This window comes from Borostomias antarcticus (assembly GCF_949987555.1).
Source record: "Borostomias antarcticus genome assembly, chromosome: 12".
Taxonomy (NCBI): domain Eukaryota; kingdom Metazoa; phylum Chordata; class Actinopteri; order Stomiiformes; family Stomiidae; genus Borostomias; species Borostomias antarcticus.
The window spans coordinates 8124381-8194932 of NC_140245.1; the positions used below are offsets into that span (position 1 = coordinate 8124381).

The following is a 70552-nucleotide window of genomic DNA, read 5'->3' on the forward strand; positions in this document are numbered from 1 at the left end:
TCACAGAACTGGGGAAAAAGGCATTTCGCTATGCTGCTCCCTCTGCATGGAATTCCTTGCAAGCTGACTTAAAATTGTCTGAACTGATCCCGTTTGACAGCTTTGTTGACCTTCTCAAGGATAAGGAACTTGAAGGCATTGGGGTTTGTCACTGCTTTTAAATCAGTTGTTATACTTCTAACTTGAGCTTGTTTTATTTATTATATGTATGCTATTACATTATTGTAACTTTTTGTATTGTAATTTGCTGGCTCTTGGCCAGGTCGCTTTTGAAAAAGAGATTCTTTATCTCAATAAGCTTACCTGGTTAAGGTCTAATAAATAAAAAAATAAAAAAGACCTTTACTGATGTTCACCGTTCGATCCCCTGGCTTGGATTACAACGTCGGATCAAATAATCCAGGGGTTTATGTTCTCAGATCATAAGATAAGATGTTTTCTAATACTTGACAAATATGAGACGTCGTGTAAGATACTCACCCAGCCCACCAGCGCCAAGGAAGATGCCCCCCACGGCGTCGGCGTCGCACTCCCGGGACACCCCGATGATGATGCAGCCCGCCACGATGCTGAGCAGGGCCGAGCCCACCCGCAGCCCATGGTACTCCCCGATGCTGACCGCGTTCATCCGACAGGTGGAGAGCCCCCACCCGCCACACCTAGCGCACCCCCTAAACCCCCTCCCACCCCCCACCCCCCACACACACACACACAGACTGACACTGCCACACACAAACACTGTCCTGTCTCACACTGGCCCTCAGATCAATGTCCCTCAGAGCAGGTCTGCCAGCAGGGCCGTTCCCCTCCTCCTCTCCTCTGCCACTCTCTCACTTTCTCTAACGCAGGAACACTTTCTCTGCCCGCGTCTCAAGGCTCCTCATGCATCTTTAAATAGGCCACAAAGCTCTGGTTTCCATTGCCACCGAAAATTAAAAAGCCTGCTGCTTCATTCATGCTCAAGACGGGGATACACACGCACGCGCGCACACACGCATGCGTTCACACACACACACACACATGCGTGCCCTCACACACACACACACACACACACACACCACGTGTGATCACGTCTGATCACAGCTGTCATCTCTTCTCCAATTTATCTTGAGTCTATACGTGCATCATTCTGATTATTCCTAGCACCTCCTCCAGTAGGCTACATGAGCTAAAACGGGACTCTGTTAGGGAAAGCGATGTCGCCCGAGTCCACACATGAGGAATGTGATCCGAGGTCTAAGGTAGTAGCTATGGGCATGTCTGTAGTGGGCGAGGGCAAGAGAGAAAGTTCTGCCAGCGGGGGGGTTCGCCTGAAGGTAACGCATAATGAAAGGTTCCGGGAGGATTCTGCGCTTGGGTCCCGAGGCCATCCACAAAGGCCTGTTGTTGCCATAGGAATAGCATATCCATGGCAACGGAGGGAGAAGAGGGGGAGCGGGATTAACACTATTGTGTTGGGTTACAAGTGAAGAGAAGAAACTGTGACACGTTTCCTCTTTAGTCCTTTGATCCTTACCAGTGCACAGTGCCCAAGATGTTCAAAATGGACTTGCCATGACATGGTGGCATTCCCTCTTCCATTAGGCCTAGGCTACATGCCCGCCGTGGTTGTTCTGCGCATTGCTACGCATGCCCATCGGGGCCTGTGTCCGTTCTGTGTGTGCCCGTGTCCGCACAGCTCATTACAAATTCCTTATTAAGGCTATTGCTATGCATTATTACACTTTTAAGCGGTGCAGCCGACATGACGTGTGTCCGTGCGTGCGTGTGTCCGTCCGTCAGTCCGTCCGTAGCATGAGATTAAGACCAATCAGGAGTCGCCACTACTGTTGCACACCAGCACTAGAGGACAGGCATGAAGAAAGCATGGCCAGCTTCAGACAGCTCTACCACAAGTATAAATGTGAGAGTTTAGATATCTACACCGTAGGAATCCTGAGAACCAGGTGAACATTTTAATATTAGGCCTATGTCTGTGTAGCTTGATAAAAACGGTAGGAGTAGTGACAAGTTAGAAAACAGGTAGGCTATAAATCTGAAATGACCAACTGCCGCTAGAGTGGAGCTCTGAACATTCCATCATATGTGTGAATATTTCAAAAACGTCAAATGGTTCCTTCATTATTACATCCAATGTAGGCTACAGGTAGGCCTACAGGTGAGTAAAATTATTGGGTTCTGGCTCCTCAAACTCGCAGCAGGAACGGAACAACACAAGAATGGCAATAAAAAAGTGAAATCCATCAAAGATATTGCCTATGCATGATTGAGAGTAAGGGAGAAACTAGGGACGTAGGCCTATTGGATTTCAATATCCCCGACAGTAGCCGATCTCTCACTATTCAGCCTTGGCGGAGAGGATGGAAGAAGACGCCCCCTTGGTGATGAATCAGGCTAAGCAGCCATGCTCTTTGAATCATTCATGAAGCTGAAATCCTCTGGGTGAAAACAGGCTGATGAAAGCAGGTCCCAACACCCTCTCAATAGGATCCCTCTCTTTGTATAGAGGGGTCAATTATATCTATTTTATTGAAGGCAATGAAATGAGAGTGCAGTCTCAAGATCCAATCCATGTCGGTATGATGAGAATGAGGAACCAAATGAAGAGTTTCTCCAGCTCAGCATGCAATGAGACGTGAACCAATTCTTAATTCTAACCTTCACAGACGTAGCCTACTGTAGGCCTAAGTCAGGTTCACAATCATCCTTTTGAGACCTACAGTATCAGGCTTAACATAGTTTTGCTCTCTATGATAGTCAACTAGTCTATGGAAATAATCTGTAGCCTATGAGAAGTTCATGGGGGGGTTATTGAACATGAATGGGCCATAAAAATGAAATACAGGCACATTTAGGATGTGTAGGAAGATGATGATCTCTGCATGAAATTAACAACATAGAACTGTCTCAAATGGCCATTCATGCCGTCTCAACTGGAGACATCGATGACTGAGCGTGGGTTTATAGTGATTATTGTCCATGTCAGCAATCAGTTTCAGAACCTGCTCCCTCAATCCTCCCCAACCACTGATCCAAGAAGCATGGTCGTAAAAATGATGATTTTCTTCCTTCCTAGCCTATTACAGTCAGCTAGGGCAATTTAGGAGTGGTCAGTGACTGCATGCGGGCAAAGTTCGCAGAGTTGAATACCCGATTGAGCTCTTAAACAAATCAAATATTATGATTAGCACATAAAAAAGCAAAACATGACTCTGTGTGAACCTCCCCTGACCAGCAGCACTGTAGCCTAACTTTTTAGTAGGTTTTCAACAAATAGGCAAGGCTACTGTACGTAGGAGCGAAAGGCTTAGTTAATGGGCTCCTGAGGAGGCAGGCATATACATATCTCATGGTAGAACTACATCCTGTATTTATTTACTTACAGGATAAATGAACATAATATTTCTGTTAGCCCGGATAAATTGGGAGCTTGTCTATGTTCCCTCAACCCTCAGTTCTCTCAGCCCTATGTTCCCTCAACCCTATGTTCCCTCAGCCCTATGTTCCATCAGCCCTATGTTCCCTCAGCCCTATGTTCCATCAGCCCTATGTTCCATCAGCCCTATGTTCCTTCAGTTCTATGTTCCATCAGCCCTATGTTCCATCAGCCCTATGTTTCTCAACCCTGTTCCCTCAACCCTATGTTATCTCAACCCTTTGTTCCCTCAACCCTACCTTCCCTCAACCCTATGTTATCTCAACGCTATGTTCCCTCAACCCTATGTTCCATCAGCCCTACGTTCCATCAACCCTATGTTCCCTCAACCCTATGTTATCTCAACCCTTTGTTCCATCAACCCTATGTTATCTCAACCCTATGTTCCCTCAACCCTATGTTATCTCAACCCTATGTTCCCTCAACCCTATGTTATCTCAACCCTATGTTATCTCAACCCTATGTTCCATCAGCCCTGTTGTATGAGATCAGTACCTCCTCCAATGAGGTCATGTTTTCACTCCTGTCTGTTTGTTAAAATTCTATTCAATCAGTCAATGTGTAGGCATTAACACACACACACACACACACACACACACACACTATATATATATATATATATATATATATATATATATATATATATACCTTTTACCCTGCAGGCTCAGTGCATGGTTTGTTAAGATTACAGAATACTTCTCTTTCTAATATGCCCGATACAGAATGCATCGGTATGTATGCACTATATATATATGTATATATATTTATATATATATATATATGCACTATATATATATATATATATGTATATATATTTATATATATATATATATATATATATACATATATATATATATATATATATATATATATACATATATATATATATATATATATATATATATATCATCATCATCATCATCATCATCATCTTCATCCGCTTATCCAGGGTCGGGTCGCGGAGGCAGCAGCTCCAGCAGGGGGCCCCAGACATCCCTTTCCCTAGCAGCATCAACCAGCTCTGCCTGGGGAATCTTTAGCCGCTCACAGGCCAGTGCGGAGATGTAGTCCCGCCACCTAGTCCTGGGTCTACCCCGCGGCCTCCTCCCAGCCGGACACGCCTGGAACACCTCCCTAGGGAGGCGCCCAGGAGGCATCCTCACTAGATGCCCGAACCACCTCAACTGGCTCCTTTCGACGCAAAGGAGCAGCGGCTCTACTCCGAGTCTCTCCCGGATGACTGAACTTCTCACCCGATCTCTCAGGGAGACCCCAGCCACCCTCCGGAGAAAACTCATTTCGGCCGCTTGTATCCGTGATCTCGTTCTTTCGGTCATGACCCATCCTTCATGACCATAGGTGAGGGTGGGGACGAAGATAGACCGGTAGATCGAGAGCTTTGCCTTTTGGCTCAGCTCTCTTTTCGTCACAACAGTGCGGTAAAGCGACTGCAGAACCGCACCAGCTGCTCCGATTCTCCGGCCAAACTCCCTCTCCATGGTTCCCTCACTCGTGAACAAGACCCGCAGATACTTGAACTCCTTCACTTGGGGTAAGGACTCATTTCCTACTCGGAGCGGACAGGCCACCGGTTTCCTGCTGAGAACCATGGCCTCAGATTTAGAAGTGCTTATTCTCATCCCAGCCGCTTCACACTCAGTTGCGAACCTATCCAGAGAGTGCTGGAGGTCGCAGGCAGCTGATGCCATCAGGACCACATCATCTGCAAAAAGCAGTGACGTGATCCCCAGCTCACCGAACTGCAAACCCACCTCCCCCCGGCTACGCCTCGATATCCTGTCCATGAAAATCACAAACAGGATTGGTGACAAAGCGCAGCCCTGGCGGAGGCCAACACCCACCGGAAAGGAAGACGACTTACTGCCGAGGACCCGGACACAGCTCTTGCTCTGGGTGTACAGGGATTGGATGGCCCTAAGTAGGGACCCCCTCACCCCATACTCCCGCATAACCCTCCACAAGACCTCTCGGGGGACCCGGTCGTAAGCCTTCTCCAAGTCCACAAAACACATGTAGACAGGTTGGGCAAACTCCCAAGCCCCCTCCAAGATCCTTGCGAGAGTGAAGAGCTGGTCGGTAGTTCCACGACCAGGACGAAATCCGCATTGTTCCTCTTCGATCTGAGGTTCGACTATCGGCCGGACCCTCCTTTCCAGCACCTTGGAGTAAACTTTCCCTGGGAGGCTGAGTAATGTGATGCCTCTATAATTCGCACACACCCTCTGGTCCCCTTTTTTGAATATTGGGACCACCACCCCAGTCTGCCACTCCTTCGGCACTGACCCAGACTTCCACGCAATGTTACAGAGGCGTGTCAACCAAGACAGCCCCTCTACACCCAGCGCCTTCAGCATTTCTGGACGGATCTCATCAGTCCCTGGGGCTTTGCCACTGTGGAGTTGTTTGACTACCTCAGTGACCTCCTCCAAGGACATTGACGACCCCCCATCATCTTCCGGCTCTGCCTCGATCGTAGAGGGTGGATTAGTCGGGTTCAGGAGTTCCTCAAAGTGCTCCTTCCAACGCTCAACAACCTCCTCAGTTGAGGTCAGCAGTGTCCCCTCCTTGCTGTATACAGCTTGGATGGTCCCCCGCTTTCCCTTCCTGAGGTGTCTGATGGTCTTCCAGAAACACTTTGGTGCCGACCGAAAGTCCTTCTCCATGGTTTCTCCGAACTCCTCCCACACCCGCTGCTTTGCCTTGGTCACGGCCGAAGCCGCAGCCCTCCGGGCCAGTCGATACCCTGCAACTGTTTCTGGGGTCTCCCGGGCTAACATAACCCGGAAGGCGTCCTTCTTCAGTCGGACGGCTTCCCTCACCACCGCTGTCCACCACGGTGTCCGAGGGTTACCGCCCCTTGAGGTACCTATGGCCCTCAGGCCACAGCTCCCAGCCGCAGCTTCAGCAATGGAGGCTTTGAACACCGACCACTCATGCTCGATGTCCCCAACCTCCACAGGGATGCCTGAGAAGCTCCGCCGGAGGTGGCAATTGAAATCTCTCCGGACAGGCTCTTCCTCCAGACGTTCCCAGTTCACCCTCACTACACGCTTGGGTTTTCCAGGTCTGTCCAGAAGTTTCCCCCGCCATCGAAACCAGCTCACCACCAGATGGTGATCAGTGGACAGCTCTGCCCCTCTCTTTACCCGAGTGTCCAAAACGCATGGCCTCAGATCAGATGATACGATAACGAAATCGATCATCGACCTTCGGCCTAAGGTGTTCTGATGCCAGGTGTACTTGTGGGCATCCTTGTGTTCGAACATGGTGTTTGTTATGGACAAACCGTGACTAGCACAGAAGTCCAACAACAAAACACCACTCGGGTTCAGATCGTGGTGGCCATGCCTCCCAATCACGCCCCTCCAAGTTTCTCCATCATTGCCTACGTGTGCATTGAAGTCCCCCAGTAGGACACTGGAGTCCCCTGCAGGAGCCCCCAAAAGGACTCCACTCAGGGTCTGCAGGAAGGCTGAGTACTCTGAACTGCTGTTCGGTGCATAAGCACAAACCACAGTCAGAGTCCCCCCCCCCCACAGTCCTAAGGCGCAGGGAGGCGACCCTCTCGTCCACTGGGGTGAACTCCAGCACAGAGGCGCTCAGCTGGGGGCTAGCTAGTATAGCCACACCTGCCTTACGCCTCATACCGTGAGCAACTCCGGAGAAGAACAGGGTCCAACCCCTATCCAGGAGTTTGGTTCCGGCGCCGGTGCTGTGCGTGGAGGTTAGCCCCACCAGGTGTAATTGGTATCGCTCCACCTCCCTCACAAGCTCCGGCTCCTTCCCCCCCAGCGAGGTCACATTCCATGTCCCCAGAGCCAGCCTTTGCCGCCCGGGTCCGGTCCGTCGGTGTCCCCCGCCTTCACCGCCACCTAGTTGGCAGCGCACCCGACCCCGACAATTCCTCCCGCGGGTGGTGGGTCCACGGGACGATGGAGGAGGAGATGGTGCCTCCACGTTGCTTATTCGGGCTGTGCCCGGCCGGGCTCCGTGGTAAGCCCGGCCACCAGGCGCTCGCATGCGGGCCCTCCGTCTGGTATATATATATATATATATATACATATATATATATATATATATATATATATATATATATATATATATATAGTGCATACACACCGATGCATTCTGTATCGGGCATATTAGAAAGAGAAGTATTGTGTAATCTTAACAAACCATGCACTGAGCCTGCAGGGTAAAAGGTAGGTATGGAGGTAATCATCCAGAAGTAGCCTACAGAGCGCGCACACCCAAGGACTACATTTCCCACAATCTGTGCACATCATTTTCCTTTCCTGCCAGAAGTTACAGATCAAAAATGACATTTCAATCAGAAAACAATTCATTTCAATCTCGGGCAGGGAAGGGCTGGCTCTGATGCTGAGGGAATAGGCCCAAATTTGGAATTAAGAAAAAAAAAAAAAAAGTTTATTCGCCATGTGTAGGCCTAACAAGTACGGGTAGAGGTACATTGGAATTCTTGTGATCGCTTGTCCTTACAGTATCTTATCAGTGCTACTCAGTTCCTCATCCCAGTCCTAGGTAGACCACTCAGCTAGACATTAGCCTACTATACTATCCATAGTCTATCAGTATCTTCCTCACTTATCCCATCCAATCATGGATGACTGTGTCTGTGTCCATGATGTAGGCAGTGCAATGAAATAATGTTCAAGTATACAGTTGTGCATAGTGTTCAACGAGGACATATAGAGAGGGAACACAGAGCTGAGGGAAAATAGGACTGAGGGAACATAGTGCACCTATGTTTGAATTTAAGGACCCATGAATGATAAGGAGAACACTATCACCTGCTGGCCAAAGAAGGAACCGCGTTGAACGAACCGACTCGTCATCTTAGTTCATTCAAAGGCATCACATGGTGTCAAGCGCTGGGCTAACGTGTGAAAAGCTAAATTGCCCCATCGGGGTTTCTGAAATCTGTAGTCCTGGCGCGAGCACACCTTACATGATATCAGGTAAGAACTAGATGTAGCCTATGCCACAATAATGCACTTTCCAGTTGAATATCTCAGGGCGGGTTATGACAAATAAACCACATTGAGATGTAGGCTACAATTGGCATGCATTCGTTCATTCAGGCCTGGCAGACGATTCCCCCTCGTCTGTGGATCTGGCAGGCGACTTTCCCTAGTCCTTAACATTCCTGGGCACGGCCGTGCAGTCTATTAATGAAAGTGTCCTTGCATTGCATTGTCTCTTCATTAGCCCAAATCGAAAGTCAGAAACAAACAAAACCCACCCCAGTTAGCTTTTCAAGTATCAGTGTTAAATGGTAACCTTCAGATTAGATGTAGGTGGCCCAATACCTAAATATCGTATTGCCCTCATTGTGCCTAATAAGTAGGTCTACTCTATTGCAGCCAGACATTTTTTAGATTTAGATTTTGAACCAGAGCTATTCATGAGGCCCAGAGGTTAATTGTGTGATGGAATCTGGGATGATCTCTTGACAAGCTGTCATGGCCAAAACTGATGTGTACAACTCAAAGATTCCAACAATGTGTTGTCACTGAATGTTAAGTTGACTCTGCTGTTGGGAAACTTGGCTGCCAAATACGTCATTGTCAAGGGTCAATGATTCTACCAACAACAGCACGCTTCCGGAGGCATCCAGAAAATCTCTCCAGACGATTGAGAGCAAATGGTTAGACTTGTGGACAATTGTTCACTTGCCACGCTGTTGAACAAGGTCCCATAGAAACCAAAACACAACAAGCAACATGTCCATTGAGTGTCCTGTAGTAGCCTGCTGTGTCCTTGTTTCATTCTGCTGAGTGGACAAATATTAAAGCTAAACGAGTTTGTGTGGTCACAAGGTTGACAAGGATAGTATTGACTGCAAATGTCTATGGACCTAGGGACCAGGTGACTTTGGGACAGCCTGGTCCATTGGGAAAGATGGCCTTGGATCAGAATTGTTTCTCTCACCCTGGCCTGTCTGGTGTCATTTATCTAGAAATGTGTAATGAGACAAGATGCAAAACATGTTCAACCCTGGCAGGCTGGACCTGAAACTTGGTTTACAAGTGTTAATGAGCTGAGAGTGCTTCTGAAAGTAGGCTATCAACAGCCTCTGAAATTCACACCCCGGAGTGACCAATATTACTGGTCTTTGTTCAGTTAACCCCCCTCCCCACCCAAATGAAGCTAAACAGAGTTAGAATAGGATCTCTAAAGAATGCTTTCGAGGGGTTCAGAGCCCTAAATGCCTTCCTCACACTTATCTTATCCCTACCCATCAACTTCCCATAAACATCGATAATGCAACAATATCCCCCTGTACTCCAATGTTTTTGATGAGGGAACACGAAAAGAGAATCATGCCCCCTATGACCTCATCATATTCGCTTCCGGGCATAAACACATGTCCTCAAACCGGATCTCTGGTGGCGAACGTGTGGGTTTCCCCATGAGCTAAGGGAACGCCTTAAGCCATGTGTGCAAAGTGACACAGTGAGTTTAGTTTTTCTTCTCTCCATCCGTCACTGCGCTCTCGTGCCCAGATTCCTCTCATTCCAGACGATCTTTAATTCCTAGGCTAGAGAGCGTGGATGAGTCAATTCCAAGGCCGTTCCCCTTTCCTGTCCCTGAGTAACAGGTAGAACCAGCGCCACTGGAAGTCAGAGGGGCCCGTCATGCTGTGACAGCATAGGCGGGACCGGAGCTGCCTTGTTCTGGGCCTTAATGTCCGTCTCTCTCGCCCTGCAGAAAGGGTACGTTATGTTCATGAACTTGTCTCCTAGTCCGCCATCTCTAAAAACTCACCTTAGATTAGTCCTGGGTTTGTGATGATGATTAGTATGATGATGATGCATGTCAGAAGGATTTGACAATCAATGGGAAATGGTCAGGGACATAAACATGAACAATGGTGATTGTGTGCAGTAGAGGCCGATAGTGGAGAGTGGATAGCAAAGAGTAATGAAAACTCAGGCCTACATGTTTCTTGTCTCAGGCATTTAAGCCTCTCCTACCTGCACACACCTGACCTCTGTCACCATTTAGGCCTACATACCAACAAGGCATGTTTCCTTCACTATTCATTTCCTCTATGAATGATTGTGTTTCGCTGAAGAGAATCTCTAAGAATGTATTCCGCACACCCAAGAGTAGGAGGCTATCCAGGACATTTAGTTAAAATACCCTCTTTTCTTCATTTTTGTCTTCAGTCAAGTTCAAATGAAGCAGTCTATTAATTTTTTTCAGTTGCTGGGTGGCTGTGATCCAGATCCTTGTCAATTAATTCAATATAGCTAATAGCTCATTTTGTTTTAAATAGATTTTTAAAAGTAGGCTATATTAAAATTGTAAAGGAATATACTTGAGTGTGATTTGGTGGATCAGGCCTACATTGTTTGAATATTGTCTATCTATATATCAAACCAATTAATTGGTCGGTGCTTGATATGTGAAATGGTTAAAACTGCCAATTCTTTTCTTTTTTTCTAAACCTAAATCCATACTCACACCTCATGACATGCCTTATCAAATCCACATGCTCTGGTTATGCAATTAGCCACATGGTTTGAATCAATTCAAAATGTTCTTGTCATGCATATCTGTGAAATGAGTTCTGCCCTCGCAGGCGGTGCTCTGTGATGCCTTGGCATTGCTTAACAAAGGGGCCTTTCTCTCCTAAGAAGTCGCTACTGGTTTCTCATCACTACCATTGATTATGAGAGCCCATCCCTTCAAGCCACCCCTTCTCTCCATGGAGCCAATCATAGCAAAGCAATGTGAGGCGCAGAGGGTGGGGCTCGGTGCTCAGCCAGGGTGTGGCCCTGAAACTAGGTGGGAGTTGTCTTAGTAGTGTGCCTGGCCTTGAGTTTAAAACATGGCAGAATGATTCCCATCCACAGCCTGTTCTTTCACGTCTCCACATCTACCTCTCAGTCCAGTCTGTCTCTGTGGATACTCTTAGTCTGAATTACAGCCAAGGAAAACTCAGGGAAAGAAGAAACTTAAAGGTTTTTTTTCTCAGCCACAGGGATTTTTCGCTCTCTGTGTGGCTCTGTGCTGTGTTTTACTGGGGGTGGCCTCTGGTGAGCGCGAGGGCTGTCTGCTCCGGCTGTGTGACTGTAGCCCTTAGGGCAAGTAGAAATTGCCGAGGTGAGTTACATGCTAACAGAACAGCATGTCATATTCCCAGGGACGCTTTGTGTTCTAACATCCAAGTCATATTTTTCTGTTAACTGCAATGTAGTTGTTGGAGCGACATCTTGGTCCCATGTTCCTACATTTGCCTGGTGTAAGGGATAGCTTGCTCTTTTATAGAGATATATAAGGATAAGATAGATAAGGAGACTAGTGTGTAAGCTATCTGTTAGACTTGCCCTACATGTTCTATCTTTCTGTAGTTTTCGCTACTATTAATCCCTATTTTGAGGGCTCAGACTCCACCGGCGACTTCCCAAATGGGCTCACATCTCTGCCTCACCTGTTTGACTGGCTCTGTTAGTCACCGAGAGAGAGCCTCATTGTCTGTCCCTCAGAGACTTCAAATGCTGTTTCACTAGTTCTCTGCTGAACAAGCAGGGAGAACTCTAGGCTCTTGATAGGAGGTGAGGATTTCTATAGCACAGTAACCGGTCTGCTCAAGTGGACTGGATGCTAAAGGTGTTAGCTTGGATCACCTCTACATGGGTCCTGTGTTGGTCACGTGCTGTTGCTTGAATTATGCAATTAAGTTACAGTGGTGCATATTATTGCCTGATGCCAAGGGAAAAAAATTAGTCCATGCTATTAGTCCCATAGCGTATAACATACTTATTTAAATACAGGCCTTCCTGTCATCATTTTGCTGGCTGGTGGGCTTTCTGCAGGTATTGGTTTTCTGTGTTGTTTGTACATCCATTAATGTCGGAGGGCTCTCTCAGGTAGATGATGGACCTATGCAGCTGTCTATGTTTGCTTAGAAGGAGAGACAGCTGTGTTGCCTACCTCAGGATATAAAACTGAACCCTCTTTAGGCATAAAACTGAACCCTCTGTAGGCATAACTTTCCAATTTGACTCTACCATCTTCACTGATGGCTCTATAGACTTGTTGACTCATTGTTAGCGTGTGTTTGTGTGTGTGTTTCAGGGCTTTTGATCAACATAGAAGGATAAACAGAGGTGTCCAACATGTTGAGAGAGGTGGGATCCAATATCATGATGTTATACGACTACCTCCTGAAGAGAACTGGTGAGTGTGTTACAGGTTTGCCAAGCTGCCAACACACAACAACCTTATATTAACACAGCGTTAGCCAGTCACACAACTGAAAAGCTGGTGGTGCGGGTGGGCGGTATTTGAGTTTAACCAATTCAACTCGGTTACAAGTGCTTACAGTCCACCAAAGACGGTCCTGGTCCCGTTAGACGTACAAATTGTTAAAGGTGCTCAGTTTGATTTCTCTTTTCTTTTTTCGGCCACTAGATGGGGCAGTGGTGCAGCGTATCAGATATAAACAAGTGGGCGTTTTCACTCCATATATGGATATATATATGAATATATATATATATATATATATATATATATATATATATATATATATATATATAATACAGAAATACATGGTAGCTAATGTAGGGGGACTAAGCTGGCTAACGTTGCTTATGAACCTGAATTTAGCTACTTACGCGTCGAGGAGAAGAAAGGCGAGCTCCGAGTCGCTTTTGATACCCAAAGTAGCTCCAACCTCTCTCCAGATAGTAAAAGCCAGCCCAATATTGATTTGTGTACATGATCTTCTTTTGTCTGACTCTTTTTTTAGCCGAAGACCGTGGTGTCTTTGCTCCCGGACTATAACTACTTTCAGCCATGTTCAGCTAACGTTAGCTTTATAGGCCTATTCCCAACGGCCATGTCTCAAACGTCCATCAAGATGACGCTGCCCCTCTCTTATATACGGTGTCGTTCAGGGGGTGGGGCACAGCGCCGGGCCGGCTTCTCGCATAATAAAAAATAAATTCTGCATTTGCTCCACAGGCACGACACTGTTGGCTATATTTTCTGTACAGATAGTTATGACTCCATCGGACCTATTTATTGCATATTGCATTTTTTTTTTTTACAAAAAGTGCAGTAAATCGAACAGAGCACCTTTAAATAATAATCTCAACTAAGCAGTTGAGATGGCTTTTTATGTCATTCAAAATGGCCGCCAAACAAATGCGGTATTGATAAGCTTCTGTGTTGTTTGTGCCCAGATGCCCGGCTGAAGGGCTACCCACTGATGCAGAGCCCAATCCATATGACCACCATCCTGCTGGCGTACGTTGTCTTCTCCCTGTACCTTGGGCCTCGTTTCATGGCCAACCGCAAGCCCTACTGCCTCAACTCGGCCATGATCACCTATAACTTCTCCATGGTGGCACTGAACGCCTTCATAGTTTATGAGGTGAGCAAAGCCGTCTCTTAACGTGGTCTGCGTAGTACTAATGGTTTCTTTTAGGGTCACAAGCCGTTTTATTAAGTGAGCAAATCATTGGAGCCTGCTATGAAAGTTGGCGTTTGAATATTTCGTTCGCTCAACTGGTTTGAATTATAGTTTGAGAATAGCTGCATTAATCTTGTGAGAAAGGAGACATACTCATATAGTTTCTTTGGGTTAGTGACATGAAAGCTTTGTTGTGTTTGCTTGCCTTGCTCTCTAGTTCCTGATGTCTGGCTGGGGAACAACCTACACATGGAGATGTGACCTGTGTGACCTGTCCAGCAGCCCACAGGCCCTCAGGGTAAGCTGACCAATAAATACATTAATTCGTTCTTAATTGATCCTCAATAGAGTGGTGAACTGATGTCATCATTTTGTAGGCTTTAAGTTAGCATTGCCGCCATTGTGATTTGTAGTCCAAAATCCCAATGGGAAAAATGAATGGGATTTGCGAAAAAAATCTGAAAATAAGATCTGGGTTTAACAGAGAAAAGGTTCTAAAAGTTGAAATGCATCATTGAAGATGGGCTTTGTGAATTTTGATACCCTTAGTTGGTTCTGAGGTCAATGTTGTTGAGATATGCTAACCATTATTGAAACTGGACTACAAGAGTCAAATGGCTGCCATTGTTTTCAAAGCCCGAGTTAGCCCTAGATCGTGGGATTTCCCAAACTGAATAAATACCATACATATAAACACAAAACTGCCAACCTTATTTTCAGCATTTTTAGCAAATCCCATTTATTTTTCCCATAGGGATTTTGGACTGCACAATGGTGGCAATGCTAACTTTTTTTCTAACCTCCCCACTCTATAGGGAATTGATTTTGCCACCAGCAGCACAGTTTAAAACAATGCAAAGCACACAGCAATCATCATCCAAAGTAGATGATATAACACACATAACACCACCTCTGGCACACTTCAAATGGTTCATCTTACAATACATACTGAACATACAACAACACTACATGATATGCTGGCTTCTTGTGTGTTATCTGGATTGTATTATGTTGCTCCAGTGTGTCAGGCAGTGTAAATTCCCAAGCTATTGTGATCCCCGAGTTCACGTAGTTCTGCCTCTTCTTTCATCAGATGGTTCGAGTATCCTGGTTGTTCTACTTTTCAAAATTCATCGAGCTCCTTGACACTGTAAGTTTCTCTCTCCAAGCATCATCTTGTCGACACGATAACGTGATTTGATATTGGCCCTTTTGAATTAGTGTTGTCTAAAAGTAACTTGAGCCGTTGATTTTCTCTCAGATGTTCTTTGTTCTAAGAAAGAAACACAGCCAGATCACCTTTCTACATGTCTTCCATCACTCGTTCATGCCTTGGACCTGGTGGTGGGGTCTCACCATAGCTCCTGGTAAGCAGTTTATTTTTAGTTTGCTATTCTTCACTTCACTGCCTTCAGCGCTTTATTCTGCTCTTAGTCACAAAGGAGATGCACTTGTGAGTTATGGCAAGTAGTAGTACATTGACTTTTCCTACGTTAAATGCAATTATTGCTAAATGAATGTAATATAATGTAATGTAATGTACTGTGGATAATGTAATGCAATGTAGATAATGTAATGTAATGTACTGTGGATAGTTTATGATGGTGGCACCCACACAGACACACACACGTGCGCGCACGCACACACACACACACACACACACACACACACACACAGGCAGGCGCACACACACACACACACACACACACACACACACAGTGTGGCAGAGTCCACCAAAAGTCGTTTTGGATAAAAGCGTCAGCTAAATGACTAACATAATGAAAGCAGAATTCTTCACAACACAATCCTGTGCACAACCCCTCCACAAACCAGATTTTTCACTCTAGACTGTCACCGAATAAAAACTTCTCACAAGAAACAGGCTACAGGAAAAGAGTGAAATCCTAGATTACATTTTGGTGCATTCGCTTCTATACGTGACGTGTCCGACTGTCCGTTCGTGGCATGGCCAATATCGTTGCACACCAGCAGAGGGCAGTAGAGATTGTTCATAAACCTGCACTGCTTACTTCACCACCTGGGTGTGATTTTTCAGAAATGTGTTTTATTCCAATGGTTCAGCAGTGTCTTTAAAATCTGTTTGTGTTTCGTGATCTCCAGCAGCGGGAATGGGTTCTTTCCATGGCCTGGTGAACGCCACGGTCCACGTCATCATGTACTTCTACTACGGTCTGTCTGCTGCAGGACCTCGGTTCCAAAAATACCTGTGGTGGAAGAAGTACATGACCGCCATCCAGCTGGTACGTCCCATAGCCACAGTTACTGTGATCTGTCATGCTGGGTTCAGACTGGACGCAGAAGCGTCGTGAGGCACAAATGCTCAAGCGAAGCAAGAGCATGGCTGTTCACACACCTGGGCTGTGTTCAAATTCAGCTAACAGAGGTGAACGTTCGTCGCAAACATGTTTTCTCCAAACGGTCACATTTGAACGGCTTTTAATGAACGTTCCAAATAGTTCACATAAACGCAACACTCCCCATCTGGGAGCACATCTCCAGTAAACCTGGGTCGATTGTGATCCTTGTTCCGTTACTGGCGAACTACCTCTCCAGACTGTTAGCTTCTGTTAGCAAATGTTTGCGGCAAACACAAAGCTAACGGAAAATAGTTCGCTAACGCTCGCAAACGTTCGCTGAATTTGAAGTGCAGAAGTGCATTTCTCTGCCCCGGTCACTGAGCGTTTCTGCTCCTCTGCACTTTATTCACACATATTTGCTCGCGGTTCGCGAAATAAATAGACCAGGTGCCAGTTCTATCGCTGCAGGGCGCGAGGTCAAATTAGTCAACATGGGTCAGTGTTGTCACAGGTCAAATTGGTCAACACATCAGTGTTGAGTGACACCCTACTTGGAGATGAGACCTGAAGTTGAGGACATAAGTGTATCGGTCCCACCACCCTAGCGCCTGCTGTCTGCTCATCATTAATCCTTCCCATCCGTCTTCTCTTCCCTCCTTAGGGGCAGTTTGTGCTGGTTTCCCTCCACATCACTCAGTATTACTTCATGGAGAAGTGCGACTACCAGGTGCTTGTCTTCATCCACCTCATCTGGATCTACGGCACCTTCTTCTTCATCCTCTTCTCCAACTTCTGGCTGCAGGCCTACGTGAGAGGCAAGCGGCTGCCCATGACTACGGCGGAGAAGCCCAAGCAGAACGGCTTCGCCAACGGTGACGCCAAGCTGGTGCCCAACGGCAAACCGCTGGAGAACGGGACCGTACACCACACTAACGGCAGAGTCTTGACGGGCAAAGTGAAGGAAGTCTAGCATCGCCTTTTCCCCTTTAGGAGTTAACAGAACTGACACTCAGAAGGAGCCTCCATGATGCCACAGATTCCAAAATGCTACTTTCTTGATATATTTTCTTTTTTTTCTAAATGTATATTTTATATACTTATTTATGCACAGTTTTTGGGATATGAATGGCGTAATCGAATTAGCAGTTGGTCCCTACTTGCCACTGTGTTTTGGGTGATTTGGGGGACTGAACTGTAAAGATGAAGAGAAATAGTCATTGTCACGGAGTCAAAGCTCACACTCAAGTTTGAAGAACTACTAGCACTGTTGGAAGAATGACAGTCCACCCATTGACATTTCCTTCTGGTTGTTTGGCTGACTGTTTCATGAGGATATTGTTTGATTTAAAATGAATGGACTGCAGCACCCTTGTAAATAAGCCAATGTCATTGTTTTCAGTGTTTGTATTTAACTTTTGAAATAAAAAACATTTTTAAGCAGAAGACTGATTTTTCAGATAAACAGCATAAAATAGCATCTGTGTGAATCCATAGCCACAGTTGTGTTTAATGTCAGTCTGCAATGAGCATGCTTAATCATAGGTGGAGTCAAAACCTTTATATGGCTGCTTTAAATGCTTTTCAAAACCATGGTCAAAATGACAACCAACCATTTCCCTATATACAAAGTATTTGAGTCATCCCTAAAGGCACCAAGACCTTAACTCAAATCATGTAACTTGTGCGGGCTGCACAAGACTCAACAAATCAGTGTACAGCTTTTGGTTAACTTGATACACCCCAAATAATTCCAAACTCAGATGCAGTTGATGATGTTGATCTATTAAAATCAGTGCAAGGTCCCAAAGGTCAAACCATATAAACCCAAAGTTCACCATAAACAATATCAGAATCCCTTATCAAGGTATGGTGGGGCCACTACTGTAATAAATGCATAGAACGTAAAAGTGACAATCTTTATTAAATAGCAAAAAATAGTTGCTATCTAATTTACTAAACAATGCCAGAACTGTCGTGGTTGAACTGATGAGGTCTTTTTTTTTTTTTATCAGATTGTCTGATAATGTGCTGATATATAATGAACATATCCTTTAAGGAGAGGCTTGATTACAGCCATTTTAAGAGGCAATGGTACATGTCCATTCCAGTAGATAAGGATTAATTTATAATGTTTAGTAAAGTTTTGCCAATCACATTCACAGGTAATAATTCTTCACTAGTTATTTGGAGGGTATAGGATCCAATATGCAGGTACAAGATTTTGAGGATGAAATCAGTGCAGTAAATTCATCTAGCTCCATAGAAGCAATAAAGTCAAGTCGTTCAGCTGGGCCAACTGAAAAACTCTGAATCTTATCTCTGATCCCTTCAATTTTTCATCAAAGAAATTCATGAATTCATTACAACTGCACGATGGTGGTATTATAGGGTCAGTCGAATATGGTTATCTGTTAATTTTGGAATAGTACTGAATACAAATCTGGTCTGGGATTAGAATTGTTCTCAAATAAATTGGAAAAGGGTTAGATATGACAATCTGGCTGTAGATGCTTTCTTTCCAAGCAAGTTAAAATAGGCTACTTGTAGTTTAGTTGAGCACCATTAACATTTACATGAAGCTTGTTTAAAGGACTAGTTTGGCACAGTATTTAGCATTATAAGCCCTGTTATAAGGTTATGTATGATCATACTACTGTCCATATGAAAAGGTTGACAGACTGCATTCTTGAGATACTAATGCCCATTGCTACTGCTCACAGCTACTGTAAGTAGCCTACATAATCTCTACATAATATAGAGTATCCTTCAAAAAAAAACTTTTCAAAAACAGGAAAGTGGTCACTGTCCGCTGATATACTGACATAAAAAATTATTTCAAAGTATGCTCCCTATCGGATTTTATTTCGCATCAAATCCATTGACTTGTGTAGACACCAAAGCCAGAGATGTTTAGATTAATTTGCAACCGGAAACCGGAAGGCCTACTTATGAATTGTTTTGGTTTGTAGTTTTCTGTTGTTCTTGCCGTCTTGTGTGGTGCGCTCATGCGTTTCTGGTCTTTGAAAACAAGTTTTTTTTTTTTTTTTAAGGTTTAGCCTTGTCTCTTTTAGGTGGAAACAGAAACAACACTTGGAATAGAATAGAAAGTGTAATTTGCCATAATATATAACCAGCACATATACTTAGGAATTGTTATTGCTTGTGCTTACAGTAATAGGCTCTGTGCACCAGCTCCACTACTTCCTGAAAGTCACTTGGCATCTTTATTTCCTGTCCTCTATGATTGGATTAAGTGATTAATCAGGTGTGCGCTGGGTCTGCCGCACACCTGATTAATCACTTAATCCAATCATATAGGACAGGAAATAAAGATGCCAAGTGACTTTCAGGAAGTAGTGGAGCTGGTGCACAGAGCTTATTGATCTAATCAGTTCTCATTCCAGTCCTAGGTAGCTAGACATTTAAACCAAACAGGCAATTTACTATCAGTAGTCCAGCAGTCTATTAAATCTTATCTTCATATCCCACCTTATCATGGAAGTGTCCTTGATATGACACTGACGGGGCTTCCATGCCACGGATCCCAAAACTTTCAAATGTATATTTTGACAAATGACATAATGGAATTAATAGCAGTTAGTCCTTACTTGCCCCTTAACGGTTTTAGGTGATTCTGGGAACTAAGACATGAGAAATGGTCCTTGTCACGGATTATAAGCACAAACAGTGATCAAATGCCAAAACAGTAGGGGTAGGATAATAAATGCATCAAATGTCAAAACAGAAGGAGTGGGAATTTGTAGCGATCTCACGATTAGATTTTCATTCTTGAGTCAACGGGTGAATTTCAAAATGACCATCGATGTGATGGAACTTTTCCACCTTTTGACTACCAGTAAATACCACATCACAATTACTACATGAAATATCCCCCCCCCCCCCCCCCCATGACCCCTACAAAATAGAATGTGAATGCAAGTGAAAATCTTTATTAAACACAGAACAGCAAATAAAAAAATTTAAAAAACAGTTGATACATAATTTATAAAGCAATGCCAGAACATCACGGTTGTTGACCTGATTGATGTGCTAAGCAAGTCTTTATCGGATTGACTGATGGATGATGCTGCTGGTGGATTTCACAGCCCTTTCCTTGGCCTTCTTCTTGACTGGGTCAAGCTCAAAGCTCTTCCACAGGCGAACGGTTTCATCTCCAGCCACTGTAGCGACAGTCGAGAAGTCTGGACTCATTGTCAGGTTGAGCACTCTGCCTTCATGCCCTGGGGAAAAGATTATTCAAGATTAGTGCCTAGTTGGCACATGACACAGTTGTCATGAGGGAGGTCAGGTTCAATGTTTCTAGGCCAGCCACTTACCATTGAGCTCTGCAACTTTGGTGAGAGAGGGGTATTTCCAGATGACCACGTTGTCCTTGGCAAATCCGTGGCCGGAGACCAACTCTTTGTAGTTGGGCGCGAACACCAGAGAGGAGACCTGGAATACAGAATCAGAGATTAGATGATGCCCATCAGACGCATGCCGTGAGGACTAGAGCTAGGGTTATTGTGGTCACCTGGGACTGGGTGTCCAGGGCGCTGATGCAGGAGCCACTGTTGATGTTCCAGATGCGGATGTGTCTGTCACTGGTACCGCCTCCCGTAGCAAGAATGTTTGGTTGCCACGGGCACCAGGCCAAAGCCTAAAGATATTCAATCAAGAGAACCATGTCAGGCAATCATCCAGTTAGCGATATTAAACAAGACAACTGCCATGCTTCAGTGGGAACAGCAAGTGGAGGGCCAGCTTGGTTAAAGCCCCATCTTAAAAAAAACAGGATGAAGCATGAGGTTGAGCAGTTCACCTTGACCGCTCCCTGGTGTTCGGTGAAACCGTGGAGCGGGCTGTCGCTGTTCCGGCTGCCCTCGTTCACGCCAGGCCACACACAGACCAGGTTGTCGTTGCCTCCGCTGGCCAGGTACCTGCCGTCAGAGGACCACTGCAGGCCACAGACCTCCTGATAGTGTCCTGACAGGGTTTGAATGTGGTGGTCCGCCACCCTTACGTCATGGTGGTGGATGTTGCCTGATCGGGAACCGCTGGAGAAACAGGAGACCACCACAAGAGCCAGTTAATGTACACTGGTACACTGGATACACAAAGTGACAGACTAGACAAATCTGGAGCAATCAGAGGTATACTCAAGGCATGGTGAAGACTACAGGGACCATGATCCTTGTAGAGTTATGACTACACTGACTATGAAACGTTCAGCAACATGGAACAATTAAAATGTGCAAACTTCTCGAATTCATGTACCATTGGGAATTGTCCTTAGGATCACATGTTGATGCATTTGACCTACCTGGACAAAATGTGATTGTTCCAACTCAGGCAGCCAATTCTGCTAGTGTGGCTGGTCATGCTACGAAGTCGTTTCTGGGCCTCCACATCCCACAACTATGAATGAATTAACAATGCTTAGAAAAACAAGCAAGAAATAACCTAATACATATTGATGAAGTGTTCTTTTTGGCAGGGGGTATATCCCATTCACCTGCACTTTGCAGTCACTGGTGCCGATGGCAAGGAAGTTGCCCTCTTTGGTCCAGGACACTGAGCAAATGTAGTCTTCCTCTTGCTCCATCTTCATCAGCAGGATGATGTCGCCCTGTGCAGCATCCCACAGGTACACACTGTTGTGAAGAGCTACAGCCAGAATGTTGCGACTGCTCCAGTCAAGGAGATTCAAATCTATGGAAACAAAAGAAGTTGAGTTTGAGCTCCTCTTGCATGTCTCAAAACTAGGAATCCATTTCAATTCTTCCATAAACATTTGTAGCAGAGGACTTACAGAAGTCATTTTTTAGTTCTGGAGCGTCTAAGATTCTGTCAGGAACTGAAGCGATGTATCTAGTCTTTTTGGTTGAGGCTGGAGTATGGACCTGGCTGTAGAGGACTTTCAAGTTGTTCTGATAACCTGCAAAAATAAAAAAGCAAATAACAATGGATCACAAGACATGATAACTATAACTTCATGTATAGACTACGCATCAATGCTTGTACCTTCTGGAGCATACAAAGGCTTCCCTCCCAGATGGAGAATCTTGGCCTCTTCAACATCATATCCATTGAGTGACACAGACCAGGCTTTCTGTTGCTCCTTCAAAGTAGACAAAGACAAACAAGCTGATTACAGAATCACACTGACGAATGAGAGACAGATGGTCAAAGGTAGTTACTCACTGCTGATGCTGCTTCAGCTACAGCGTTCGTGTCCATGGCCTCGTTCTCCTTGGAGAGCAAGAAGCTTGCCACATCCATCTGTTTGTTGTTTCGGGTGGGAATGAAACGGTCACCTCCGACTTTGTTGGGTGTGCACTGGGGGGTCTTCCCATTTTTGCCTAAGGAATGAATGGTTACGTTTTGGAGGCTTCCAAACCATGCACTATACACACACACAATACAACTAATACAATACATTACGAAATGTACATTTCTTTGGACGTTTCAGTTGGTTTGGACTTACGTTTTCCAACCAATACCTGCTAAACGGCTAAAGCAATACTAGCCAGTTGTTATGGTAACGTTATGGCTAGCTTAGCTAATGTTAATCTCTGGCTATAGCTAGCTAGCTAGGCCTAAATCGTTAGTTAGCTATTCAGAAACGTTACCTGGCGTTTTGCTCGGCGTCTTGGACACACTGACAGACCTATTCGCAGATTTGCTCGGAGACAAGGCGTTGTTGATGGACGTAGAGGTCGAAGAGGTGGCTTTCCTCTGCCATCTCGCCATGGGTGCGTTGGTGATTGGCATGTCCAGCTTCAGAATGCTGTGAATATCGTTTTCGAATCCAAACTGCGCCATGATTGAACCAGCCTTTCAGATGCTCTGTTGGAGCAACACAAGCTTAACTTTAGTTAACGTATTCCACTGCCAGCTGATAACAAACCAACGGAATAAGTTCAATTTATAGCGCTAACTAGCAGGCCATCCTGAAACCGTAGGCTTACGTTAAAAAACATTGCCATGGTTACAAAAGCTTTGCTTACTGTAGGACACGTTGTCGTTAATAAAATGATAAAGTTAGTCGTCATTAGTCGAAGCTAATGAAAACAATACCATACCTGAAACTGCTGAAACGTTACAAGCTCTCTCACAATGCTTTCGAGTTTGAATTTTTCAGATGGCTGTGACGAATCGCTTTAAATGTCCAAATGCACTGCAACGATTGGTTTGTTCAAAAGATGTTTAGGGTTGCCCTGTAATCTGATTGGTGGAGAAGACACACTATCTCCTGTATAGACAACAATGTCGGAGAAAATCTCTTCCCGTTTCTCACGCCTCTCCAAAAGAAGGGGGGTTCAAATTTATAGCGCCGCTTACAGGCCAAAATTATTGTAGGTAATGCGCAAATGCTAGAACTATGGGCACCTTCTTTTATACACCCATGTCATGCACTCTAGAAAACAGGCTGGCGACGTGTGCTGCTCCAGAGCTTTAGAACACTTCCAGCCTCTGTTAGGCAAGCAGGGTCCATCACATCATTCAAGACCTTTCTCCAAAACTCATCTCTTTAAACAGGAATATAGACTGTAGTAAGGACTTCATCTTTGTTTTTGTTTTACATTTCAATTATCTACTTTGTCCAGCGCATTGGGTTCAAGAAATGCACTATACAAGCCTATACTAATATTACGTGTTGGGAGTAACTGATTACAAATTACTTTTTCCAGTAACTTGAATGTAAGGGATTCGTTTTCAGTAATCAGATTAGTTACTGACCTAATAAAATGGGATTACTTTGAGCTACTTATGTGCGTGCCTGCTCCCTTTCATTTGGTTGGTGGCCACTGCAGTCATGGCTGAACTGTATGTTATCAGGGTCGAGATGTGCCAAGAGCGCTGGTATAGGATCAGATTTTCTTGTGTCTATTATGATCCAAGATGCAAAACTGAATCTAGATCACTTCTATGATTCGGGTAAGAATGGATCTGGTTTTAAAAAGTAATTCAAAAGTAAAGTGATTAGTAACCCGATTACTTTCCCCGAGAGTAGTCAGTTAACTAATCTAATTACAATTTTAGAGAAGGTAATCCGTAAATTAACTTGATTACTTTTAAGTAACTTGGCCCAACACTGATTATTACTAATACATCATTTGAAACAGCAGACAAAAACGTGAGAGACATTGAAATATTTTTAATTAAGTCATAGCAATCCAAAAATTAAGTCTGAAAACCCCAATATATCCTGATTATGTATACATCTCCCTTTTAAAAGACCAACAGCCGCATATCCTGATTATGTATAAATCTCCCTTTTAAAAGACCATAAGCCGCAAACATGAACAATATATATATATATCTCCCCCTTTTAAAAGACCAACAGCCCCAAACATGAACAATAATTATAATGGCATTTCTGGCAGTAGAAAAACATTAGTCACATTCAAATGAGACTATTAACAATTATCACACACAGATGTGAACCAAGACCCACTATGAATGCTTCAAGTGTGTTGGGTTGAGGTGAAGGAAAGGCAAGCTTGGTCTGCACAAACCTATTTACACATCACCACTGCCATTAGAAACGGGAAAGTATAGGCACCAAATTGAGGACAAAAGGCAAAAGAGCTGTGCGCACATCCAACCTTAGTAGGCCAGGTGCTGGATCTTAGAGTACATACGTTTGGAAAGAGCAAAGATCCACACACTGATATCTCCCGGTTCACTTTATTGAAAAAATGCAACGTTGCGACCCTTCCTTCCAGAAGTTGCCTGATGAAGACCTAAGGGTCATTTTTTTCAATAAAGTGAACCGGGAGATATCAGTGTGCGGATCTTTACTCTCTCCAACCAAATTGAGGACATACAGATTATAAAGTGCATACATTTATCGTCATATCATTTTTGTGAAGTGCAGTGACCTGGAAGCTAAAAACTCAAGTCTTATCAGTACAGTGCCATATAAGTTTAAGTTAACACTCTTTGAGAACAAGATTCTTTGGGTGACAGGACACGTGGTCAGACCAGAGCAAGCAGCCTTGATGCAATCTTATTGGCCCAAAGCTGCAGAGTAGTGAGACAAAGCCCAGAGCAGCTTTAGTACTTTAGAGGACTTGGTAGTCCTTCCCTTCTTGAGGTGGTACGTTGACGTTGTGGGAATAGTGAATAATGGACCCAATGACACCTGCTAGAAGGGGAAAAAAAGGAAGCACCTTTACATACCATGGTCTGAGACCAGCCTGATCTCATAAGCAGTTATAGTCAGATATTTTCTACCCACTCAACCAAACAACCCATCACTTAATCTTTAATCTTCTACTAATCTTTATGTCTTTCAAGAAAGGAATTAACAATTTTACCTCCAGGATGTCCTAAAGTTGCGAGAGAGAGAGCATGAAAGAGAGAGAGAGACAATGAAGTATTGTAGGTCATGTAAACGTTGTGCCTTGTTTATGGCAGAGCATCAGTAATATACACATTCCTTTACAGTCTGTAATCATGATACTTCTAACAACACAATGGACGAGCATGTCACAAGGGAACACGTCATCACATCACCTGATTATTACACGATTAGGAAAATATACCTTTCAGCCACTAACCTTGTTTTTTAGAAATTAGGAAACTGGCCATGGTCAGCACAGCGAAGACCACTAATGCCAATGCTGGAGACAAGACAGTCATCATGGACATCCCTGAAATATAAAGACAAGTATGCATGAAACTAACATACTGTAGGCCGGCTACTGGGGATATGATGTTTGACACCCCCAGGGTAAAATAACTAAGCATACCCACTAGCACACACACATACATATACACACACATACCCACTAACACACACACATACAAACATGAAAGATTAATTTCCTATAACCTACCGCCCGTCGTGGGCTCCGATCGCGTCAGCTGCTTCATCAACGTGATGCATCTCTCTTGTAGCTGCATCCTCTCCTGTCTCGTGCGCTCTGGGTTCTGGGGCCAAAGCCGCCTGAGAGCCACACCCTCTGCTACTTCACATGTCCAGGTATCCGTGACTCCGTCTAGAGTCAGATAGATCCTCCCGTCGTATAGGATATGGTCAGTCAGATGCACTTGAACCCCGCGCATTCTACATTCTCGTATGCGTTGGATGGTGTGGTTTTCTATTGATGTGAAAAGAGCAAAATAAAAGTTATGGAAGACGAATTATTTGCAGTCAGGCTATATGGCCATGTGCTGTAATCAAAACGATCAGTTAGGTCAGAATGGACCTACTTGGCGTGGATTGGTTGACAGTTCTCTCTTTCTCCATAGTCACAATTGCGTTTAGAAGGGAGTGGTTGCCATCTTTAGTCCACGGAGCACTGAGAATACCACTGGCGTCTTCCCCGGCGTTTGAGAGATGAACTCCGTTAACTAAGACACGCACGGTCTCCGCCCCGTTGAATACTCTCGAGTGCTGGAACTGGATCACCATGTCTACAACAACACAGAGATGTAGTGCGTAAAGGGGGCGGAATGTTTGTTTTTAAAGTTAAAATGTTTGAATGCCTATCATTTTTCTCTCGCTCTCGAGTAGATAGGACAAATTAAAAAATTAAAATACCATAGAGCTATAGAAAAACGTACCTTTAGGAAGAGCCCAACACAAGTTGCATGTTATAATGATGGCAAGTACAGGTACACGCATTGCAAGATTCTCGGTTGAGGTGGGGTGCGAAGCTCCGGGAGGTAGATCAACGGTAGTAGGAGGTCTAAATATCCGTGCTTTTAAGCCTATTATGCTGGCGGAAGGCTACCATTAACACAAATTGTTTGCAGCTTCGAAGTCTCATGTAGGTATTGTTGCCACAAGTGGTTTCCTGTTGTGATCCTTTTAAATACGAATCAACGTTAGCTGAGGGTTTCGTTTTCATTGGTTGATGGGAGGTTAGGGCGGTCTGTCCTGTATGGGGGAGGTCCTTATCTATAGTGGATGGTTAATGTCGCACTTTGATAAACCCGAGATCATGGATGTACTAAAATAACGAGATAGGCTTCCAAAGAAGGGATGAAATGGCAATACATTCCTATTTTGTATGTGGATTAGTCCTTTAGCCATTTAAATGTCAATGCATACTATACCTGGATCTACAATATAGGACAAATTCTCAAAAATACAATCTGGCATGTTGATTAATAATTACTTTAATATGGAAAAAATATCACTCTCTTATCTCTGAGTAGCCTACAGAACGTTGTGTCGAGTCATTGATGCTGGGTTATATATTATATAATAGGTGCATGTCCTTTAAGTGCACGCACGCCACCCAGTGCAAATTGTGCACACACAAGGATTCAGTTCTAAGCTTTTAGAACTGAAAAAGCAATAGATGCCTTTAAAGAGGGAGGATCCTGGTAGTAGCCTACTTCTTGAAGAGGTGAGTTTTGAGCCTGCAGCAGATGGGAAGCGACTCTGCTCAGCGTTTCCCACAGGATTTTGGCCAGCTATGGGGGGTGGACCTCCGACCCTCTAGGGGGGTCCGGGGTCATGCCCCCCCCCCCCGGGAGAATTATTAACATTGTTAATTTAGATGCATCAATTTGGCACACTATTGAGAGCAAAATCAAGAAGCCATAGCAATTTAATCATCGGACCACATTTGGTTATGAAAGGGGATGGCAAAGAAGTAGTCATACACAAATCATGGTAAACGAGAGATGACTTTAATAAATAATAATCAATATTAAATAACATCCAGTGTCGTGCCCAGTCTTTTTCAATGAAAATACAGGTAACACACTGACAAACAACTCAATGTGCCAAAGACAACATTTCCATCTACTGTACAAAAGGCTATTTAATGCAACATACTGCAGACATTAGCTTTTCAAAATGTCAGTTCTGAAAAAGAAAAATCTGGGAGAAAATGTGCCAGTGGAAGCTGAAATGACTGCAGTTGCTAAAAAGAGGCAGCTGACCATCATCTAATAGAGATCCCACAGAACGAGGCTTCCCCTCTGACACTAATAGCTGCCACACACCAGGGCAGAGGGCCTGGACATCTTACTGGTCTAATATATCTCCCACCCTCTCTCCCTCCTTCCTACCATCTAATGAGCCTCTGACACTAACAGAGTGCGAGTGTGTGTGTGTGTGTGTGTGTGTGTGTGTGTGTGTGTGTGTGTGTGTGTGTGTGTGTGTGTGCGTGAGAGAGAGAATGATGAGTGAGGGAGCTACCTGCCCTGCTGCCTCTACCTGCCCTCCTGCCATCTGAGAGTCAGAGTCAAGTCCCTCTCTCTCTGGACTGCTGGCTGGAGACGAAGCTCTCCTGCCTGAGAGTCAAGAGTCAGTCCCTCTCTCTCTCTGTCCCTCTCCCGCCACTGGCTCTGCAGGCTGCTGGCTGAGGCTGCTGGCTGGAGAGGAGGCTCTCCTGCCTGGAGAAGCCGTCTCTCCTGTTGTAAATAAACATTTCACTGTTAGTTAATCCACTTTATTTTTTGACAAAAGCGTATGAATAATAATTATTAATAGGCAATATGTTTGGCTATTGACTTGGCATCTATTGCTACGTTATCCTAGCTAGAAAGCCAACGTTCCTCAGGCTCCGCAGCAGTTTCTTTATCTGCTTCTACTCTCGCTTTCTTCTTGAAGAATGTATGTATTGGTCTGGTACTCATGACCTTTAAGTCAAGAGTACAATCATATTAGCTAAGCTTAAGACAGTCCCGTTTTTCAATGACATTGGCCTGACTAACGTTACATGCAAACCTAACGTTAGCTAGTGCTAGCCTAACTTTAGCTAGGTAACGTTGCTGGTAGCTATTTAACAGTCTAGCTTGCTAGCTGGAAAATTCGCGTTACATAGACTGGAAAATTAACGTTGCAGAATAGCCCAAATTATGTTTGGACAAGTAGACAACTACAGTGGATATTCTATATGGATTGTATTGTATATAGTGTAAGTAGCTAACGTTAACTTACATCAAACAACCATATCTCAACTCCGTGTGGAATTCCAGCGTGAATCAATGCAGCTGTGTGCAATTGACACTTCCAACAAGTGTGATTGGCACGCGACCTATTTCAATCCACGCGATTTGCGGGGGGTGGGGAGGGGGAGGCCCAGCAGAGTACCATGAGCACAGCGCAAAACACAACAACGTTTGAGTTTTGTTATTTATTTATGAGAAGTAAAAACTTTTGATAACCTTAATTTTGCAGCTATGGCGGGCCGCCATTAACGAATTGACGTATGGGAAACACTGCTGTCCTGGTGCCAGCTAGTGGGCAGTTCCACCATATCTATGGGTTCCACAACTACGGGGCCAGGACAGAGAAAGAGCCGTGACCGTGTCGTTCGAGTGCAGGGGCCTCGAAGTGACGGTCGCACCGAGTAGCAGCCTAGGCCTAGGGGGGTTGACCGTGGCCTGGAGGTATGAAGGAGCTGTTCCTTTCATTCCCCTGTAGGCTAGTACCAGAGTTTTAAACTGCATGCGAGCTGCAGGGAGCCAGTGTCAAGAACGGAGAAGGGAAGTTGGAACGGGTGGTTGGGGTGGACATACATCTGACGCCATAAACACAGACTAGAATAGCCTACAAGTAGTAACTGGACCATATGACCAGACATACAGCAAGTATATCCATGCCATAATAATCTGTAAAGTTGTTTTGATAGAAAAACAGAGGGGTTCTCGTCCCTCGATGCCTTGATGGGGCATGCATGGAGAGTGCCAGCGAGTGCAATTACACTAAATGACGCAGTGACACTGGTTTCAGGCAGCATTACAACATTGACGCTCAAATACAAACAGGGCAAACCCGCACCCCGCTAGATGTGCTTTCACAGGATTGGCTGATCGGTTGTCAACGAAAGGGTTTACAGGAAATAATATGGCTACCCTATCTGTTGGAGAGCCTCAAGAGATGGAAGGTGAGTGGACTTGACATTATGTCATCACAGACAAACACTATAAACGTGAATTAACTATCACTTTAAGTAGGCAAACATATTTCCCCGATATAGCTAACATTGGCTATATGTGGTGTTCAATGCTCTCCATCTCCAACAGCAGGCTAGCACTAGCTAGGTTAACGCGTAGAGGTAGCTAGCTAGCTAACGTTAGCTAACGCAAGCCAGTTTTTTTTTATTAACTTAGTAAGTGTTGTAACCCATATGTGACGTTATCACATTGATATCTGCTTTTTGACATCTGTTATCTTTGGCCAGCTAGCTGGCGCACCTTGTTGGTTTGTAAAACCAGCTAGCCAGCAACGCTAGCTACGTATACGGAATGTTACGTAGTGTGCCGAACTAGCTATCGTCAAAGTCTTCAGAACGTCAACACCCCAGCGTTTAGCTACGGCTAATAATGTGACAAAAGCTTGCTGAACAATGGCCGACTTTCGTCCTCGGCTTGAATGCTCTTTAGCTGGCTTGGCTAGGCAGCAACACCATGGCATGCATACTCAAGAGTTTTGCTGACTTGCTACAGCTAGCTGGAAAATGAGACAAGGTCCTCTCTGCTGCCCTACTACTGTAGCTAGCTAACGTTAGCTGTATCAAAAGAGGCATTGATGCTAAATGCTAAGCTTGACAGTATGTGCGCTTTAGACCAGGAGATTCAATGCCAGGGTGTGTTTGAGTTTATTAAGTGAGAATTGCAGCCTTTCTTACTCATTTCTGTTTTATTTTTGTAGTGGACCGGAGGGGTGAGTCTGAGGAGTCTGGAGATGATGAGACCAGGAGGAAGAGTCTTAATGGGGAAGTGGACCCCAACCAGCCTTCTGCCACAGGTAAAACACCACACACACCTTAGACCCCATCCAAAACTGGGACGAAACACTAAAATGAAGTATGTACATGTACACCAAAGGACTTGCAGTAGATTCAAGATTTCTTTGTCACATGTAATGTATGTGTGCACTTACGGTCAAATGTTCCTGCCGGCTCCAAGTTTATGCATAATACAGATAAACTCCAATACTCAATTTACAAATGACAAATTTACAAGTTACACATTAAGTACCATTTCTATACAGTATAAATATAGGTGTAAAATAAGACAGATCCTGGTCTGGATAGATTATATACATGCTATATATGGATATGGATACATAAATACCCCGGGAGCGAGGCCATGGGTGTATTATATACATGTTATAGCTATAAATAATCCTGGGGGGGATAATATATATTGACATTTGCATGTGGTTATGTTATGAGTATCAGTATAAAGCTAATGTCTCCCCCTCCATCCATCTTTTCAAACTGCAGTCAAAGAGGAGTCTCCAGTCGACATGGACACCATAACCCTGGACCCAGAGGAAACGGTGAGAGCAGGGAGGCTTGGAGTCAGTTTGCCTCCGTTTTTTCTTTTCTGATGCAACTAAATCTATATGTGTCATTTGTCTCTTATCCTGATTGCTCCTTTAACAAAATAGTCCTTTCATATCTGTCTGTTCCCAACTGCATCTGCTTGTGCTGTTCTTGTCATTATGTAGTTATCTCTGCCTAACACAGCTCCTGTCAATTCCTGTGTCATACCCAGGATGTTGATCTTATTCACTGTCGGATAGGGAAGATTGAGGGATTGGAGGTGCTGCAGAAGGCCAAGGTCGGTTGGTATGCCTTTTGGTAACAGATTTTTTTTGTGGGTTATGATAATCAGACCCTATTTGTAGGCTGATGATTTGGCTGTGTTTTCTCCATGTTTCATGGGTGTTGTTTTTTTTCCAGACACTCTCCCTACGTCAGAATCTCATCAAAAAGATAGAGAACCTGGAGAGGCTAGTCTCCTTGCAGGAGCTGGATCTCTATGACAACCAGATCCGCAAACTGGAGAACCTGCAGAACCTCACAGAGCTGGAGTGAGTCTGACAGAATCACACACACACACACACACACACACACACACACACACGCGCACACACACAATGTCCCACTTGTCACCACTCTGATGGAGATTTTTGTTTGATTGACAGACAGCTAGACGTGTCCTTCAACGTCCTGAGGAAGATCGAGGGTCTGGAGCGCCTGACCGGGCTGAAGAAGCTCTTCTTGCTGCACAACAAGATCAGCTCCATCACCAGCCTGGACCACCTAACTGGCCTGGAGATGCTGGAGCTGGGCTCCAACCGCATTCGAGTGAGAGGGCCGGGGTCAGGGGGGGACAAGTGGCTGTCACTGAAAGAATACAGCATACAAACAAACATGCATATATCAGTGGATATGGATATACTGACTCATTTGAGACCATCTAGTATTTTTCCCCTGATTGGATAAGGTCGGCATTTGACAGTTTGTCTCAACCAATCATCAGCATGTCACGTCATGTCATTGACGTGAGTGGGGCGAGCCATCCCTCTTGAAAGCAGATCAACCAGAGAGCAGCAAAGGTCTGAGGAATATGCAATCTAATGTTTGCGTTTTCCCTGTTTTTGTTTTTACAGATAATCGAGAACTTGGACGCGCTGTCTTCTTTACAGAGCTTGTTTCTTGGCACCAATAAGATCAGCCAGCTTCAACATCTGGAGGGACTACACAATCTGACGGTTCTCAGCATCCAGGTACACCGACCAGTCAGCCGTTAAACCCGACCCGAGTCACCTAAATTACATTTGGCTCAAACAAATTCACAAATGTGTTTTCAGTACTGTGATATAGCTGCTTAATCTACCGCAAACTGAATTGCATATGGAATTGATTGATTCTGTGTTGGCACTTATCTGTGGTTCTGTTATGAGTTCTTTAAAAGTGGGGTAACAAATGTATGAAAAATGTATCTGAAACAGCGGTTCTGTGTATGCTAATGCAGAGTAACCGCATCACTAAGATTGAGGGTCTGCAGAGCCTGGTGAACCTAAAGGAGCTCTACCTGAGTCATAACGGCATTGAGGTCATGGAGGGCCTGGAGAACAATGTGAGTCACACACAACCGCAACAGCACAAGATTAGGGACAGAACTGTACCTTGTGTAGCAACCAGCAATGCAAACTTATATGCGTTTTCCTTATTATTTTTTTATACATATAAAACGGATTTGGTCATTGTGAAATCAATGATGTGTATTATAAAATTGTAAATTATATAAGACTTAAACCAATTAAAATTATTTTTGGATTGTCCTCTGCTAGAAAAAACTGACAACTCTGGACATCGCAGCCAATCGGGTAAAGAAAATTGAAAACATAAGCCATTTAACGGAACTGCAGGAATTCTGGGTAAGGAGGATAAATGAAAAGGTTTTTGATGGAGAATATTTTAGTCATTGTCATCATTAAAAGTGTGGGTGTTTTAAGTCTAATGGATATTTCTTCAGACCAGAAACTTGAGATAAATCTTAAACAAAACTAATCTTATCTATATTTCACTATTCATCTTCCTTAATTCTGCATTCATTCTCATTCTCTCTCTCTCTCTCTCTCTCTCTCTCTCAGATGAACGACAATCAGATAGAGAACTGGTCAGATCTGGACGAGTTGAAGAATGCTAAAACTCTGGAGACAGTCTATCTTGAGAGAAATCCCTTACAGAAGGATCCCCAGTACAGGCGAAAGATCATGCTGGCGCTGCCCAGCGTACGCCAGATTGATGCCACATTCATCCGCTTCTGAGGCCTCCAACCATGCAGCCCGTCGCCTCCAACTCAATCCCCCCTCCCCACTGCTCTGGCCTCCAGACGGACCTATTGTTCAAATTATCTTGCCATCACACACACACACACACACACACACACCCACAATCCTAAACACTCCCAACACATACTTTACACACATCCAGGAATCGATCATCAACTGTCATTGCTTACCCGCTTGGCACACAAACACATGCACGCATGTTATATATTCATGCACAAATTGACCTATGCTATTGTGTAAAAGTTTGGTAATTTGTTGGGCTGGGTATGGACTAGTGCTGTCAGCTGTCAAAATGATCAAATTACCTCTTAACCCCCTTTCCCTACCCCATCGCCCCCCCACCCACCCACATACACCTAACCTTTGAATGTGGGATCAAGTAGAGGGTATAGATGCCCTCTGTATACCCCCACACATACACACACCTCACTCTGTATAAAATGGAGGAGGCAGTCTGTTTTATCTCCTCATCATTGAAACTGCACTTCAGTCTCATAAGTGGGAGGTTGTTTTTTGGAGTAGTTGTGTGGTAATGTGAGTATTATCTTGGGAGGTTTCTCAGACAGGCCTAGTCCAGCCTCACGGTACAACAATGTGAGCTTGCGAGATCACGATGGTCTCACGAGGCTATACAAACCTGGCATCAAAGTCTTTTAAAAAAATATTTGTTTTAAAAGAATGAGCTTTCTCAGATGTATAAAGGATATGACACTACAGTAACCCTTGCTTTTAATTGTTTCCTACATGCGTCCCAGCCTGAGCTATTGCTCACAGAATAATAGTTGATAGTTGGCTTGGTTGCTTCTGGGTAATTATGAACAACTCACTCGCACACTGACTCATCCGTGTCGTATCTTGTAGTAAAATGCTAGAGTGCACTTGATTTACTCCCTTTTGTATTGAAATGCTGCATCTTTTTGTGACCCGTTTTCTGATTCTGACAGTAGAGAGTGGCTGCAGCTCTAAGGTGGAGGTGAGCTGAAGTTAAACCACATAGCAACTCTCAGTAGGATCAGTAGAATGTGTTTTGCAGAAGAAAGTGAGCTTGGGTGTATCTATCCACTCAGTTACAGGGGAAATGTTTGAGTGAACAGGTGAGCTTCAATGACTTTTCTGGTTTGATTTAAATGCGATCAGATTGAAGGAGTGTGGAGTGATCAGTGTTTTGAGAGCTGCTTGACCAAAGTAATGGACTTTTTGCAGAAGAGAGCAAGGACTATCTAGTTATCCAGGTATAGCCAATAGGCTATGGAAATGGTAGCCTACTAAGAAGAACTTGGCTTAATATTATTTAAAATAAATGACAGCTCCATGCATTTCACTTCGGTTTGATAGCCTAACCATTGTACCTCACTGGGGAAGACATTTTTTTTGTTGTTGTTTTGCATTCTGGGTCACTCAGAGGAGTTCCCACACAATTCATGTTTATTTTTGCTCATTACTGCTTCGTTTATTTTTTATTGAATTGAATGTAAAGACTAAATAAAGATGCCTAAAACGATATTGTCTAATTCCCACACGTTATTATTACACATGAAACCTGTGTAGAACATACATATCTATGAAATAAATAAACAATTCAATCATCTAAATTGTATGCAACTACAGTAACTTCTGAAGTCGGTAAAATACATAACCCACAATCCAACACGAAAGTTCGTGGGGACGAGTACAGAACGGCTGTACGCACGCGCACCATTTGTGTTGTTGTTAGTGGCGGTAAGATGGCGGCGCTCGGAGATGCATCAGCTCCGGGGGTGAATGGGTTAATACAACAATTCACTGCTATTACAGGTAATAATTAAATTTTATTTTATTCCCATTTTCTGAAATTATGTTGCTCTATCCTCCAGAAGAATCACTCCGCACACCTATCACAGAATACGGTGCACGAGCTCAGGTGGGGCATCAGTGCCTGCTGCCCCCTCTGTCATCATCAGGGAAAAAGAAGTGAAACGTTAGCTCGCGATGCTAGCTAGCTAACGACCAGTGTGTGGTAACAAGCTGGGTGGAAATATTAGCTTGCAAACTTTCAAACAGAAAAAGCCTTCCAATATAGCCTGGTGTCATATAAGCATGATGTCTACTGCAAAAGTGACTTATTCGTTTCTTCTAAACTCACTTGGAAGAGAAGAATAGTGCGTACATCTAGCATGCTAGCTAGCTATAAGCATGTCTCATTTATTTAGCTAGCTTGCTCGCGTTATGGAATGGACGCAACATTTTCCTTCACTAGCTACCAGCTAGCTTGTTGGCTAGCTCCGCCTCACGATACTGATGACTTGAAAATGAAACCTCTCCGTCTTCCCATCTGTCTTGTTCACGCAATAGGAAGCATTGCACCACTTTAGTGATCTGTTAAACTGACATATTAGCTGCACAAAGTTTATGGACAAATGCACATTTGCTTAGTCTGGTTTTGAGTACAAGGTTTATCCCCGAGAATACTGAAAAGTGAAGTGGGCACTGGGCATGCGCAGTGAAGCCGTGAAACTATCCGATATGCACCGACATGCAGGCCTAACCACTGATGCATGAAACATTTGCAACAATTTATAGATTTTTTTTAATTAGCGCAGCTGAAATAAACATCTTTAGAATAGAATAATATGGCTGACTTGTAAAATGTAAATCTGTTCAACAGCAAGTATTACATATAACATACACGTTTGTCTTGTTTTCAACTGTCAAGTCAAGTTAAACTTATTTGTATAGCACATTCAAAACAACCATGGTTCACCAAAGTGCTGAACAGGAATACCAAAAACTGATATAGAATTATACACCTGTGTGTATTCTATTTTGTCCCAGGAGCCACAGAGAGTGTGGGGAAACATATGCTGGAAGCATGCAACAACAACCTAGAGATGGCAGTGACCATGTTCCTGGATGGAGGGGGGATCGCAGAGGAGCCCAGCACCAGCTCCAGTTCAACAGCGGCCTCCAGCAGCAGAGCCCCCCCGGCAGAGTAAGCTGATGTTTTTATTTGTCATCAGACAAATTTTTCTCTCAGTATCTATGGATTGTCATCATAAATATATCCCAGTGCTGTGTTAGTAATTGCATACGTTAGTAGTTATCTAGGCTGATTCCGAAACCTTGGGTGAGCACATCAACTGTGTCCCAGTGGACAATCAAGGTTTGAGCTGACTTGCGTTTCCTTGTTTTGCAGTGATGATGTACGGGCACCTATCCCCCAAAAGCAAGACATACTGGTGGAACCTGAGCCTCTGTTTGGAGGTACCCTCCTTCATAACACTGATTATGTGGTTAATGCCATTAGTCTTTTCCAACTGTTTCAGTGTCCTCAGACCTAGCATGTAATACAAGGTTCACATTTTGACACAGTTATCATTCTATAGAAGAATCAGAATCAGCCATTTCCAGTCTCATCTGGAAACTCTCTCTCACTCTTTCCCTCTGTGTGTGTGTATCCTTGTAGTGCCAAAGCGACGAAGACCAGCCAGGTCCATATTTGACGGCTTCCGGGACTTCCAAACAGAAACCAGTAAACAATTAAGAGCTTCTCTCTCTCTCTCTCTCTCTCTTTCTCTCTCTGTCAGTACATTCACTGCTATATGCCTGTTAGCTCATATGAGGAGTAAGGATATGAGGAGTAGGGTTGCAAAATTCCATGAATATTCAGAGTTGGAAAAATTCCATGGGATTTAACAGGAATTCATGGGAATTAACGTGAATTACCAGGAATAAATTTGGGGTTATTTATAACTGTTTACCTTATCATATACGTACATAAAAATGAACATTTTGTTTTGTCATAAGCAGAGATGCAGGCAAATATTTCTAATACAAATGTAAAAATTTTCGCCCCTTTGCAACCCTAATGAGGAGATATCCTCTCTGATGGTGTCTGTGCCCTCTGCCAGTCCGCCAGGAGCAGGAGCTGAGGAACGGCAGTGCAGTGGACAAGAAGCTGAGCACTCTGGCAGACCTGTTCCGCCCCCCCATCGAACTCATGCACAAAGGTAGCTTTGAGACGGTGAGTGAGGATGACCTCCTGTGGCCAGGAATCCCAACTCCCTTGGCTATATTTGCCCTGCGCCGTGTCCTCTGCTGATTAATCCTGAACTGTTATGACGGCCATGATAATGGTGACTGTGATAGCGTGTGTGTATGCGTGTCTGCCCTCTCTTGCAATGTCATTGCGACATGTGGGAAGTAGTATTTCTCTTGTCGGTAGGCTGCGCTCACAGATTTAGCACCCATGATTTTGAAATGAAAATCCTATGGTGGCTTATGCTGCGTTCCAGTTGCCTGGGAAGTAGGAATTTGGAGTTAGGAATGACATCACACTCGAGTTGACCGCGTTCCAGAAACAAGGCGAAAAACCCACTTCTTTGTAGTTCTAGCCAAGTTAGCCATTGTTAGCAATACCAGTTGATAACAACGCACTACATGCTATTTTGCACATACAAACACCTAGCAACATTGTCCACTGATAGAAGTTGGACAGTACTGTGTACGACTGATTTAACGAGACACAAATAAACCATCTTGATTTGAGTTCGGAGTTGTGGTCGGGTCAGGTCGGAGGACATTTTTACCCCTCCCGAGTTTCCACGGTGGAAACCTCTGTTCAGGGGGAGTTCCAGATTACATTTATGCCGGGGAACCAGGAAAGTCCCAGTTCCCGAGGCAACCGGAATGCACCGTTAGTCCTGTCGCTAGTGCTGTGTGTAGCACAACAACAGTGAACTGGAGGCCCTTGTTCTGACCTGTGCTATCCCTGCTCTGTGTAGGCGAAAGACTGTGGTCAGCTGGAGAACAAGTGGCTGATGATCAACATCCAGAACGTGCAGGACTTTGCCTGCCAGTGCCTGAACAGGGACGTGTGGAGCAACGACGCCGTCAGGACCATCATTAGAGAGCACTTCATATTCTGGCAGGTACGCACGCAGCAGTTTACAGATTTATTATGAACGCACACTCACAGGTGTACACTTAATGTGGGGCTCGTACATGTTTGCGCACGCACGCACACACACACACATACAAACTTCTCTCTCTCTCTCTCTCTCTCTCTCACTAACTCCCCACCCCCTTAGAGTTGACATTACTGTACAATGTGTCACATCGCTACATTTTCAGTTCCAGTAACAGTTTCATACCTTCACTTGATTCAGAATTTTTTAATGAGGATCCTCACTAGCTGGGGCCATATAGCAACCAGCTAATCTTCCGAGTGTCCACATAAAAAGTGCATACAAAAACAATTGCAAGTAAAACTAGACAATTGCAAATACAAAAGATAAAAACCCCAATCTCAACACTTAAAGGTGCAATGCGGGATTTCTGGTGGCATCTAGTGGTGAGGCTGCAGATTGCAACCAACTGCATACAATCACATGGTGCAACATGGCGGCCTCCGTGGAAGGACCCGCTCATTATGTAGATATAAAGGTCTCATTCTAAGTTGGCGAAAACAATAATGATTCTTAATTTCTTGGGATACACTAATTAAAACATACTTATGAATATGTTCCATTTCTGCCACAAACTTCTACACACCGCACCTTTAATAGATAATAGAGAATAGAATAGAAAGAATAGAAAGTTTATTTGCCATGTGTAACAAGTGTGGGTACAGGCACATTGGAATTGTAATCGCTTGTCCTTACACTATCTTATCGGTGCTAATCACCTTCTTATTCTAGTCTCAGGTACTCAGCTAGAGATTTAAAGCTGGCAATTTATTATATTATCCGTAGTCTAGCAGTCTGTCAGTAACATCCTCATCTACTTTAAACCAACATTTAAAAAATGAAATAATTTGAGTTTCTTTAAAATTAAAAGATTTACTATAAATTCAGCAGAGATTTCGAGGTCGGTTATTCCAAAGATATATTGATCTATAAATAAAGAATCACAGTAAAGCATTTGTTCTTGGATGAGGCAGTACAAGCTGAGCATTTCTGAACCCTCTAATGTTAGGGTCATGCATTGTTCCAACAAAAAAACAGAGTCTTACTAATAATAACTGACTTGAACAATACAAGTGTACTAGAGGACAACCATTGTCAACTGTAAGCCAGGAGAGGCAAGCATGCATTTGATTCACATTGGACATTGGTGTGATGATTATGTGGCTGTTTGTGTGTGTTTGAATATGTGTTTGTTTGCTCACAGGTGTACCATGACAGTGAAGAGGGGCAGAGATACATCCAGTTCTACAAGCTGAACAAGTTCCCCTACATCTCCATCTTGGACCCCCGCACAGGTGAGGCCGGCGTCATCCCAATCACCCTGCTGTCACTTCATATGCAACCACAAAGATATTTTCACTTGAATGTGTGTGGAATTATAAATGTTCTTAGCCGGTAGACAAACATACTCCTGGAGCTTGCTCTATCGCCTTGTTGAGAGGGGTCAGTGAAGAATTTTTACCGCTCACTTATCTGGCCCCCGGGTGATTACTGTTTTTTTGCTTCCCTCTGGAATATGTAGTGGTGGGTCGTATGCCCACCTCCCTTGTTCTCTGTAAAGCGCATTGTGTTGCCACTGGGTATGAAATGCACTATCCAAATAAAGCTTTGATTGATTGATTGATTGGAATCTCAATGTAGAACAAAGTCAAACTGAAAGCTCTGTTGTGTGTGTGTGTGTGTGTGTGTGTGTGTGTGTGTGTGTGTGTGTGTGTGTATGTGTGTGTGTGTGCGTGCGTGCCTGAACGGAGAAAATACCACAGTAGAATGTAGCCTAGAGCTATAAAAGTGTGCCTCTCTATGTAGACAGGTGTAACAAACTGGGAGCTATAGACATGAGTCTTTGGTGACCTGTTGGCTGTAGACACACATCTCTATGGAGGTTTGTGAGGTTAGCATGGTAACAGCCTGTTGGCTGTAGACGCGCGTCTCTATGGAGGCTGGTGAGGTTAGCATGGTAACAGGCTGTGGCCCCCACCCCGGCCCCCACAGGTCAGAAGATGGTGGAGTGGAACCAGCTGGACGTGGCCTCCTTCCTGGAGCAGGTGACAGGCTTCCTGACGGAACACGGCCAGCTCGACGGCCCGTCTAGCCACGCCCCCCCCGCCAAACGCGCCCGCTCGGTCTGTTTACACTCCCCCACTGTTTCTCTCTCTCTCTCTCTCTCTCTCTCTCTCTCTCTTTGTCTCTCTTTGTCTCTCTCACTGTCTCTCTCTCTCTCTCTCCCCCTTTGTCTCTCTCACTGTCTCTCTCTCTCTCTTTCTTGATTTTGTCCTCCTGCTGTGTACATTCTCATTCTGTTCACTTTGCTCCCTCTTTTTGTTCTCTCGCCCTTCTCTCTCTCTCTCTCTCTCTCTCTCTCTCTCTCTCTCTCTCTCTCCCTCCACCCCCCACTGTGTGCTGAATATTCCCCTTCTCCCTCTGCGGGTCTCAGGAGAGTCTGATCGACGCCAGCGAGGACAGTCAGCTGGAGGCGGCCATCCGGGCCTCGCTCCAGGAGACCCACTATGACTCCGCCTCCGCCCCGGAGCCCCCGGACTCACCCCGCTCCGAGGACGACTCGGACGCCGAGCCCTTCTCCGACAGCGAGGGCCTCATCTCCGTCGACGGCTCCGACAACGAGGTGACGGGAGGCCAGGAGGAGGAGGAGGAGGAGGAGGAGGAGGGGGGGGGTGCCGCCTCCTCGGGCCGACGCACCCCCGCCGCGCCGCAGCCCCCTCGGCCAGACAGCCCCCCCCCCGTCCGTCACAGGAAGTCCCCCCACAAAGAGAACAGCCACAGGAAAGAGGAGAGCAAAAAGAACCACCTGGAGCCCGCGGTGGCAGCAGGGCCCAGCCGCTCCCAGCCGGACCCCGAGTCAGAGCAGCGCCAGGGGGAGAACCATCTCACCTCAGCGGGCCCGAGTAGTTCCAGGCCCGCCAAGACCAGCACCACAGAACCCTGTGACCTCGACCGCCTTGACGACAACGGTAGGGCTTTTGTGCTTGACCCCTCTTGACTTTGGAACCATTCACATACAGCGTGTGTGTGTGTGTGTGTGTGTGTGTGTGTGTGTGTGTGTGTGTGTGTGTGTGTTAGGGATGAGACGGTATACCGTAAAACCGTGAACCGCGGTATAAAATGTCCACGGTATTAGAACCGTGACATTCCCTGTGTTTACGGTATTACGTTTACGGTATTACACAATAATGCACTGCTGAAACTTCACATTTCAAGTTGCTTGCAAGAGTTAATTTTGTAATTTAATATAAGCTTGCTATTAATAAACTGAGCTTAATTACAATAGTGTATATTTTCCATCATGTGTTGCACTGTAGTTCCTTCAAAGTAAAATACTAGTTTTTTTTTGTGTTGGGGAGGTAAAATGCTGTATACCGTGAAATACCGTAAACCGCACCGTGTGACTAGATACCGTACAGTAATGCAAAAATACATACCGTCTCATCCCTAGTGTGTGTGTGTGTGTGTGTGTGTGTGTGTGTGTGTGTGTGTGTGTACTACGTAGGCACAGCGTGTATTGACTCTGATGTGTGTCCAGGTCCTAAGGCCAGACTGATGCTTCGCTACCCAGACGGACAGAGAGAGCAGATCGCCCTTTCGTCCAAGGCCAAGCTTATGGTGAGAGTGGCATCTTGGGATGTTGATGTGGGAGCTTATGTTAGTTCCATCCAATGTCCAGGGGCCTCATTTATAAATATGAGTCGTGTCAAAATATCGGGTACGTACAAAACGAAAGTGCGTACGCACAAAAATATAACAGTGCGCACACACGTCCCACGCCCAAGTTTCCCGTTATATATCGCAATCAACTCGAAACTTGGTGCACGTGAGCGTGCGTCTTGTCCCGCCATTTTTTTGTTCATAGTTTCATTGCCCATAGTTGCCTATAAATGGTCAGTGAAACGCTCTGTTCATCCATACTGACTGCATTACGACAATGACGGTGATATGTGTATACATATGAACTGCACTCGTAGTCGTATCTCTACCTGACCGATCGAGGCATTGAAAACGGCACAAGTTTAAATGTAATTTGTCCCACCTTTTTATGGCAATAAATGTCATAACACACTCAATATTATATGTGAGAGGTAATGTCAATGTATTTTACACTGACAAAATGGTATCAATTTCAAAGCGTTTCTCGAGTTTCATTCTTCTGCCTTCGGAGTCTCAGTTTCTAATTTCTCCAGAAATGTGTGTACCTTTGGGTCATGGGTGGAGGTACACCCATTCTCCTGTCAAGTTTTCTTTTAAAATAAATCCCAAAGTTTGCGTGGAAAGTGGCGTGCACATTCTTTTGTGTGTACACGGTGTTTCTAAATGAGGCACCTGTTGATTTCAAGCCATACATCCCTGGCCCTGTTGTGATTGTGTAGTTGAATTGTGCACTTTTAGTTTCTGTATTGTCTGTTTTTATACTGTAAAGCACTTTGGTGCAACTTTGGTTGATTTTAAATGTGCTATATAATTAAAGGTGACCTTGACCTTGACAGTATGCCACTGACCTTTCCTTATTTGTGTCCCTCTCCCTCCCCAACCAACCTCTGTCCATCAAGGCACTGGTGAGACACGTCCAATCGAAGGGTTACCCCAACGAACGCTTCGAGCTCGTCACCAACTTCCCCCGACGGAAGCTGGCCCACTTGGACTATGACATCACACTGCAGGAGGCGGGCCTGTGTCCGCAGGAGACTGTGTTTGTGCAGGAGAGGAACTAGCCGGTTCTGAACTAGCTCTCCTTATCTATCTATCTCTGGCAGACCTCGCCCCTGTCTCTAATCACATGGGAGGATGGCGTCACAGGCCCTGACCCCTCAACCTTTTGTTCTTTTGGGGAATTGCCCTCCCCCTACCCCCCATCCCCACTTGCCGAGGACACCTGCTAGTGGACGGACTTCATTTTCCCACCACTGCCACTGGGTGGCGTCCCTGGCCTGAGTACTTAGGCTGTGTCTCAGATGACAGCCTAAACTCCTCATGGACTGCCTGGGGCCTGTATATGATGTCATTGGCAGCACAGCCTCCCCTGTTCTATTGGACCTTGATGTTCTTACTTTTTATTCTTAGGTAATAAGCTGTTCAGAGTATACATTGAACATACATTTTGACAAACAAAACGTTTCCAAAAAGGATCCCAAACGTCAGATTTGTTATTTTTTCAAGTTGTTGTTTCAAGTTGTTGCTGTTGCCGGATTATGGGGGGGGGGGGGGCTCGGAAGTTTGACCTGGACTCTTTTTGACCCTTTAACCTGTGTGCCCCCACTGAGAGAGGCACAGTTGTAAGGATTATTAAGGGGGGCTCCATCCCAAATAAACCCTCACCCAGCCTCTACTCTCTACAAGTGTTTATATTCCTGAAAGGAGTGGACAGATCCGAACAAGAAAAAGACACCAAGGTGGATGGAGTACTGTATTTAGTGTACTGTCATCTGCCCACTCCTCTCCGGTCTACACTTGGGATTTTAGGGGCTAGGAGTTGATTCGGGGTTGAGTGGGTGACTTTGAATACTTAACTGAACGGGGAGGAAGTGTTCTCCGCTGTTGCTCCTGCACTATACAGGGATGATGAGGTAGAGATCAACACATAGTCTTAGTCTGTTTCTTTTTCCTTTTCTTTTTTTTTTTTTATATGCTGCCCCATTTCCAAGAAAAGATGCTGTTCATGAAATATAATAATCATCAAAACCAAGGGAACTGTGGTCTCATTTTCTAGGTCGCCTGTATATCCGTTGTGTATCTGTGTAACCTTCAGTGGGCTCCACCCATTAATGCTGAAGTTGCATTCCATGTATCACACATCTGGGGTAAGTGTTTACCCTAATCATATCCAACCATGCTATGTGACATAAAACAACTCTGTGGTAGTCAGTCTTCAATGCCCCTGCGTAGAGTTTTACAGCGAAAGGCCCCAAAGCCACCTGCGAGGCCAGAGGGTAGAAGGGGTGGGTGGGTGGCTGGAGCTGTTCAAACAGGGGGAGGCCGTCGACCCTGCTTCACTCCAAACTGTGCGTGCAGTCTTTCACCTCGCTTCCCCTGGTTAGAATGGAGGGCATCCAGGTGGGACGCCCCAGCAGATAGAACTGTGCGTGCAGTCTTTCACCTCGCTTCCCCTGATTAGAATGGAGGGCATCTAGGTGGGGCGCCCCTGCCGATAGGAACGCTAAGAGGTGGAGCGAAGTGAGGGAGGTGAAAGGAGCACTGACTGTCCGCTGAACCAGAGTGTAAGGGGAGGAGGATGGAACGAAGAAGATGCCATGTGGAGCAAGGCCCCAGCGTGTGCTCCTCTACGCGGCTGCTACCCATCCAGTCATGTCAAATAGGTTAAGTCAAGTAGGCTGTTGTCTTATGTTAAAAGAATGGTAATCCCAGCAACCCATTCACCTCTGAGCTGGTTCTTGGGAGCCAGTCAATGGAAGTTAATGTGTCACCAGTGACCTGTCTGGGGACTGAGGTTGACCTCTGCTGGATTCTTTGGTATCTGGCCTGCACAGGAGCAGCTTAGGCCCAGATCATGAGGTAGCTGTACATAGCAGGACCAGGACTAACTAGCCTTAGTCCTAATAATAACGTAAGAGTCCTACTTCTTCGGTTAGTTTTTTTCATTGTTAACACAGTGCTTCTGGACTCACACTTTTTTCTTTCTTCACCTTTGCTCTGGTCAGATAGCAGGACGTCAGTCTGTCCCCCTCTGTCAGCATACTGTGCATTCATAAAGTATTCATATCCCTTCACTTTTTCCACATTTTATTATGTTACAGCCTTATTCCAAATTGGATTCAATTCATTTTTTCCTCGGGGAGGGTGTCACAGTTAAGTACAAGGCATTGCACTGATCAAGTTAAGTGACAATCAAAAAATAAAGGTGTCATCCGAAAGTCTGGGTCAGAAGATAATCTATGTAGAGCAATGCCCAGAGATCTCCTTGATGATAAGGCTTGTAATAATCATATCTGCTCCAGTTCAGTACAGTCAGGGAGGCCTAGGAGGGCTAGTTTGACCTTCTCTCACTCCTCCGTCACCATAAGGACAGTACGGCTTCAAAATTAGGAATAGGCGTGGAGTCAACAGTGATGTCAATAGTGTAGACCCTGCCAGTCTTCAGCATGCAGCTAGATGTTCCACCATTGCAATTTGGATAAAGATTTTTAGAAGAGCATGTAGCCGGGTGCTAAACTGTCCCAGAGCCCCAGTGAATCATGTGAGCTTGTGCAACAGCACCACTGCAACGTAACCACCTTTATCACTGGCTGTGTATCAGGAGCTGCCAATTATGCTAAGTCAGAGGTCAAGGAGTCAAGAGAGTTTGTGGTGAGAGAGAAGGAGAGAGACTGACATTAGGATCATAAGTTAACTTCTCCAAATACAAATGGCCCTGTCCCACTCTTGAGGTCTTCTGATGTTTGGAATTTGATGTGTTATATCAAGGGACTTTTGGTACCCAAAAGCACTGTTGTAATTGTATGTGGTGGTAGGGCCCCTCTTGTAATTGTTGGTATTTTCTTCTTTCACTATTATTTTTCTGGAAATGGTCAAATAACTGAAGACGTCCAGGACCAAAAAAACTTTAAATTGGCATGCTGCAACTACAGGCCAGGAGTAGTCTCATGATACAAGCATTTAGAGACTGACTTGTGAGCCTACTCTAAGCCATGCATAATTATGCCAGAAAGAATGACCATGATTGGTCCATAGGGGGTGCTATAGTGACCGATTCAAAACAAATTTTAAAAAAAAAATGCTGGCATTTCCAACCCATTTGATGAAAATGTATGAAACCAGGGCTATGTTCAAATTCAGCGAACAGTCGAATGTTTGTGGTGAACATGTTTTCTTTTAACAGTTAAACTTGAATGGAGAGTCCTTCTGTGATCAACAATGATTTTCTGGATGATATATTTTGGATGTAGTCCTGCTAGTACAATCTAATTTGATGTTAGTTAGAAGTAAAGGGCCTCCGGTATTCAATTCATTCAATAATACAATTCACATTTACCTCAGTCCAGCGTCCATTTTTGTTCACCACAAACTACCTCTGCAGACCATTCACTTATGTTTGCAAACATAGCTAACACAAAGCTAATTGAAACCAGGCCAGGTCCAGCCTGGCTTATGTGCGTGGCTTGCTTGTTTCTGTTCAGGACTGGTCGAACGGAAGCTAGTCACGCCACTGAAATAGCTGTGAATTGAGATGACATGAAATAATGTCTGATAAATTAAGATAGGTCTTGTCGCCTGGACACATCAGTTCCAATGCTTCCAATTCTAATCCAGCACAACAAGAGCGGGACAGCCAGTTAGCTCATGAGCTCACAACAACTAGCAGCAGCTTCAATAACATTAATGGTAGCGGTCAGTGGCTAAAGCAGTTACACTGATTATTCCTGTAATGTTAGCTATTTTTCTGCAATTGGTTCAACTTCTGTTTCTGGACAAAGGTAAGGGATAAAAAGATTGGAGTGAAAGGATGAACGTGTGGAGGTTTGGGGTATAGTCCCATAAAGTCATCCCCATTGGGTCCTTGAACCCCCGTTTCCCGGGTGGGAGTCCTATGCTTTTTTTGTGCAGTGGAGATTGGCAGGTTGATTTTGGTGTCCTTCTTTATTTTGGTGTGCTGGGACTACTGCCTCTTGTGGTGCCAACAGAGAAATGCAGGTCAACATTGACCGGAGGGAGGGAGACAAACGCTATTCTAGGTGCGCTGGCTTACAGCCATGCACAAAAAAATACTGCCTCTTGTCTAAGTATGCTGGTTTACAGCCACACACAAAAAAACACTCTTGTGGTAGGTGCGCTGTTGTAGTACTTCTTGAAGAGATGAGTTTTGAGCCTGCGACGAAAGATGGGCAGCGACTCTGCTGTCCTGACATCAGTGGGCAGTTCATTCCACCACTGCGGGACCAGGACAGAGAAGAGCTTTGACCGTGTCGATCGACCGCAGGAGCCTCGGAGTGACGGGGCAACCAGTCGCCCTGAGGTAGCAGAGCGTAGCGGTCGGGAGGGGGTGTAGGGTTTGACCATGGCCTCTTGTGGTAGCAGCCTAGAACTGCAGGTCAACAACCTGACGGAGAAAGGGAGGGAGTGACAACCGGACATTTGCTATCTTTGGGTTTACTGTTGTTTTTTGAGAGTTGTTTAGCGTCTGTACTGTATATGATAGGGCCCCTCACGAGGATAGTCTGAGCCCTAGTAGACATGAGAGAGCAGGACAAACTCAATAAACTTCCACAGGCAAACATTCTGTGATTAGCCAATCACTCCACATATTGTATTGGCATGAACTGTATCATCTCAAACAATATGGCTGCATTCCAGTACCTTAAATTAATTGTGTCTTCTCACCTACCTTCCATCATTCACTCTGCTCTGACAATCAAGAACAGACACACTTCTTTCTTATATGAGATAAATGAGACTCATTCTGAGATACAGGCCTACCCAGTGGCTGCAGGATAAGATCTTGTTTATCAAGTGTCAGACAATATATAGGCCAAGTATTTTTGTAGAATCTTGGATCTTGGCTAGTCACCTCTCTATAACACATGACCTGGAAATATGAATGTTGCACAACCAACCCACCTTTAAATACAAACACACACACAATGCCTGCATTCAATAAAGATCCAGGAATTAACTCCCCATATGGGAAAGGGGTGTGTTAAACAAATCTCATCCATTGTTGATATTTGCTGATGATATTTGACTTTCAAATGAATATGGACAAATTGAAAGAGATTTATGAAGCTGGCCTCTCCCAAGAGGTGAAATTAGTGTGATCAGCCTGTCTTTAGCTCTAGTGTTGAGTAATGTTGACTCTGCAAACAACACTCATGCGTGGGCTGCTCTGTTGCCATGCTGAATGTGCCAAACAAAATATTCACGTAACCAAAATATTCACCATAACCAAATTGAACTGCTGTCAATCATATTTTCTTCAAACCAAATTACCCAATTAAATTAATTAATTAATTCATCACCCATAGTTTTCCCCTTCTAAGGAGGTTTTCTTCATGTCAGGGGGTTCTCTAAGCACCACATATATTGTCTGTTGCTCAAGATATTGCAAGTCACCATTGACCATATACGCTACCATGGACTGTTGAGGATTCCAGGTCAGTTAGGGTATACATGTATGCTAGATAAACAGCGGTGTCCTGAGTATAACAGTGATGTGGTAGAATACACACAGGCCTAATCAACCTAGCAAGTGTTGACCACAAAAGCTCAAACACTTCTGTGAATGTTGGCCACTATACTGTATCTTCTTCTCTGTCTGCATATGGCAACTGCACCAAATGGATCGCAATATGACCAAGGATAAAACAAATGTTCACACCTGTTATCTCAACTATTATCAGACCTCTACAGTAGCCTACATAGGCTACTCCATGTAGACTCCCATTGCCATATTCCCCAAATTCTTATCCATGCTACCCCCACCTCTCGCTCACGCGCACGCTGTCCTCCTCTCCATCATCTTCATCCTGTTATGGTTCGGGCCGGATCCGCCCCGGCTCACCCCCTGCTCCCAGTCTGGACCCGCGTCCCTGCCCCGGACCCCTGATTCGCCTCTGACCCCTGGTTCACCCCGGACCCCTGGTCCACTCTGCTCGCTCCCGGTCCAGACCCTCGCCCCTGCCCCGGGCCCCTGGTTTGTTCTGCTCACCCCCTGCTCCCGGTCCAGACCCTCGCCCCTGCCCCGGACCCCTGGTTTGTTCTGCTCACCCCCTGCTCCCGGTCCAGACCCTCGCCCCTGCCCCGGACCCCTGGTTCGCCCTGCTCACCCCCTGTTCCCGGCCTGGATTCCTTACCCTGAGCTCCTGTGCCCCCTGGACCTTCCTGGACCCTGAGCACCTCCCCTCCCAGTGACTGCCCCTGCACTACCCCCCAGAGACTGTTGTACACTTTGGTCACATTGTCACTTGGGTTTGTTCTGCCTCCTTGTGTTTTGGTCTTGTGTTCGTTGTCTTGTCTGTTGTCTTGTCTTCTACTGTATGTTGGTTTGTGTCCTCCCTGCTCTAGACACCTGTCCCCTCACTAGTCTCACGTCACTCCAGTCCCTCCTCTCCTGGCCCTCTAGTTTCCGCCTCTGGTTTCCTGCCCAGTCCCTTTCCCTGTCCTCCCTTGTGTCCTTGTTCCTCTGTCCTTGTGTTGGTGTCTTGTTGTAATCCCTCCTTGTCCTTGTCTGGGTGATTGTCTGCACCTGTGTCTCGTTATGTCTTGTTGCCACCTGTACGTTGTTCCTTGATTGTTCTCCCTGTATTATGCCCTCCTGTTTCCTTTGTTCTCTGTCGGTTCATTGTCAATGTGTGTTTCCTCCTGGTGTTTGTTTGTTTGTTTTTGGGGTATTAAAACCTATATTTTGGAACCTGTGCTGCTTGCCTGCCGTCTGCTATTGGGTCCTACCTCCACCACCCTCAAACCCTAACACATACCGAGATCTGAAAGACATGAGAGCTTCAGCTCTATAGTTCTGGTTTCTGATCAGTGATGATAATCAGACTAGAAATGTTCTGCTTGTTTTGCTCTGCAGACACACTATGAGCATGAGAGGTGATATTGCTTCACTTCGTTTGTAAATGTGGGCATTTCCCATTATGAGGAAACATCTGAAGTTTCAAAGTACAGTTTCTCTCTCTCTCTCTCTCACTCAAACGCACGCACAAACACACACACACAGCTTGTGAACAATTGCGCTAACGATATGTTGGGAAACCAAACCTCTATGCCCTTTTTCAGATAAAAGGCCGCCCACATTGTAACCCAGCCCCCAGAGTTCTCTATAAAAAGCGACAGTCTCCAGAGTTGTCTGCCTGATTGAGATACCCTCCAGTGGTCTGCCTGATTGAGATACCCTCCGTCCGACATGAAGCTATTGATAGTCTCAGCTCTTCTGGGGTGCTTCGGTAAAGTTATGCATTTAGTTAATTAATACATTATAGAAATAATGCGCTGTATAGCCTACTAATAAACATTCTCTAAAAATATGTATTTTCTCTTCCCCCAGCAACTGCGTTTGCGGCCCCGACTGAGGGACACGTGAAGTGGTGCACCAAATCGGACATAGAACAGAAGAAATGTAAAGACCTCGCAGCCGCCGCATCGCAGTTCTCCTGCGTAAAACGAGACGGGATCTTGGAATGCATCAAGGCGATTAAGGTGAGACTCTTTATTGACACTGCAATCGTTTCGACAACCTGGAACGTTTTTCACATTATGCATGCGCAACGCACGAACCTTGTTTTCTTTCCATTGAAGACGAGATGACCAGGCCTGTACACCATCATTCTGTCGTAAAAGTGCATTTAAAAAGGTTTAGGTAATTTACTGTCAGGATGATGAGTCGAAGCGTTTTTAAAACGTGCCTTTGCATAATGTATTAAATGTCTCATTCTTTCATCTGGCAGGATGGTCATCATTTGTGCAGTCTGAAACGTTTTTAACATTACCTATGCGTGCGCAGCGCCTACAAACATGTCTTGTATTCTTTCCATTGAAGACGATATGGTCATAGGCCTACACCGTTTGATCTACACCAGCCACTGTGTACAAATGCAAATGGATGGGTTTAGGCCATTTGCTGTCATGATGAGTCTAATGTGTAAATTGTCTATCATGCTTTTAATTGGCAGGCGGGTGAAGCAGATGCCATCACTCTGGATGGAGGAGATATCTACACAGCTGGCCTCCAAAACTATAATCTTCAACCCATTATTGCAGAGGACTATGGCAAGGGTAGGCTTATGATGAATTTCTCCAGACTTGAATGGATAACATTTTATTTTTATTTTAAATCTTTAGAGTTCTGATTCATTCCCTGTGCCTTATCTCCTGTCCGCTAGAGTCTAAAGACACCTGTTATTACGCTGTTGCCGTGGCAAAGAAGGGAACTGGCTTTGGGTTCAAAGACCTCAAGGGAAAGAAGACGTGCCACACGGGGCTCGGGAAGTCTGCAGGCTGGAACATTCCTATTGGAACCCTGCTGTCCATGGGCGAAATTGCATGGGGGGGCATCGATGACGAAAATTTAGAGAAGGGTGAGTGATTACAGTATGTGCGTGTGTATGAATCAGACCCTATAGCTTATAGCTTTGATTTCATGTCGTCTTTGGTATGAATTCCTCCTCAACACTCAGAAACCTGCATGTTTGAACCGTAATCCTGTGTAGTTTGTGAAATTGTCATTTCTCTCACATGTAAACAGAATGTGTGTATAGACCTATTAGCCAGCCAGCCAACATACTGAGTGCAGTATATACAGTACTTGTATGTTGATGTGTCTCCTCAACACTTGCTTGTCTGATGTGTGTGGATTGTTTTGACAGCGGTGAGTGAGTACTTCCAGTCCAGCTGTGTCCCTGGAGCCACTAAGGCCCGTTCACTGTGCAAGCTGTGTAAGGGAGACTGCAGTAAGACCCACAATGAGCCCTTCTACGGCTATGCTGGAGCCTTCCAGTGAGTAGATATCTCCTCTCTCCACCTGAAGATGCCACAATGCTCGATAGAAATATCACACTCAGAAACCTCCTATAATACCCCCTCCACACACCACCTCAGAATACCCTCCTCCTAGATACCCCCTTCAAAATGCCACTTTCCCCTCTCAATACATGCATACCCCCCCCCCCCCCCCCCCACCTCTCATTCCTGATGCCATCCTGTCTCTCCTCCTCCACCAGGTGTCTGAAGGAAGGTAACGGAGATGTGGCCTTTGTCAAGCACCTGACTGTTCCTGGTAAGAGTTGTTCACATTAACACAGCAAGGTTTCATTCTCATTAAGATACTGTTATTGTCATACTCATATTTAATGATGATTTGACTAACAGGAACAATGCAAGTTGTTAAGACAAACATGACCACCATGCGTAGCATTATCTATAGTCCGGTACTATATATGAGTCTGAAACTGTATCGGGGCTTCCATTGACTATGTCTAGAGAAGCCTGTTGCAAATTTAAATTATTCTTTGTTATGATAAATCAACAGATTTCAGTTAACAAGGACGTCCTGTGAAAATCCCAATTTTGGCTCTGCGTCAGCAATTTCTGAAATTCAGTGTTGGGTCGACACCAGCAATCTGAAACCATGAAATCTGAACCATGTTGTTCTCTGGCCTTATGAGAGCATGGCACACCCAAACTGCTTGGCGCCGGACATAAATTGAATACACCCTCACAAAATAAGTTACATATTGTCACTTTAATGCTACAAGTCTCCATTTTGTTCTGGTTCTGTCTCTACAGCCTCAGAGTGGCCCAACTATGAACTGCTGTGTCTGGACGGCACCAGGGCCAGCATGGACAGTTACAAGACCTGCTCCCTGGCCAGAGTTCCCGCCCACGCAGTAGTCAGCCGCAAGGACCCTGACCTCGCCAAAACCATCTTCAACAGCCTGACCGCTGTCAAGGTACACCTTGCACGCGTTCTGGACGCAGTCCACATGCGACCTGACAGACAGATGGTCAGAGACATACAGCAGAGTGAATAAGATCTGGATATACAGTAACACTCGGAGAAGTGTAGTCTCCATTTAAAAGAGGGGTTCAGCTTAAGTAGCAAACATCAGTAATACCTTGTATGAAGCACCACAACACAAATGTTTCAAGCCCAAGTTATCATGAGAAATGTTTGAAGGAATTGATCATGGCTTCTTGTTTGCCCCAAAAGGGCTTCAAGCTCTTCTGCTCTGAGGGCTACGGAGCCAAAGACCTGATGTTCAAAGACTCCACTCAGAAGCTGCTTCAGCTGCCAGCCACCACAGACTCCTTCCTCTACCTGGGAGCTCGTTACGTGAACACTGTCCGCTCCCTAAACAAAGGTTAACGCACGCACGGGCACGCACGCACACACACACACACACACAAACAGACACACATACATTGACATACCTCTCATTTTGCCACCCACCAGAGTTTGCAAGTACTCCATCGAGTGGAATTAAATGGTGTGCTGTCGGCCATACTGAGCAGGCCAAGTGTGACCAATGGAGTGTCCCCAGCATGGTTAATGGACGCATCGTGATCGACTGCGTGAAAGAATCAACGGTTGAGGACTGTGTTACCAAGATCATGGTAAGTCAAGAAGCCCAGAGCGGGTTCATCTCGTTACAGTAAATTGTTCCTGTTTTCACCATTTCTTTTTCTTTTTTCTCCTTTCTTGATTTATTGATTTATTTCCTCCTTTCCACAGAAAAAAGAGGCAGATGTCATATCGCTTGATGGAGGACAGGTGTTCACTGCTGGGAAGTGTGGTCTGGTTCCTGTCATGGTGGAGCAGTATGACTCGGGTATGAGGTTGTAACGGACACACATGCAGTACATGCACGCGCGCACACACACACACACTTTACAGTTAAGAATTTACATTGTTTATGTGGTGAAATCCTCTTCTTTTTCCTCCACAGCCCTATGTACCCCTTCTGGAAGTTGTAAGTTCTCCCACCTTCAGTATATGTTTGCATCAGCCTTCTTACCTCTGTCCTGCTACCTCCTCTCAGCCGCCATAATAATATTATTAATACTAATACATTTTATTTACATTTAAAACAAATCTCAGTGCTACAGAGGGAGAGAAAAAACAACTAAATATAAGAATAATAACTTAAGCATAAAAACAGAAGTCACAAAGTTAATTATAAAAGTCAAGGCTCAGGTAAAAGGGAAGGTTTTTAGTCATTTTTTTTAAAGGCATCAACCGTCTGTGGTGCTCTCAGGTGTTCAGGGAGAGTAATCCACAGATGAGGAACAGCCAGGTGGAAGGCCTCTATTGGTGGGTCGGAAGAATTAATGACTCATACTTTTCATAAAAGAGAAATTTAAAATTCACAAAACCCATCTTCAATTGTTTATTTTATTTTTTTTAGAACAAAATATACTCGAGTCTCTGTTAGACACGGGCCTTTTTTTTTCTTTTTTTTTCACAAATCCCATTCATTTTTTTCATTTTGGACTTTACACCTACACCAATATTGCAGAAATGCTAACTTTTCAGCCTACAAAGTGACATCAGACCTCGCCACTCTATCCCACCCCTCAGACCTTCAACTCAGTCCTCACCTCTTCTATTTAACTTGCTGTACACATACTAGCAGTTCAATTCCCATGACTCCGGTTGCGGTGTGTTCCGATTACCGCATGGCAGCCGGAGTTGACCGTGGTCATTCTACACAATGGTTGTGGTTCTACCAGATGGGGTAGAAGCATGTTTCAGAAGCGTCCCAGAACCAGCTCTCCGCAGAGCTCCGGTAAAGAGAGACACCAGGTCTATGTGATGCTGCATCTGGGATGCATCTAATGGTAGTAGAGGAAATGGGTGCTTGGGTCTGACTCCCTGATGGCCTGGCAGAATGGCAAGGGAAGTTTATTTGTATAGCGCGTTTCAGCAACAAGGCAATTCAAAGTGCTTTACATGGGACATTAAAAGCATCAAGACAAAGTGCAAGAAACGCATAAAAGGTCATATATGAAATGCAAAAAGGACATTTAAAACAATGCAGGAAAAAATAAAATACTGGATAAAAGTTACAGTGCATGATGAATTAATCATTTGATTTAATAAAAAGCAGCGGCAAAAAGAAAAGATCTGGCTCCCGAATCGTAACTGGTGGGAGTTGAGGAGGACAGAATGAAATCTGACCGTATTCGGAACACCACGCAAACGGAGTTAATGTTATTGAGGTGTAAGTGTGTTCCTTTTCATGACTCCTCCTTTGTCTACCCCTTCCTCGCAGATTCTGCATCGTCCTACTACGCGGTGGCCGTGGTGCGAAAGAGTTCTGGGTTGACCTGGGATAAACTGAAGGGTATGAGGTCTTGCCACACGGGCATTGGCAGAACCGCTGGCTGGAACATCCCTATGGGCCTGATCCACAAAGAGAACCCTTCTCTTGGCTGCGACTTCTGTAAGAGGGTTTTAACATGCCTGTGTACCAATGTACACTATGCAAGAGGTAGTGTCTGAGTGTTACCTGACTTTTGTGAAATTCTATCTTTCCGTTTTCAGCTAAGTTCTTCCCGAAGGGCTGTGCCCCAGGAGCTGAGACGGGCTCATTCTGTGCCCAGTGTGCTGGCAGCGGGAGCAGGTTTGGGAGTGATGCCTCCAAATGTAAAGCCACTGCAGAGGAGCAGTACTACGGCTATGCTGGGGCCTTCAGGTAGGGGGCGCCAGACCTCCTTTATGATCCCACCAAGAAGCCTCTACAGAATAATGCTGGAGTCCTTACTTATGTGCTATTCCAAATTGACGTTGGCCAAAAATCAAATGTTCCCTGTATCCCTTGTATGTTCTCCCTCTGAAGGTGTCTAGCTGAGGACAAGGGAGACGTGGCCTTCGTAAAAGATTCCACTGTGCTAGAGAACATTAATGGTGAGGAAATTTGATACCAACACTTGTGCTATCTTCCTCTCCTGGTCTCTCATCCACCTCAGTCACATTTCTCCTTATTGAGCCTCCTGCCTTTGCTCTGACTCAGACTGGCCTCTTTCACATTTCTCATCCCCTCCATCATGACTCCTGTTGTCTAGATAACAGTCCGTCATGGGCCAAAGGTTTGAATTCTGGAGACTTTCAGCTGATCTGCCCGGGTAAAGGACCCATGGCCATTGATAAGTTCAAGGACTGCCACCTGGCCAAGGTGCCCGCCCACGCTGTGGTCACACGCCCAGAGATTGCTGGCGACGTGGTGACCATACTCCAGGAGCAGCAGGTGGGTGTGGCTTAGCTCAGGATCCTCAGACCGTAGAGCTCTAAATTCACTGTTGTAGGTGATGTTTTCTCACACACGAAACATGTTATCTCCGATATTGGATGTCCGATAGAACCTTGAAAGTGGATGTTGATCTGCAGTGCAAAGCCATCTATCTTTATGTAATTGTCTCTTTGTCTTCAGGCGAAGTTCGGCAGCCAGGTCACTGATCCCATATTTAGGATGTTTGTGTCGGAAGGAGGAAAGAACCTCCTCTTCAAGGATTCCACAAAATGCCTTCAAAAGATTCCCACAGATAAATACCAGGATTTCCTTGGAGAGGAGTACATGACTGCCATGACCTCTCTCAGACAGTGCCCCAAGTACACTTCAGGTATGTAGACTCGCATGTTCACGCACACTCAGACACTTGTGTGCTAGTACACACTTCCTGCTAGGAAAACTTATCGTATTCGATGGAGCTCTAATGGAACTAAACCTTAACCTCCTTGTGTTTGAAACAGATCTGGAGAAATCCTGTGGTTTCCACTCCTGCCCAAACATCTAAATGAGCTGTCATTACAAAATACAACTAGCCCCTGCTAACCTGAAGATGACCTGAAGATGACACACACTATTTAGTTAAGGACTTCTCAAACAAATCGATGACAAATCAGTTTAGAAACTTTCATTCTGTTTGTATTATAACCGTGCACTATAACCGTGCACTATTTTCTAAATACTCTAAATCAGACTCTCCCTGATGTCATACACACATTTGGTTTGGATGGTGTCCTTCATAGGCCAACTACTTGGGTTTTCTGTCTTAGAATAAAAGTCTTTTTTCACAATCCAATGTGTACATGATTTATTGTTGTATATTTATGGAGTTGCAATTGGCATGTCAGTATAAATAATTTAGCCAGATTTTAGTATGGGTATTTGAGAATGGTGATGCTTGGCACCTTTAAGATCTTTAAGACGGAGACTTCACGACCCTCAATGAACCATAACATGTTGGGCAGGCACAAGGAAGAAAAGTGACATTGCAGTAATAACAAATGGTAGTCATAAGGTGAAGACAGAAACCAAAGACCATGGAGAAAGTGTTGCTGGGCTCCTCAGGCCATAGACCATGGAGAAAGTGTTGCTGGGCTCCTCAGGCAGAAGTAGTCTTAAAATTCTCCATCTTTAGTTGAATCACAATAACTATTATTGAAGTTATGCAATTATGAAGTATTACATATGCTATTATTTTGGCTGTCGTGAATAATTGCCCCCCCCCCCCCAAAAGTTAAACTGTTTCAAACCACTGTCACATGACCAGGGAGATGGCATCATATATCAGTGCCCATGCTTCCAGACCAGTCCAACCTGCCTGCTCAATAGCGCACCTCAGGTCATCTGGCACAAGTCTGCTTTCTGTCCCCAGAGTTAAAACAAAACATGGAGAAGCAGTGTTCAGTTTTTATGCTCCATCTGAAACAAACTTCCAGAAAACTGCAGGTCTACTGCAACTCTCAGTTTTAAATCAAAACTGAAGACACTCATTTTTCAATTGATGGTAAACAGGGCCAGCCGCTGCTATAAGAAATATAAGCGGTCGCTTAGGGCCACAACCACTGGCGGCGGGGGGAAACTTAATTCTAATTGGAAACTTAGCCTCTTGCATTAAAGAAATTGCAAACCCAGCTCATTATCTCTGAGTTGGTTCTTAGAAGCCAGTCAATGGAAGTTAGTGTCACCAAGTCTGTCAGAAGATCAGAAGGCTCAGAAGATAATCTATGTAGAGCAATGCCCAGAGATCTCCTTGATAAGGCTTGTAATCATATCTGCTCCAGTTCAGTACAGTCAGGGAGGCCTGGGAGTACTAGAGAGAGGTGTGTGTGTGTGAGAGAGAAGGAGAGGGAGAGGAGAGAAAGAGAGTAGACAGAATGACATCTGGATCATAAGTTCACTTCTCCAAATACAAATGGCCCTGTCCCACCTACAGCATCTTGATATCTTCTGATCTTTTCAATTTGATGTGTGCTTCAATCGTACTCTTTCACTTCCTTTTCTAATCCTTATGGTTCATGAACACGGAAGCAGTGTAGCCACTAGATAGGAACAGAACGTAGACAAAATGACTGTCCTGTTTTAAAAATTAATTGCTAGCCCCTGACTATATATACTTTTCCTCTTTTATGGAGGTCACTAAAGGGGTTCAATTCTAGGCCCACCTAGTATATTTACATTCACCTTGTATATTAATAACATTGGGTCTCTTTCACAAACAAAGTTAAACATTTCTTAAGAAGCTTCTTAAACTCCACATACACCGTTTCCAAGTAGATTCTGGCATTCAGCAATGTTCTCACATGTGGGAACTAAAAACAGAATCTATGAACAAGAGCGGTCTTAAGTAGGCTACAGGAGTACAGACATTTGTGCGAAAGACATTAAAATAATTTGTGATTCTGCTTACTTCAAATCTGCGGCTGCTGTGGCTCAGTGGTAGAGTGGGTCATTCAATAATCGTAGGGGGGTAGGTTCGAATCCTACCTCCTCCTGTCTATATGTCGAAGTGTCCTTGGGCAAGACACTGAACCCCAGATTGCTCCCAATGAGTAGGCTAACACCTTGCATGGCAGCTGTCACCATTGGTGTGTGAATGGGTGAATGAGAGGCCATTGTAAAGCACTTTGAATAAAAGCGCTCTAAGTGCAGTCCATTTACCTACAGTTGTATAGCATTATAGGATTGCAATACAGTACAATAATATTTGTATCATTTATGTCTTTTAATAATTCTTATTCATTATTTTATAAATTTCCTTTCCAACAATATCCCTGATGTGCCTGGTTCAACTGTGTACCCTTCTCCGGATACAGCGTTCACTGAGTGAGTAGGCTAATATCATCCCATGCATCTTACTGATGATATTAAATATGACAGGTGGAGTCTGGTGCTCCACCGTCTTTAGATTTTCATTTGGGCATGCTTGACAGCCTTTCTGTGTATTTTATAGCCTTCATTTTTATTTATTTATTTTTATTGATTGATTTTTCGGTGGGATCTGATTGATAGTTTGTGGCTAACTAAAATAGGTTGGTGAAACAGTTATGAAGCAGTTGTGGAGCAACTGACAAGGCCCAGAGGTCTGAGGTTCACATTACCATGTAACCCATGGTTAGCATCGTTATCTGTGTTTAAGTAACAAAGGCCAGACAGCGGGGCACCATCTCTTCCCTCCCTGACACTTATCTGAACTTGTGTCATAGAGAAGGCTACAGACCTTGGAGGCCTCAACCCTATTTAGACTGAACGGGCTTAGAGGCACCATTGGGGGGGGGGGAAACAATTTTGAGGGGTCCCTTAAAGAGGCCAATACTGTTTTTTTGCTTCCCTCTGAAATATGTAGGGGTGGGTCCTATGCCCACCTCCCTTGTTCTCTGTAGCGCATTGTGTTGCCTCTGTGTATGAAATGCGCTATACAAATAAAGCTTTGATTGATTGATTGATGGTCTGTAGTTTCTAAAATAACATTCAACTAAACTACCCACTAACCCTAACTTTTACCAGCTGGTGTATGTTAACAATGTTACAGTTGAGTCTTTAAGAGTTGTTTAGCAATTGTAGATGAGCCCCTAAGGATAGTCTGAGCCCTTACCTATCATCCTAGTAGACCTGAGATAACTGAGATAACTGTACAAACTCCATAGGCAAATACTCACTTATTAGCCAATCACTCCACATATTGTATTGACATGAGCTGTATCATCTCAAACAAAATGGGTGCATTTCAATACCTTAAATTCATTGTGTCTTCTCACCTACCTTCCATCATTCACTCTGCTCTGACAATCAAGAACAGACGAGAGCACACATTTCTTTCTGTCTCTTGAGACGGTGCATATGAGATACATGAGACTCGTTCTGAGATGCAGGCCTACCCAGTGGCTGCAGGGTAAGATCTGTGTCAAGTATCACACAAAATACAGGCCAGGTGCTTTTGTAAAACCTTGCCTGGTCACCTCTATGCCTGCATTCAATAAAAATCAAGGAAATAACTCCCCAACCCCCCAATGTCATTCATTGTGTGAGGAATCTGATATTTGACTTTCACATGGGCCAACTGAAAGAGATTGATGAAGCTGGCCTTGATCTCCCAAGAGGTGAAATTAGTGTGATCAGCCTGTACTTTAGCTCTAGTGTTGAGTAATGTTGACTCTGCAAACAACACTCATGCGTAGGCTGCTCTGTTGCCATGCTGAATGTGCCAAGCAAAATATTCACCATAACCAAATTACCCATTTTAATTAGTTAATTAAACTGATTCTAGATAAATCAGGATCAGAATCAGATTTTATTTAGCCAAGTAAGCTTACACCTATGAGGAAGTTGCTGTTGTTGCCGTCTGTTGGTGCATTACCATAAACATAGAACAAGGACAAGACAGGACAGTGCAGAATACAATAATGAAGTGATGCAATACAATATATGATACAATCTACAAAAATGTACAAAATATACAGTGTCAGTGGAGTGGGGGTCCCGGGTCTTGTTGATGAGGCCAGTTGAGGTTGGGAAGAAGTTTTGGTCCTGATGGAGCCTCCTGCCAGAGTGAATTGGCTCAAAGAGTTTGTGACCATGGTGGGAGGGGTCAGTCACAATCTTTCGTTTTTTTTCAAGGCCCTGACATTAATTACACAACTAAAGGACCACTATCACACACACACACAAACCTTCGTATTGCTGACCGGCCGGGCTGTGGGATGAATCCGTTGGTAGGGGGTAATTGTACACTAGGTCAGGGTCATTTGGCTAGAAAATTGGGTGAAAATGGGATACAATCCTAAAATAAATGTATAAAATAAAATAAAAAGCTGTTATAGGCTACAAAAAGTAAAGATTTTCAAAATCCCTGAGCTTAAGTTACCATGGTAAATTTCTGGAAAGTTTCTGGAAATTTTCCGGAAACGTTCTGCCCCTTTGCAAGTACTATTCTACGCCTCCATCAAGGAGTCCATCCTCACCTCCTCCATCACCATCTGGTACTCTACAGCCTCTACAGCCAAAGAGGGCCAAACTGCAGCATGTCATCTGCTCCACTGAGAAGGAGATCGGCTGCAACCTGCCTTCCCTACAAGCCCAGCACGAGTCCAGGACCCTGAAACGGACCCGGAAGATGGTGGCTGACCCCTTCCACTCTGTCCATAATCTCACTGTTCCACTCCCCTCCGGAAGGAGGCTGCGGTCAATCAGGACCAGGTCCACACTTCACAGAGGCATCTTCTTCCCCACGGCCACCCGCCTGAGCAACAAGGCTTGTGTCCCCCTCTGACCCCCCAACCCCCACCCCCACCCCACAACCTAGTATACACAAAATATACACCTAGTAGGTCCCTCGGGTCCTCTGGCACTGAGCTTTTAATGGTTCCTAGGATTAAGAGGCATGGGGAGGCAGCCTTCAGTTTGTATGCCCCCAGCCTTTTGAACATCCTGCCAGAGGACAAGTGGTCTGAGATCTGAGATCGTGGTCATTTTTAAGCAAGATCTTAAAACATACCTTTTTAACATTGCTTTTACAACATAGCATTACTTGTCTTAATATCCTACTATTTTTCATTTGTATTCTCTCTTTAGAATAGTTTTTATTCTATTTTACACTATAATTTAATTTTTTATTATTTAACCTATTTTACTTTTTCTTTTAGATCTGTTCTCACTGTTGATGACTTTCGTTGTCTTTTATTATTGTCCTATTTTCAGCTCTGCGTTGTTTTGATTTCAATAAAAGACAGACCCCAATCTCACACAATACCACACAGTCCAGTGTCTCCTTTTCAGGTGTATTCCAAATGAATCTCTCCAACACGGGATTTGAGCCTCAAGCAAAAGCGGTTTATTACAGAAGGTTTGACATACAAAAGACGATGGCATATAGTCTAATGTACAGTTGACCTCTCTGTATGCTGTCTGGACCCAAAAGTATTGGTCTCGTTGCAAAGTTCTTATGTGGTTTGAGTGTCCCCCCTCCCTCGTCTCTTCTTTGATAAGACTGTCTCTCTGGTCTCTTCTGTGGTCTTGTTTTGTCACGTTAACCTACGCCGCCTCGGCGCCCAGGCCTTTATCTCTAACCACAACAATGGTGTTTGGCACAGACCGTACCAGCCATGGAATGTCTTTATCTCATAAGTCTATGGAAAAGGGACACCGTTTCTTACCGAAAACTCAAGCCGACAGCCATACTCAGAGGTCAATCATCATAATTAGGAAATAGCTAACAGGATCATATTAAAAGGCATTTCTCTGAAAATCAACCATATTCAAAACTGTGTTTATATGATTTACTGTATGTTTTTATCCATCTCTTTTTATGGAAAGCACAATGTGTTACATTGATTTGTATGAATGGTGCTATATAAATAAAATGACATTGACCACGGACCCTGGGACTGTTGAGAGACACCGTTGACACTTGCACATGACCTCAATGTACTGTATAGGACACACCGCACTCACATACTGTATCACACATACACAAACACACACTCACATACTGTTCATACATGTACTACACTCTGCTCACTCACTGTACAGTTTTTACACTGGCTGCACTACTACTTTTTGTACACTGTTCTTTTTCTTAGCTTATCCTTTTTTGCACTAGCATTTTGTACTTGCTCTTTGCACTGTCCTGTCTCGTCCCTGCACCCTGTCCAATGTTGTCTCCATGTTATGCACCACAACTGAAAGCAAATTCCTAGTATGTTGAAAAACTGCATGCCAATAAAACAACTTTTGATTCTGAATGTACTGTACATAGGATGCACCACACTCAGATATCACGTCACACACACTATATATTTAAAGAATATAGGTAAAAGTCTAGAGAGTCTTAAAGTCAATGTAAAGCTGTTTGTGTGTTTCTGTTCTCATGTGGACGGTCTAAATGTGCAGTGGTAGGGATGAAAGGAGACAGTTGTGCTGTGCTGGGGCCGGGGGTCAGGAGGCCACGCTGGGACGTCACAGCCCCCCAGGGTGTCCGATGCTTTTCATAGAATGTCATAAAAGTACCACTGGCCAAAAAATCAGTGGGATTGAGACTTCAGATGGTGGATGACAGGTCATGCACCTTGTGCTTGACAGGCTACGCATCTTGTGACAGTAGGGCCCCTCCGGGGAGCCAATCTGAATACACTAGACCTTAAGGGAGGTGTGGGGGTGGAGCAAGAGGATACTATTTAGTGTCTTGAGTTAACCTTGAGACCTTGGGATTTGGGATGCGGTAGACTCTGTGTGCCTGTGGTTGACCAGCCCCGATTAGATCAAGCGGGGGAGTACGGAAGAAGATTGAGGCCTCGTTTTCTGCCCACAGCTCCAGCCAGCCGGTAGACAGGGAGAGACAGGGACTGTAACATGTGAGCTTAAGTCTGTCCAATAAATCATTGTTTGCCGCTTCCAATCCCGTGTTGGGTGATTTCATAAATGACTATCACAACAAGAAGGCTATTAACATTGTGGTCCATAATAGATTTGCTGCAACTTTTATTAAGCCTTATACAAAAATTACACAACGCAGAGCAACAGAAGAAGAAGAACGCCAAAAGCCAACAATTTGGTGCCGTGAGACCCGGATTAAAGACCGAACCGACACACAGACCAGATGGGTGGGGGACGCCTTGCCTGAACTGACCTGGGTTTCGAGCCTTTCGGAGCCATACAACTTGGTGGTGAGTGGTCTATCTCTCAAGAAAGAACCAATCTAATAGACCACACACATAGCCTCCAACACGTTAAACTATGATTAAACCAGCGACCCGGTGCGTAAAACACACACTTCGGTCCAACAACAAATAAAGAATCAAAACTTTTATTCTCTTATTCTCATCCGCTCACTGAAGCGGTAGGCTACCTCTAGCCTCTTTAGCCCAGACAGGGATATCGCTGGTTTCATATCTCTTACATTCCTCAAGGCGACCTTGAGGGTGTTTCTACACACTTCACTCCCAGTCTCCAGAAAGGCTCAATATCCTCATTTCCTTAAAGGGCCTGGCTAACTTTTCTGTCACATAATGTCTCCCACTCCAACCAAGCCGGTTCCAAATCCTGATGCTATGGGGGAGCCCAGTGCCCCCCTCCTATAATGACAACAGAAAAGGGAGGCACAGAACCGCCTGAGATCACTTTACAGAACATGAGTAAGGACATATCCCAGGCTATCTGGGAAAAGCTTAACCTGGTCAAGTTACAGGAAGAAGTGGTGGCTAAATATGATATTCAAGAGGATGAGGAGGGAGGTTGGACATTAGCTGATATCAAACAGGCCTGGGGAAAGAGCACTCGTCTCCCCAGGGACTCAAACAAACGCTTACAATGGTGTTCCTTGATTCTGGGTCAGATTAGAATCTATGAATCCCAGATGGAGAAAAACCAGCCAGAAAGGATGAGATTGGACTTTAGAGCTCGTACGACAGCCTTAAAGGAGAGGATACATGAGCTCACAACCAGACTAGAAACCACGGAGCAGTGGAGGGAGGAAATGGAGAAGGGTAGGGCGGAGACAACATCCGCGATAGCCGAGTTCAAGAGGTCAGGCTGACTTGGAGACCGCCATACAGACAATAATGAGTGAAAGAGGAGAGATTGCGAGAGCACAACAGGCCTTGGTAGGAGGAGACATCCGAAACCAAAACAGACGAGACAGTGCACACCCCAGCTCAACCACTCCTCTCTCCTTCTCCACCTCAAATGGTGTTGAGAAGTCAAAACCTAACCGCTTGCGGCCTGTGCGCTGAACCACTAGTCGGGGACGGGAAGCCGCCATTCGCTTCATACCGGCAAAACCCGAACATCTTGAGCGATGGTCTCAGCTGGTCAAACACCCACGAGAAGTAGGCATGACAGCCTGGGACGAGCTAAATAGATTGAGAGGGCTATATGAACTTCATCCATTCGATGGCATTCCAATCTTGAGTCATCGCATGAACCTCAAAGAGAGAGAGGACCTGAGGGCACAGGTCACCACCACCCTTGGTGACGGGGGCACAAATCTTGAAGCCGGTTGGAAGAAAGTGCATGACTGGGTTGCGGAGGCGGCCAAGGTCGCCATAGACTGGAACAAAGTTACAGCATGCGTCCAAAATAGAAATGAGGTGTTCACTGACTTCGAGGATCGGTGGAGAAGGGTCCTCCTCCGCCATGGAAGGGTGCCACACATCTCAGATGAAGAATTGCCTAACACTACGGCGAGAATCATCACAGACACGCTTGTCAGAGCCCTCATCCCCAAACTCAGGGCGGCTCTGTCCATCAATGACCCGTCCTGGAGCGATCGCACATACCAACAACTCCTAACTAAACTGGCTGTCTTGGATCAGAATCTGATGGAACCGGAGCCGGTGGTGGAGCAAGTGGAGCAAGTAGAGCAGAAGAGAGAGAGAAGGGTGACCCATCCTGTCAAGGAGACCTCAGCCAGACAGGGAGAAAAGAAACCCAGAAGGTGCTCATACTGTAAACTACTTGGTCACTGGGTCCAGGACTATAGAAAGAAAGCACAGGCGGACCAGTCCAGAGGGGGTGGAGCTGCCGCTCAACCTTCCGCAGCCTCCCAAGTGCCCCCTGCGAGGCCGGTAGATGCTTACCAACAGCGTCTGTCTCATTTCATCTCTCTCTCTGCCGAAGACCAGGAGGCCGTCTTGGAGTCCATGGGCCCTCCACTCAGACTCCTCCATCCGGTGCGCGTCCTTTTTAGAACATCCCCTGCTCCGTGCCCTTCAGGCGGCAGTCCAACAGAAGGAGGATGGCCTATATGCGACAGCAACTTTAAATGGGCACAAGGAGGTAGATCTCTTAATTGATACCGGAGCGGTGGCGACAGTAGTTCCTTATCAGTACATCCAGGGAACAGGCATTCGATTAAGTCATAAAAAGGAGACCATGTATGGAGCGGGGGGAGAACCATTATCTGTATATAAGACGCATTCTTTCTCTTTAGAGATCGGGCCTCGGAGAATCCAGACATCAATCTGGGTGGGACCCGTGGCTGATGCTCTCTTGGGACTTGATGTCCTAACTCAAATGAACTCATCTCTTGAATTCCAAGCGGGAAAAATCCGATGGAAACTGAGACGAGTGACTAAACCGGACCTAACCCGGCATCCCATATGGGCAAAAGACAAAAATGATTGTGGACTTCTGAAAATGGACCCGGTCACCTACACAGGTAGGCCGCCACCATGCACTCGTCAATATCCACTCTCTCCCCAAGCAATCGAGGGGATCAAACCACTCCTCAAAATCTTTGAAGAACGGGGGGTCCTGAAGAAAGCCCGCAGCGCCTCCAACAGCCCGGCGTGGCCGGTCTTGAATCCTTCAGGAGAATGGCGCATCTGCGTGGACTACAGAGTGGTAAACGAGTACGTGGACAAATTAGCGCCCCTAGTGGCAGACCCGTCCACCATCTTCAGTGCCCTAGAACCAGAGCACAAATGGTTCACCGTCATATACATGATACAAGGCTTCTACAGTGTGCCCTTGGCAGAAGAGGTGCAGCCGTGGACAGCCTTCACCATCTATGGAGAACAGTATCAGTTCACTCGGACCTCAATGGGTCTCCAGAACTCTCCATCCGTCTACCATCAGGTGCTGCGTAACCATCTACGCGAAATGCCTCCCATCATTTCCACCATCTTGCGGTGTGTCGACGACGTTCTGCTGGCCAGCCGAACAGAACCAGAACATGAGCACAACCTCAAAATCCTCTTGGACCACTTCCAGGAGCGGGGCCACAAAGCCAGTCTGGGAAAAGCTCAGGTCATGCAGGAACAGGTCATTTACCTCGGGCAGAGGATCTCTCAATGGAGTCGGGAAATCACCCAAGACCGGACCTGAGCCATCCGAGAGACCCCGGTCCCAAGGAACATCCACGATCTTCGATCCTTCTTGGGCCTGTGCAACTACAACCGAGCTTGGATAGAAGACTACGCTAAAATCGCACAGCCCCTCATAGAGCTGACCAAGGGTGGCCGTCACTCCAAAGACCCAGTTCATCTTGACGACCTCCAGGTGAGGGCCTTCAACAAATTGAAGGATGCTCTCGCCAAGGCCCCGGCCTTAGGCCTCCCAAACACTGGGAAAGAATACACGCTTCACGTGTCCGAAAAAAACGGCTACATGACGTCGGTCCTGACTAAAGAACATGGAGACCGGTGGGCTACTACTCGACGCGCCTTGATCCAGTGGCTCAGGGTTTCGGCCCCTGTCTACGAGCCGTCCAAGCTGTCTTCTTGGCCGTCCAGACAGGGCTCAGTTTAGTCTTGGCCAGACGCCAACACACAACAAAGAAACAGGCCTCAGTCCGTTCCAGGTCATCTGTGGGAGACCAATGTCACTCCCCGGGGCCATCGACCCCAGAAAAGCAGACATTCATCTCACAAGTGACGCAGTGATCGGTTACTGTGAGAGGTTGAGCGTGGCACTAGCCAAAGCTCATCTCCAAGTGCGTACGGCATGGAGTGATGTCCCAGAAGGAGGGCACACTCTGATCCCAGGCCAGTACGTCATGATCAAAAAATATCAAAGAGAGACATTAGACGCAAAGTGGGATGGGCCGTACCAGGTATTGCTCATCACCAACACTGCAGTCAAGGTAGCCGGGAAACCAAATTGGATTCATGCTAGCTAATGCAAGGTGGTTGAACCACCGCCCTCTGATGATTAGAAACACCACAGGTCAAGACACTCAGGTTGAGACACTCTCAAGGAACTCAGGATGTAGACTATCATCAAATAACATCAGTGGCCTAACACTCCAAAAGTCAAGGACAACGATGGCAGTGTTGTTCGAACAGAGCCCTTGAGCTACAGAACCATGCGTCTTAGGCATGGGGGCTCACTCTGGGTGAAGACCGCATTTTGGGGCATTCTCTGAAATATCCCAATATGTGCCACTGTTCAATGACTGTAGCTCTGCTGAAAGGGACAGAAATGAGTGTTAGGGCCTCAGCAAGAGTAGCGTAGATCCTGGGCCGATGAGCCAAAGCCTGATAGTGTTTCATGATAATTAATCCTTTATTTCCATTTTCCATCAGGACCATAGAACCAGAATGCATGGTAGAACGTCTGATACTGTGATTGTCCCTTTTGTTGTCTCCTGTAACACAGGTGGAGTTGGAGAAGTCCTTCCAGTTTACTCTGGACGCGAGTGGTCACGTGCAGCACCTCGACGGGAGGACAGCGCTACCTCGGGTGGAAGACGGGATACTTGAACATTCACACACTGCACTCACACCACATCCTCATCACATCCTTTCATCCACAGGTTGTAGGGAGTGGTCATGCCAATAGTGGTCAAGTGTGTTAAGCAGAGTTATACTGTGCAGGTACATCCTCAGGTTACAGTCGAAACATACTCATTAAAATTGAAGCAGGGGAGAACAGTCATTCTGACCAATCAGTGGACGGGTAAAGCTGTCTGTCATTCAGAACGTTTTGACGTGTATTTCATTAAAAAAGGTTTTTTATTTTTTGATTGGGGGTATTCAGGTTTGGAGTAATTTCCCTCCCACAGCAGAAATTCCCTCAGCTGTCAGGGCGCACCTTGCAGGCAGGAAGAACGTCGATTTCAGTCTCACTGACTAGGTGGAATTAGCTCCAAGGACCTCTAGGTTAATTCGCTGCTATCATGAAGGTGTTGTGTCTCAGCATTCTTTGCCTTTTTGTGGTCAGGCCTTCCCAGCCGGCCGCAGAAAACCTTGCTTTGAGGTGGGCCTATGAGGTAGCTAATTCAGTCAATATATCGACCTGCTTTGTATGTCTCCAACTTCCATCCTCTCAGGCAACTGGGGTGCCACAAATGGCACACCCGTTTAATGACACTCTTATGCGACGATACATCGCCCGTCAAAAGCCACTTCAGACCCAAATTGACAAGATTAGGGCTATGACTAATTGTCTCCATATCAGCGCTGTCCCTCACCTGGGAGACTGGTTCGAACGATTGCAGGGAAATCCGTTACTGTCCTTCTTGTTACAGATGGCGGGACCACTGTTAATGGCTGTGGTGGTTGTGGCGGTCTTGGTGGCTCATTGGATTCTGATTCGAGCTTGCACCACCGGGGCGCGCCGCCACTATCCGGTCCGTAGGGTCAAGAGGGCACCAGGGCATGGGGTCACATCTCTCTAACCAGATTATGATTTGATTGCAGTAATGCTTAATTTGTTAAGGTGCCTGTCTGAATGCTAGGTTCAGATATGTTATTTCGGTCAACTTTGTTTTTGCTTTGCTATAAGGGGTGTGTTGTTTAATAAATGATGCACTGGGTGGGGTGTTTTGTTTTATTATATTGAGTGTTGTTATCTTTGAGGATGGTTCCAGTTACAGAGGGTCTTAAACCAGCTGGCCCGTGCTACGAGGTCAGGCAACATTGGAGAAAGAAGGATTCATGTGTTTATTTCCCTATGTATCTCTGTATGACATTTTATCTAGATTGGTATGATTCTGTGCGATTGTATAGAATCACAGGAGAGATTGAAGAATATAGGTAAAAGTCTAGAGAGTCTTAAAGTCAATGTAAAGCTGTTTGTGTGTTTCTGTTCTCATGTGGACAGTCTAAATGTGCAGTGGTAGGGATGAAAGGAGACAGTTGTGCTGTGCTGGGGCCGGGGGTCAGGAGGCCACGCTGGGACGTCACGGGGGGGGGGGGGGGGGGGGGGGGGGGTCATCCTCCCCAGGGTGTCCGATGCTTTTCATAGAATGTCATAAAAGTACCACTGGCCAAACAATCAGTGGGATTGAGACTTCAGATGGTGGATGACAGGTCATGCACCTTGTGCTTGACAGGCTACGCATCTTGTGACAGTAGCCTGGGAGCCAATCTGAATACACTAGACCTTAAGGGAGGTGTGGGGGTGGAGCAAGAGGATACTATTTAGTGTCTTGAGTTAACCTTGAGACCTTGGGATTTGGGATGCGGTAGACTCTGTGTGCCTGTGGTTGCCCAGCCCCGATTAGATCAAGCGGGGGAGTACGGAAGAAGATTGAGGCCTCGTTTTCTGCCCACAGCTCCAGCCAGCCGGTAGACAGGGAGAGACAGGGACTGTAACATGTGAGCTTAAGTCTGTCCAATAAATCATTGTTTGCCGCTTC

The 70552-nt window shown here is 45.2% G+C and overlaps 7 protein-coding genes across 7 annotated transcripts in view; 4 read left to right on the forward strand and 3 right to left on the reverse strand.

Moving 5' to 3' along the window:
- The window catches only part of kncn (kinocilin), a gene marked incomplete at both ends in the record, with an annotated part of 4820 nt that extends 4192 nt beyond the window's left edge, over positions 1–628 (reverse strand). The window contains one exon of the mRNA XM_084446374.1: positions 481–628. Coding sequence (XP_084302500.1) covers positions 481–628 — 148 coding nt within the window. The remainder of the gene's footprint in view (positions 1–480) is intronic.
- Positions 629–12606: 11978 nt separating this feature from the next.
- elovl1a (ELOVL fatty acid elongase 1a) lies at positions 12607–17192 on the forward strand (the record flags this gene model as incomplete). Its single annotated transcript, XM_084446653.1, has 7 exons — positions 12607–12667; positions 13675–13865; positions 14122–14202; positions 14998–15054; positions 15166–15271; positions 16026–16165; positions 16884–17192. The coding sequence occupies 7 exons, from the start codon at positions 12607–12609 to the stop codon at positions 17190–17192; spliced, it is 945 nt and encodes a 314-aa protein (XP_084302779.1).
- Positions 17193–20284: 3092 nt separating this feature from the next.
- cdc20 (cell division cycle 20 homolog) lies at positions 20285–23333 on the reverse strand (the record flags this gene model as incomplete). The annotated part of the gene is made up of 11 exons (XM_084446640.1): positions 23308–23333; positions 22855–23071; positions 22427–22584; positions 22247–22343; positions 22035–22160; positions 21738–21934; positions 21546–21640; positions 21045–21279; positions 20757–20882; positions 20560–20677; positions 20285–20463 (listed from the first exon to the last, which is right to left on the reverse strand). The coding sequence occupies exons 2-11, from the start codon at positions 23045–23047 to the stop codon at positions 20285–20287; spliced, it is 1524 nt and encodes a 507-aa protein (XP_084302766.1). The 5' UTR covers positions 23048–23071; positions 23308–23333.
- A 1095-nt stretch (positions 23334–24428) lies between these two features.
- Positions 24429–27013, reverse strand: LOC311316542 (uncharacterized protein). The gene is made up of 6 exons (XM_084447412.1): positions 26801–27013; positions 26447–26650; positions 26071–26334; positions 25792–25884; positions 25549–25560; positions 24429–25373 (listed from the first exon to the last, which is right to left on the reverse strand). The coding sequence occupies exons 1-6, from the start codon at positions 26859–26861 to the stop codon at positions 25294–25296; spliced, it is 714 nt and encodes a 237-aa protein (XP_084303538.1). The 5' UTR covers positions 26862–27013; the 3' UTR covers positions 24429–25293.
- Positions 27014–30024: 3011 nt separating this feature from the next.
- On the forward strand, positions 30025–35230 carry ppp1r7 (protein phosphatase 1, regulatory (inhibitor) subunit 7). Its single transcript, XM_084446578.1, has 10 exons — positions 30025–30084; positions 30852–30947; positions 31429–31484; positions 31703–31768; positions 31891–32021; positions 32136–32298; positions 32604–32720; positions 32969–33073; positions 33288–33374; positions 33591–35230. Exons 1-10 carry the CDS (start codon positions 30045–30047, stop codon positions 33765–33767), a joined length of 1038 nt encoding a protein of 345 aa, XP_084302704.1. The 5' UTR covers positions 30025–30044; the 3' UTR covers positions 33768–35230.
- Positions 35231–35509: 279 nt separating this feature from the next.
- On the forward strand, positions 35510–44291 carry ubxn7 (UBX domain protein 7). The gene is made up of 11 exons (XM_084446761.1): positions 35510–35585; positions 36603–36759; positions 36964–37031; positions 37234–37299; positions 37679–37791; positions 38552–38698; positions 39939–40029; positions 40727–40857; positions 41169–41703; positions 42273–42352; positions 43294–44291. The coding sequence occupies exons 1-11, from the start codon at positions 35516–35518 to the stop codon at positions 43453–43455; spliced, it is 1620 nt and encodes a 539-aa protein (XP_084302887.1). The 5' UTR covers positions 35510–35515; the 3' UTR covers positions 43456–44291.
- A 6218-nt stretch (positions 44292–50509) lies between these two features.
- On the forward strand, positions 50510–57269 carry LOC311316166 (serotransferrin-2-like). Its single transcript, XM_084446964.1, has 17 exons — positions 50510–50640; positions 50742–50893; positions 51367–51469; positions 51577–51771; positions 52060–52189; positions 52414–52469; positions 52979–53142; positions 53403–53553; positions 53646–53806; positions 53925–54021; positions 54139–54162; positions 55465–55635; positions 55737–55887; positions 56032–56099; positions 56258–56439; positions 56623–56812; positions 56943–57269. The coding sequence occupies exons 1-17, from the start codon at positions 50601–50603 to the stop codon at positions 56984–56986; spliced, it is 2079 nt and encodes a 692-aa protein (XP_084303090.1). The 5' UTR covers positions 50510–50600; the 3' UTR covers positions 56987–57269.
- The last annotated feature ends 13283 nt before the right edge of the window (positions 57270–70552 follow it).

Coding starts and splice junctions, on each gene's coding strand:
- ppp1r7 (XM_084446578.1), top strand. CDS start 30,045: ATGGCTACCCTATCTGTTGGAGAGCCTCAAGAGATGGAAG. Junction 32,022..32,135: donor CAGAACCTCACAGAGCTGGA/GTGAGTCTGACA, acceptor TTTGATTGACAG/ACAGCTAGACGTGTCCTTCA. Junction 32,721..32,968: donor TGACGGTTCTCAGCATCCAG/GTACACCGACCA, acceptor ATGCTAATGCAG/AGTAACCGCATCACTAAGAT.
- LOC311316542 (XM_084447412.1), bottom strand. CDS start 26,861: ATGCGTGTACCTGTACTTGCCATCATTATAACATGCAACTTGTGTTGG. Junction 26,651..26,800: donor GTGTTGGGCTCTTCCTAAAG/GTACGTTTTTCT, acceptor GTGTTGTTGTAG/ACATGGTGATCCAGTTCCAG. Junction 26,335..26,446: donor TGTCAACCAATCCACGCCAA/GTAGGTCCATTC, acceptor TCACATCAATAG/AAAACCACACCATCCAACGC.
- ubxn7 (XM_084446761.1), top strand. CDS start 35,516: ATGGCGGCGCTCGGAGATGCATCAGCTCCGGGGGTGAATGGGTTAATA. Junction 36,760..36,963: donor AGCAGAGCCCCCCCGGCAGA/GTAAGCTGATGT, acceptor CTTGTTTTGCAG/TGATGATGTACGGGCACCTA. Junction 42,353..43,293: donor CGTCCAAGGCCAAGCTTATG/GTGAGAGTGGCA, acceptor CTGTCCATCAAG/GCACTGGTGAGACACGTCCA.
- LOC311316166 (XM_084446964.1), top strand. CDS start 50,601: ATGAAGCTATTGATAGTCTCAGCTCTTCTGGGGTGCTTCG. Junction 53,554..53,645: donor TGTCCGCTCCCTAAACAAAG/GTTAACGCACGC, acceptor GCCACCCACCAG/AGTTTGCAAGTACTCCATCG. Junction 56,440..56,622: donor CCATACTCCAGGAGCAGCAG/GTGGGTGTGGCT, acceptor CTTTGTCTTCAG/GCGAAGTTCGGCAGCCAGGT.